General features: G+C 39.9%; 1 protein-coding gene across 1 annotated transcript; it reads right to left on the reverse strand.

Moving 5' to 3' along the window:
• Positions 1 to 3,014: 3,014 nt before the first annotated feature.
• pde4cb (phosphodiesterase 4C, cAMP-specific b) lies at positions 3,015 to 39,803 on the reverse strand (the record flags this gene model as incomplete). Its single annotated transcript, XM_079845380.1, has 15 exons — positions 3,015 to 3,368; positions 9,903 to 10,085; positions 12,657 to 12,779; positions 12,912 to 13,066; positions 17,042 to 17,141; positions 17,232 to 17,396; positions 19,170 to 19,268; positions 23,848 to 24,017; positions 24,145 to 24,238; positions 26,820 to 26,932; positions 28,016 to 28,065; positions 28,159 to 28,229; positions 28,534 to 28,570; positions 34,936 to 35,112; positions 39,751 to 39,803. 15 exons carry the CDS (start codon positions 39,801 to 39,803, stop codon positions 3,015 to 3,017), a joined length of 1,944 nt encoding a protein of 647 aa, XP_079701506.1.
• Between the last annotated feature and the right edge of the window lie 15,197 nt (positions 39,804 to 55,000).

The raw sequence follows: 55,000 nt of genomic DNA on the forward strand, positions 1-55,000 counted from the left end.
TAGCGGTTAATAAACAACACTAAACGCGTCTCGCGGAAGAACATTGCAGCCGGAGCTACTTCTCTCTGTTTATGTCTATGGCGAGTCACGCAGGGACTGTGCTCCTCCGCGGCGATTCCGTTCTGAAATAGTCCCAATATAAACACTTATTATAAGTGTACCATAATGATTCAGGGTAAGCCAAAAACACGGTTTGAAAAATGGATTCATGTTGTACATTCTCATTATATAAGTTTTGTAAATCGTGAACACAAAAAAAGAGTTAGGGACAGCAGCTTTAAGCAAAATAATGATGTATCATGGTTTCATAATTATTAACAAACTAAAGGTGAAGTGTGTAATTCCCGGGCTACTATAAATGAAAACATGCCATTTTACAACAGGTTTCCAAAGCCTCTGTTATACCCCAAGCAAAATAATAAAATATCATCTGGAAAATGTTGAGATATAATGTTATTAGACTATAGGTAAATAAATCTACCCAAACTATAGCCTTATCATTTCTGAGCAGTTCATTTTGATCAATTTTAATGTATTAAAAAAAATGTATTTATTGATTTCACACAATTTTCTCTGACTTTTCAGAGATTTCAATGTACAAATGTCTTACTTTCAGAATAAGAAACTATATATATATATATACACTTTTTTTTTTTTTTTAAATACACACTTCACCTTTAAAATTCCTCTGTAATTTCATAGCATGTTTCTGACTGTATGATTTATATTTATGGAATATTTTGGGCAAAATCACTTATAAATGATGACAATATCAGAGCAGGATCTTCAGGATCGTTTAGTCAAAGCCCTTTATGTGAAGGGGAACGGACGGACGAGTGTCAAGTGGAGTTTAGATCTGCAAACATGAGACGATCTGTCACCATTTGAGTTCATTCATAAATCAGATTAAACACCTGTGTCTGTTTATATAATCATTATGTCTAGTGCTAATGTGTCAAGAGGTATAAAGGCATTTCAGTACAAAGACACATGTAAAGGGTTCTCCGTGTGGTGGTCAGTATTTTGGCTTTTAGATTTATAAATATACAGTTTAGTGACTGCACTTTGGAGTCTTGCTACATTAAAATGAAATCAATATTATCCTGAGGTTGTTAACAATCACAATCATCTCACTGACCTGTTAAGGCAAGACACTACACGCAAAACCTATTTTCTGAAGGTTTGTATATCATTCACCTCATTAATACAGCTTTTTTCTGGCTATTGACAATATTTGTCTCTCTGTAGAAACCAAAACGATTTTTTTTGTATAGATAATGCCTAATTTGCAACATTTCAGAAGATTTGTAATACAAAAAAATGGGGTTACACTTTATTTAGTAATACTATGTCCTTATTACAATTACTATAAACTGTGCATTGCTTGCTACTAACCCCAATCCTAACCCTGACCCTATATTATGTACATGTAGTTAAAGGTGCAGTATGTAAGTTTTCCGTCCGCTAGAGGTCGTCTATTCAAAGCAAAGGCGTAGTTTGATGACGTTTGAGCGCAGAATCATGGGAGTTGTCGTCTTCACCTCACAGCCGGTGGGAAAGAATCGGGTTAGGACTCATCATGTTGATCATGTTGCATTTAAAACTTTATCAAGTAAACTTTCGGCCTCCGCCTTCCGTGGAAAAGTGTTGAATGTTGAAAGTGAAACTCGAGATGTGTTCGTGACGTCCTGACCTGGTCGTGTTAGTCTTTCCATCCGCAGGCGAACTTTCAACTATTTTCCATAAATTGAACACGGAAGGCGGTCGGCCGAAAGTTTACTTGATAAAGTTGTAAATATTAATATTTTTCTTACACAAACGCATCGATTCGCTTCAGAAGGCCTTTATTAACACCCCAGAGCCGCGTGGAGCAGTTATATGACGGACAGATGCACTTTTTATGGACTTCAAAAACAGAGCAACTATTACTGCAGTTCTAAAGCTTGGATTAGCCTGGACTTTTGTAATATAACTCAGATTTTATTCGTCTGAAAGAAGAATGTCATACACACCTCGGATGACTTGAGGGTGAGTAAATCATGGGCTAATGTTCATTTTTGGGTGAACTTTCCCTTTAAGTTCTTTCAATCGATCTGTTTTGGGTTTTTTTTAACTTTCACATTTAAATGATTTCTTATTAGGTTATCTTATACGGGTATACCCTACCTAAGTAGGCCGAACAACATGATTGTTTGCTTTGCAGCTCCTTTAAATAAAGTTTAAATAAAGGTGGTGTGTATGGACTTCTCTAACTCTGGGGAATACGGTAAAGTCACAAAAAGTCGGTGTGTTCCTTTAAAAATGTTCACCTGTGGTGTCTTGCCTTAAATATTTCTCACAACTGTCCTGTTTCGTTTGTCTACGCACTGCAAAAAATGCTTTTCTTACTAATATTTTTGTCTTGTTTACAGTCCAAATATCTAAAAAATCTTACATTAAGAAGCATTTACTAGACAAGCTAAAGTTTTTGTCTTGTTTTGGGGGAAAATAGCTCAAAATTAAGGGAGTTTTTGCTTATAATAAGCAAAATAATCTGCCAATGGGGTTTTCTGTTTGAATTAAGGTTATTTTGCTTACCCCATTGGCAGATTATTTTGCTTATATTAAGCAAAAACTCCCTTAATTTTGAGCTATTTTCCCCCAAAACAAGATAAAAACTTTTGCTTGTCTAGTAAATGCTTCTTAATGTAAGATTTTTTAGATATTTGGATGGAAAACAAGACAAAAATACTAAGTAAGAAAAGCATTTTTTGCAGTGCGTTATTTTTCAGTGGCGGAAAAAAACCCATTTTGAAAAGTTTCAAGATAATAAATATCCGAAAGTTGTAGTGAAAAGTCACTCGAGGGAAGACTCCATGAGGCCACAAACACATTCATCCGTCCTTTTGTAAAGTGTGTGTCTGTGATATTTGGTCAGATAAACCTTGGGTCTAATGTCACGTGTTCAGTGAATGGTTGTTCTTCTCAAACCCAAATGAATAGGTGCAAGTAAGAAACACATGGTCATGCTGAGATCAGTTGGTCATGTCCTGGTCCAGTTCTCTTTCGTCTGAAATGGGAGTGACCTCAAGCGGGGACATTTGTGTATGCCTGGAGTCCGTCATAGTCCTTGATCTCTCTGAGTTTGTGTGCTCCTCTTCAGCCTCTAACTCTCCATCCTCTTCCTCCAGAGTCAGCTGGAACTGGAACTTGTCTCCGGCGGCCCGCGAGTCCTGCTCTTCGGGTGTTGGCGATGGGCTGCGGGGGATCATGCTCTGGTACCATTCTCGGTTGTCCTCTAAAGTATCTAGGATGTCCTGAGCATCTGGATGGACCAGGTCAGCCCAGGTCTCCCATAAAGGGTGGACGATGTATTCGATGAATCCCACCTTAAGAAATAATAATCAAACACAGTGATCATGAGTACAGTATACCAGTGTTAATCAATGACCGTTTTTCGACCAACGAAAACGAGACGATAACTAAAGAAAAACTAGTGTTTTATGACAAAAACTATGAGGAAAATCAACTGTCATTTTCGTCCACAAATAAAAACGAGATGATAATGTTGGGGAGAGATTAGGGCAGAGATGGGGTCAGAACTGATGTCCTGAGTAACAGATGAACACATTTGATCTGATCTGATCTAACCGCTGGAAAACACACGATCTACAGGCTCACACACACCCAATCCAGCTCCAGAGCCGCTCAATCAATAACACACACACACACACACACCCAATCCAGCTCCAGAGCGGCTCAATCAATAACACACACACACACACACACACACACACACCCAATCCAGCTCCAGAGCCGCTCAATCAATAACACACACACACACACACACACACACACACACACACACACACACACACACACACACACACACACACACACACACACACACACACACACCCAATCCAGCTCCAGAGCCGCTCAATCAATAACACACACACACACACACACACACACACACACACACACACACACACACACACACACACCCAATCCAGCTCCAGAGCGGCTCAATCAATAACACACACACACACACCCAATCCAGCTCCAGAGCGGCTCAATCAATAACACACACACACACACACCCAATCCAGCTCCAGAGCCGCTCAATCAATAACACACACACACACACACACACACACACACACACACACACACACACACACACACCCAATCCAGCTCCAGAGCCGCTCAATCAATAACACACACACACACACACACACACACACACACACACACACACACACACACACCCAATCCAGCTCCAGAGCCGCTCAATCAATAACACACACACACACACACACACACCCAATCCAGCTCCAGAGCCGCTCAATCAATAACACACACACACACACACACACACACACACACAATCCAGCTCCAGAGCGGCTCAATCAATAACACACACACACACACACACACACACACCCAATCCAGCTCCAGAGCGGCTCAATCAATAACACACACACACACACACACACACACACACACACACACACACACACACACACACACACACACACACACACACACACACACCCAATCCAGCTCCAGAGCGGCTCAATCAATAACACACACACACACACACACACACCCAATCCAGCTCCAGAGCGGCTCAATCAATAACACACACACACACACACCCAATCCAGCTCCAGAGCGGCTCAATCAATAACACACACACACACACACACACACACACACACACACACAATCCAGCTCCAGAGCTGCTCAATCAATAACACACACACACACACACACACACACACACACACACACACACACACACACACACACACACACACACACACACACACACACACACACACACACACCCAATCCAGCTCCAGAGCTGCTCAATCAATAACACACACACACACACCCAATCCAGCTCCAGAGCGGCTCAATCAATAACACACACACACACACACACACACACACACACACACACACACACACACACACACACACACACACACACACACACACACACACACACACACACACACACACACACACACACACCAATCCAGCTCCAGAGCGGCTCAATCAATCAATAACACACATTTATGCCAGACCAGTGTTTATGAACTAATGCTGATGAATAATGACTTTATGATGTTTATATAGTAATATGTTTTAGACGGTTGTAACAATGCATATTTATCTCCTCATCTGAACTTGAATGAGCTCCTGCAACTGCAATAGAGGCTCAGACATTTCAAAATAAGAGTCCTGGTGTATTTCCAGCTTATTTATCATTAAAAGTCACGCATTATATATTTGTTTTTGCTTACACAATAAACTGTATTTAATTTAATTCCCATTTAATTCATAGTCAGGAGGAAAGAGCAGTATTTGACACATATTCAATAAAGTATCAGGGTTATAATAGTTCACTAGAACCATTAAAAAAAAAAAAGCATTTCTTGAAATTAAATAAATGTTAACTGAAATTAAAAAAATAAATAAACTTATTTGAAGCTTTAGCTTAACATGATATGGCCTAAAACAGAAATACAAAGTTATAAAAACTATATAGATGTTTTTAAAAAAGTGAATTGAGCTCTTTCGTGTATTTTTAATGTCAAAAACAAAATGATGTCAAAATGTCAGTTCAAGTGTCAGTCGGTTATGTAATGCTTAATGTATTACAATTTAACTAAACTCATTAGATTTTAGGAGAGTAAATCTAGACTAAAACTAAAAAAAATTCAGATGACTAAAATATGACTAAAACTAAATGGCATTTCTAAATCAAAATTTGCTGTCAAAATCAACACTGCAGTATAGGACAGGGCTTCTCTAACTTCCTAAACACCACATATGATCGTCAAAATACAAAGACAGCGATATTATTTCACATATAAAATTCATTTATACAATACGTGAGAAAAATATTAAGTGTCATATTATAAAGACTTAAAAAAACTCTTCCCAACACAGACGCTTCAGCTTCACACTGATGAGAGGACATGAGTTTAGGTTTACATGAAAAGATAAAGTCAGTTTTTGATTGTTTCATTTCTGCTGTAAAAACTGATTTCAAAACTAATTATAATATTATTATTATTATAAGTGTGAATCAAAAAATTAAAAGCGCATTTAAAAAAATAACAAGCATGGTTTCATTTCTTAAATGTCTAAGTGTGTGTTTTGATCATAATTTAGACTTTTAAAATGTAATTTCAGCTTTTTATTTAATAATGAGGACTTTTCAAATCATATTTTCAACATTTTATCTTATAATTATGACTTAGCATGTCATATTTTTGACTTTTTATCTAATAATGAGGACTTTTAAAAACATATTTTCAACATTTTATCTTATAATTATGACTTAGAATGTCATATTTTTGAATTTTGATCTAATAATGAGGACTTTTAAAATCATATTTTCAACATTTTATCTAATAATTATGACAGCATGTCATATTTTTGAATTTTGATCTAATAATGAGGACTTTTAAAATCATATTTTCAACATTTTATCTAATAATTATGACTTAGCATGCCATATTTTTGAATTTTGATCTAATAATGAGGACTTTTAAAATCATATTTTCAACATTTTATCTAATAATTATGACTTAGCATGTCATATTTTTGAATTTTGATCTAATAATGAGGACTTTTAAAATCATATTTTCAACATTTTATCTTATAATTATGGCTTGGCATGTCATATTTTTGAATTTTGATCTAATAATGAGGACTTTTAAAATCATATTTCAACATTTTATCTTATAATTATGACTTAGCATGTCATATTTTTGACTTTTGATCTAATAATGAGGACTTTTAAAATCATATTTTCAACATTTTATCTTATAATTATGGCTTGGCATGTCATATTTTTGACTTTTTATCTAATAATGAGGACTTTCAAAATCATATTTTTGACTTTTTATCTAATAATGAGGACTTTCAAAATCATATTTTTGACTTTTTATCTAATAATGAGGACTTTCAAAATCATATTTTTGACTTTTTATCTAATAATGAGGACTTTCAAAATCATATTTTTGACTTTTTATCTAATAATGAGGACTTTTAAAAACATATTTTCAACATTTTATCTTATAATTATGACTTAGAATGTCATATTTTTGAATTTTGATCTAATAATGAGGACTTTTAAAATCATATTTTCAACATTTTATCTAATAATTATGACTTAGCATGTCATATTTTTGAATTTTGATCTAATAATGAGGACTTTTAAAATCATATTTTGAACATTTTATCTTATAATTATGACTTAGCATGTCATATTTTTGACTTTTTATCTAATAATGAGGACTTTTAAAAACATATTTTCAACATTTTATCTTATAATTATGACTTAGAATGTCATATTTTTGAATTTTGATCTAATAATGAGGACTTTTAAAATCATATTTTCAACATTTTATCTTATAATTATGACTTAGCATGTCATATTTTTGACTTTTTTTCTAACAATGAGGACTTTTAAAATCATATTTTCAACATTTTATCTTATAATTATGGCTTGGCATGTCATATTTTTGACTTTTTATCTAATAATGAGGACTTTCAAAATCATATTTTTGACTTTTTATCTAATAATGAGGACTTTCAAAATCATATTTTTGACTTTTTATCTAATAATGAGGACTTTCAAAATCATATTTTTGACTTTTTATCTAATAATGAGGACTTTTAAAAACATATTTTCAACATTTTATCTTATAATTATGACTTAGAATGTCATATTTTTGAATTTTGATCTAATAATGAGGACTTTTAAAATCATATTTTCAACATTTTATCTAATAATTATGACTTAGCATGTCATATTTTTGAATTTTGATCTAATAATGAGGACTTTTAAAATCATATTTTCAACATTTTATCTTATAATTATGGCTTGGCATGTCATATTTTTGAATTTTGATCTAATAATGAGGACTTTTAAAATCATATTTTCAACATTTTATCTTATAATTATGGCTTGGCATGTCATATTTTTGAATTTTGATCTAATAATGAGGACTTTTAAAATCATATTTTCAACATTTTATCTTATAATTATGACTTAGCATGTCATATTTTTGACTTTTTATCTAATAATGAGGACTTTTAAAAACATATTTTCAACATTTTATCTTATAATTATGACTTAGAATGTCATATTTTTGAATTTTGATCTAATAATGAGGACTTTTAAAATCATATTTTCAACATTTTATCTAATAATTATGACTTAGCATGTCATATTTTTGACTTTTGATCTAATAATGAGGACTTTTAAAATCATATTTTCAACATTTTATCTTATAATTATGGCTTGGCATGTCATATTTTTGACTTTTTATCTAATAATGAGGACTTTCAAAATCATATTTTTGACTTTTTATCTAATAATGAGGACTTTTTTCTGTTGGAGGACCATACAAATAAAATGTCAGATATTAAGCAGACAGTCAACTAATATTCTAATGAGAGTTAGTTGACACGCAGTTGCAAAGTTACTGATAGTTTGTAGAATGTCTAAGGCGGACCATTAAAATAAAGTCTTACCTACAGTACATCTATTTATTAGATTCTTAAGTACACACAATGGCCCTCATTTATCAATCTTGCGTAGAAACGGGCGTATATGTTGGCGTAAGATTATGCCTACACTCCTCTCGCCGCCTGATTTATGAAGCTGTGCGCACCTCTGAAATCCAGGCGTACGCAAAACCTGCCCTTGATAAATGCCGCGGCTGAAAACGATCGTCATTAGAATAACACGCCCCTATATATTCAAGTCTCCGCCTCCTCCACGCCCTCATTTTACGGCATGGACACTCGGAAGACGGCAAAGAAGCGAAACTTCTCTGACGTGGAGATCGAGAACATCACCAGGGAAGTGGGAAAAAAAACTAAATTGTTTTATTTGGGAGTTTAAAGAGTGGGATTAAAGGCGGATCGTATATAATTTTTGCAAGGTTTTTGTGTCCTGTGCGCATTTCTATTTTTATTTTACACGAAGAATGGAGTTAGGCTGCATATAATGCGCACTGTTATGAATTCCCGTGCGGCCGCGCGGATCATTTTCACTTTAGAATGAGCACAATTTAGGAGTAAATTGCTTGAATGGTGTGTTTAATATTATTCTTAATGAAAAACACAAAAACAGAACAGTACAATGACAACTCGCTTAAATGGGCGCTTTTACATTTAGCTTTGAAACTGAATCTTCCGTTGTATATTGTTATTATATTACGTTTTTAATTGCGTCTGTTCTCTAACTGAACGACATTATTTGTATTACTATAAAACAATCAAAATGATATCGATACGACTGTTTATAATTTCATACAGCTATATAACGAAAAAAAAAATTTCAAGTAACATCATATCCGGGAGATAAGTCAGTAAATTCGAGTAAAATCACAGCTTATCCCGTGCGAATGCGCCACGCAAAATTCAGATGTGGGAGAGTAATTTCTAAATCACACGAGGTCCCCAGATTATCCCGTGCGAATAGGGCTTTATTTGTTGCTGTTGTTGTTGTTGTTTTACAGTGGGTCATAATATAGCATATCTTTGTCAGTGCGTTTTGTGGTGTTAGGAATTGTTTTTCTGCGCATTTTCGCTCTAACTCAAAACGTGCGTACACCACCTCCTGAGCTGGCGTAGGATTTGAGCGCGCCGTACGCCAACGTCCATATTAATAAATCTCAAAGTCACCGTGGTTTTGGGTGTACGCTGGAAATTTGGTGTACGCACTTTTGATAAATGAGGGCCAATAACTTTGACAGCCCTACAAAACAAATTCTGTAATAAAAAAAAAATGTAACCCACTTTGAAACTTTAACCCCAACTTTGACCCACTACAAACCACTACACCAGTTTGAATCCCCCTAAATCAGGACTCATAATCAGATGTTTACCTGGGTTTTCTCCACAGAAGCCGTGTGTTTGTCACACATGGGGCTGATGTCGATGCCCTTGTCCCGCTCGCGGTCGCCCTGACTGAAGAGCTCCACCATGATGCGATCTGTCCACTGTCGATACAGCTCCAGGGGTTTTGTAGGGTTGCTGAGGTCTGCGCAATGCACCATGTTCTGGAGCACCTGTAGAAGCAAAGAATTATGACTAGCGATTTAGCTGTGCATATAGAGCCAGTAGGGGTGGTGGATTAGTCACCCAAAAAAAGGGACTTAAAGGATTAGTTCACTTTTAGATAATCTCTTGCTGATAATTTACTCACCCCCATATCATCCAAGAAGTTGAAAAGAAATGAAGGTTTTTGATGAAAACATTCCAGGATTGTTCTCCATATAATGGACTTCAATGGGCTCCAAACGGTTCAAATGACAGTTTCAGTGCAGCTTTAAACGACACCAGATGATGAATTAGGGTCTGATCTAGCCAAACCATCAGTTTCTGAGAGAAACCCAGCAGTATTTATGCTATTATTTTACCTCTTATCAGACGAACGTGATCATCTCTGAGCTCCGCCATAACTTCCGCTAAGTGAGGTCAAAATACGAGCCTGGTCATGGATATATCGATCGTAGATGCCTCATTCTACTGATCCATACAAGCGCTAATGAGGCATCTACGTATACATCTATGACCATGCTCGTATTTTGACCTCACTTAGCGGAAGTTATGGCGGAGCTCAGAGATGATCACGTTCGTCTGATAAGAGGTAAAATAATAGCATAAATACTGCTGGGTTTCTCTCAGAAACTGATGGTTTGGCTAGATCAGACCCTTATTCATCATCTGGTGTCGTTTAAAGCTGCACTGAAACTGTCATTTGGACCTTGAACCGTTTGGAGCCCATTGAAGTCCATTATATGGAGAACAATCCTGGAATGTTTTCATCAAAAAACTTAATTTCTTTTCGACTGCAGAAAGAAAGACATGGACATCTTGGATGACATGGGGGTGAGGAAATGATCAGCAAAAGTTTATTTAAAAGTGAACTAATCCTTAGAGTTGTTTAACGAGTTCATTACTTTTTAGCAGTGGTGCTTTAAATGGGCTGAATTTGTTGTTGCTATCAGAGGCCCTGAATTATACAGGGCCTTACATCCCTAATTCGGGCCTGAGCACCGATGGTGTGAGACTCTAATGGAATTGCTCAGCCTGTTATTATTTTTCTCCCAAATTAATCGCATTTTTAAAGGCGTAAACATGCTAGAAAGCTCACGAAACTTTATACACGTGTCAGAAGTGGTGAAAATGTACGTCTGATATGGGTTTCAGAATTAGGCGTGGCAAAATGGCTCAATAGTGCCACCTAAAAAAATTCAATTAAGCGCTGTTCGAGCTATGTTTCACGTATGAGTATGAAATTCGGTAGACACATGTAACAGCCCAATACCTACAAAAAAGACCCTGGTGCAAAATATGAAACTCCAACAGGAAGTGAGATATTTAGAATTTTCTCTGCAAATTTTTTGAAGTTTTTGCCATTTCCAGACGTCGTACTTTAACAAACTCCTCCTAGAGATTTAATCAGATCAACATCATATTTGGTCAGTCTAATCTAAAGGCCTTGGTGATGTTAAATTGAGAAGATCTTGAGTTTTCCCTGAAGGGCGTGTCCGTGGCGGCCTCACAAAGTCTGATGTCTCGCCATGACACAGGAAGTTGTTGTAAGTTAGGCGCACAATGTCCGAACCATAGATATAAATAATAAAGGCTAGATGTCTTACGGCGGAGTCTCTAACGCCATCAGCGGCGGCCATCTTGTCACAGGCGAGCTTTCTGGCGGGTGATCTGAACACAAATACTCTTATCTCACTGAAATCTGGACGAATTTACAAATGGTTTGGTTTCTTACAAAAGTTATTAACGTGACTATAATTATGGATGCTTGAACAAATTATGAATAATTATTCATAAGTATGCAGTGTCATCTCTGACGTTTATAACAAACCAAAAAAATCGGTTGAAAATTGTTATTTAAAAAGTGTTATGGTTAGTGTTAAAAAAAGTATAAAAGTGTTAAATAGTTATGGTTATTTAAAAAGTGCACGCACCATTAAAACACAATGTTAGGAGTGAGCGAGCTGACTGTGACAAGATGGCCGCCAGGTGCAGACGTTGACCTCCATTGGCCAGCAGCGCGGACGAGACATCTAGCCTTTATTATATATATCTATGATCCGAACTGCCCCAAACTTCACGTTTGATAAGAGTCCTGACCTGAAGACTCAACATGACAATATTCAGTTAGTCATAGCACCACCTGCTGGCAACAGGAAATGGCATGCTTTACACTGTAATTCACTCCCAGAAACTCATTTAAATATGCCATGAAGTCCCAAACCTGCTAGAAACACATTCAATCATGCAACACTTGGCTAAGTGCTAATGTATGCGATTAACGCCACGAAACAGGAAGTTGTTGTAACTCAGGCATACAATGTCCGATCTGCCACAAACTTCACATGTTTGATAATAGTCCTGACCTGAAGACTCAACAAGCCAATATTCAGTTATAGTCAAAGCGCCACCTGCTGGCAGAAGGAAGCGTGGCACTTTAAAATGGCTGTTTTTCACCTATATTTACACGCTTAGATGCATCTTGCTCACTATTCGCTGTTTTCCTGAGGCCCTTTCATCTCTGCTTGCAGCTTTAATACTGGAATTGTACTTTGTATTTGATAGAGCGAGACCTGCAATACCTGTATTCGGTCTGAGTAGTTGTCCAGCAGTAAGACTCCTAGACTGGTCACTTTTTTAGTTTCCACCATTGTCTTCAGGTCAGCCAAGAAGTTCATGTGTTTGGACATATCAGTGGCTAATACCTGGAAAGACAACGGGAAATCTGCTATTAGACCCATGAGTATTAAAAACCGACTTCACGTTTTATTAGGGTTGGAAATGTTGTGTTTTTTTTCTAGTATCGCTCTAATATTTGATGACGCACAAAGACTCACCATATCTATAGTCATCTGCCGCAGGGACTGTCGTTGTTTCCTGCTGAGATTACAGAAGATATCACAGTTTTCCTCCTGTAGAAGCTTGAAGCCGACAGCCAAGTGATGATTCTCCAACACCGAGGCGTCATTATACATGACAGCCAGTTCAGAGTCTGAAAGAGTGAAGAGAAAAACAACACACACTCTCAAAACAAGAGTACAAAATTGTAATTAAGGTACAAGTGTCCGTCACTGGGGTGGGACCCTAAGGGTACATTTCTGGCCGGCAAGTTCGGTCCTAGAGAGCTGATGTCCTGCAGAGTTTAGCTCCAGCCCTACTAAACCACCACAGTATAAAACCAAGCGGCTCCTCCCGCAGTTTCCAATACGGAAGTGCCTTAAGCTGCAGTTCATGGACTGGCCACTAGAGGCAGACTCCAGAAGGAGCAGAATCTCATTGAGCTCATGTTAAAATGGCCAACTTTACAGCAGAAGAACACATGTTTACAGTCTGGGACAAACTGTGCTTTTGGTCTGTACGGCTAATGTTGCCCTTCATGACGACTGTGAGGGGGGAATGTTTTTATAACTCATTCCTTTACATTATATAAAGCCTTAAAGTTCTGCATAATTAAGGGCGTGGCCACTTTGAGTGACAGGTGTCGTTTGTCTGCTGTCTGTTAGTCGTGACCTCAGCTCCGCCCACGTCCCGCCTCTTTGCCCATTTTCTGTTATCCGGGAGTGACACAAGATGGCCGCCAGCTCGACCCGACTTTACGCTTCAGAACTGCTCTTCAGATCCTATGAGTGACGTCATGGACACTACGGCCATACAGTCTATGTATAAAATGCATGGTTCCCAGCATGCATTGCAGCATTAAGTATGTCACCATTGCAGTGTTAATTTTGACAGCAAATTTTGACTTAGTTTTAGTCATAGTCTTTTGACTAAAATGCCATTTAGTTTTAGTCATACTTTAGGGCGTTTTCACACCTGAAAGTCTGCACCAAGGTCCGAACCGAAGTTCATGTTTTGATACTTTTTATACATTCGGTTAGTTTTGGTTTGGTTTCACATTGCAATTATGCGAGTGCACTAAAGAACTGAACATGACACACTTGAGTCCACTCGTCTTCATCTATCGGCATCTGGACACTGATTGGTTTGTAAACAGACGTGCGTCTGACGCGTCTTTGACAAGAGTGAATGGACTGACACATATCGCCGCCACTATTGAACAGTGCGCATTGCTGGACTATTTTTTATTCGTTACGTTTAAAAGTGGACATTTCAAGCTTTATAAACACATATTTCTCATGTTTGTGAGGCGAGTATCTGCTGAGTTTGGGTTTATTTGAGACTTCGCTCCAGTTCATGTGTAAAGCATGTGATCGCTCCCGCCATTATTGTCTGCTATAGACTATTAGCTTCTTATTTATTAAATCCAGGCAATTATCTGATTAAACGTTGATTAAAATTAAGATACAATTTATACAAAACGAAATTCCCATTAAAGAAAGGCTTTCTAAGCAAAATCATATAAAATTTCTGTCTTCTGACATATTGCGCATATTTTCACTTTTCATAATCAATGTAGCCTAGATTGAATTGAAAAATAACGTGATAATATTTAAACATAAACAGGAACTTCCTGTAAATGGTCTGAAAGTCCGAACCACACAGAAAATGCTTTTACACTAGAAACGAACCGAACCTTTGTTCAGTTTGATCCGGATTGAGACGACCTCTTTTCGTCAGACCAAATTTCGTCTGTTTGGTCCGGCCCGTGTTACGGTGGAGGTTTCACACCTGCCATTTTGATTCGGACCAAACTGAAAAGTCTGAAAATCCGGACCAAACAAGGCAGGTGTGAAAACGCCCTTAGTCACCTGAATTGTTTTTAGTTTTAGTCTAGATTTAGTCTTCTTAAATCTAATGAGTTTAGTTAAATTGTAATACATTAAGCTTTTAGGCATTACATAACCGACTGTCACTTGAACTGACATTTTGACATCATTTTGTTTTTGATATTAAAAATAGGGATGTCCAGATCCGATCACGTGGTTTCAGACTCGATCGGAATCGGACTTTACCTCCCGATCAGGACTCGGATATATATGTATATTCTCATTATTTTTTAACACATCTATAGTTATGCGGTGGCACAGAGTTAGACCCTTTTGACTCCACACAGAAACAGCAACGTGTGCGGCATGACATCACTTTGTTGCAGAGATGCTATTGGTTAAATAAGGTGAATTAAATAAAAAATAAGGAACATCCTGGATCTTTTTTTTGGCTTTATTCTTTTTTTAATGTATTATAGAAGTATCGGATCGGGATTCGGTATCGGTAGATACTCAAAATCAAATGACTCGGACTCGAGGGCAAAAAAACCTGATCGGGACATCCCTAATTAAAAATACATGAAAGAGCTCAATTCACTTTTTGTCTGTTTTTTTTAAAAAACATCTATACAGTTTTTATAACTTTGTATTTCTGTTTTAGTCAGTAGGCCATATCAGGTTAAGCTAAAGCTTCAAATAAGTTTGTTTATTTATTTTTTTAATTTCAGTTAACATTTATTTAATTTCAAGTAATGAAGTTTTTTTTTTAATGGTTTTATTGAACAATTATAACCCTGATACTTTATTGAATATGTGTCAAATACTGCTCTTTCCTCCTGACTATGAATTAAATGGGAATTAAATTAAATACAGTTTATTGTGTAAGCAAAAACAAATATATAATGCGTGACTTTTAATGATAAACAAGCTGGAAATACACCAGGACTCTTATTTTGAAATGTCTGAGCCTCTATTGCAGTTGCAGGAGCTCATTCAAGTTCAGATGAGGAGATAAATATGCATTGTTACAACCGTCTAAAACATATTACTATATAAACATCGTAGAGTAAACACTGTCATTATTCATCAGCATTAGTTCATAAACACTGGTCTGGCATAAATGTGTGTTATTGATTGATTGAGCCGCTCTGGAGCTGGATTGGGTGTGTGTGTGTGTGTGTGTGTGTGTGTGTGTGTGTGTGTGTGTGTGTGTGTGTGTGTGTGTGTGTGTGTGTGTTATTGATTGAGCGGCTCTGGAGCTGGATTGGGTGTGTGTGTGTGTGTTATTGATTGAGCGGCTCTGGAGCTGGATTGGGTGTGTGTGTGTGTGTGTGTGTGTGTTATTGATTGAGCGGCTCTGGAGCTGGATTGGGTGTGTGTGTGTGTGTGTGTGTGTGTGTTATTGATTGAGCGGCTCTGGAGCTGGATTGGGTGTGTGTGAGCCTGTAGATCGTGTGTTTTCCAGCGGTTAGATCAGATCAGATCAAATGTGTTCATCTGTTACTCAGGACATCAGTTCTGACCCCATCTCTGCCCTAATCTCTCCCCAACATTATCATCTCGTTTTTATTTGTGGACGAAAATGACAGTTGATTTTCCTCATAGTTTTTGTCATCCAACACTAGTTTTTATTTAGTTATCGTCTCGTTTTCGTCAGTGAAAAAAGGTTGTTGACAAAAATTATGACGAAAATTATTTGTCATTGAAATTGACACTGCATCATTGTTGAGATTCATAAGCTGATTCTTGATATCTGTGTGCCTCTCAACTTTCCCCCCCCCTAGAATGTGTTTAAAATTCAAAATTCAGAATATCTGATCTGTGGCAAGAAAGTATTGTTGGTGAATATTATTTATTAATATTTTTAGTCAGTGATGAGTTTAGTCAAACATTTCTCTTCATGATCATTTTTGTTTACGGCTTCTTTTGATGTGAACAGATTCTGTGTTTTGTTAACACTGTAACAAAAACCACAAACTCACATAAAAGCCAAGAGTCAAACTGGCCAACTAAAGGAAACACTGATCTCCATAATGGCGACTCAATAAAACATCAACATCTAAACCTCTGTTAATTCTCAATAAGAGCTTCTTAGAACTTCTGCGCTAAGTGAGGAAAACAATGGTACATTCTTGTACCCTACGGACCAATTGTGTACCTTTTTAAAGGTTTAGTTATACGTTTCATTCCCCAAGGAACAAAATTGTACCTCCACTGTACATATTTTGTCCTGAGAGTACTATGTTTTTAGATAGACTTTCACGTATTTGTGTTGGAGTGAGTGATTGAATCAGTCGTACTTGTATTAACGAGGAACTGGTTGGACACTCCTGGATGATCCACATCATGAATAGCACTGGCAAACAGAGCAGCCATTATCTCAAGATCTGTGAACACATCCTGAAAGTAAAGAAGAAGAAAAATACCAGGATATGTTTTTGAGGTTAATTCCCATGAGCACTGTGTGTGTGTGTGTGTATCCATGCAGACCTCCAGGGCAGGTGTGGAGAGAAGAACGTGTGTGGACTGCACCACATCTGCGGCGTGGATGTGGTTATGATAGGCCACGTCTGCATGGTAGTGGTCTTCCAACGTCATCAGAAAAGTTAGGAAGGTGTCCGATGGGATTTTAAAGGATTTGAGCAAATCTCGCTCCTGGGAATTACAGAGTACATCAAATCTGTAGTTAAAATCAACATTAAAAAAATAAAAAGGAAAGCTCTTATATTGCCAAAAGTGTTGTGACGCCTGCCTTTACACACACATGAGCTTCCTATTCTTAATCTGTAGGGTTTAATATGGAGTCTCAGCTCTAACAGCTTCAGCTCTTCTTTCCTCCAGGTTTAGGAGTGTGTTTATGGGGATTCTTCATTAGTGATGTTGGACGAGAAGGCCTGGCTCTCAGTCTCCGCTCTAATTCATCCCAAAGCTGTTCTATCGGGTTTTTTTGGTCAGGGCTCCAGTTCCTCCACACCAAACTCCTCATCCATGTCTTTATGGAGACGCTTTGTTGGGACAGGAAGGGGCCGTCCCCAAACTCTTCCACAAAGTTGGGAGTATGAAATTGTCCAAAATGTCTTGCATTGAGAGTTCCTTTCACTGGAACTAACCCCTAAAAACAACCCCACCCCATAATCCCCCCTCCACCTAACTTTACACTTGGCACAATGCAGTCAGGCAAGTCTCGTTCTCCTGGCAACCGCCAAACCCAGACTCGTCAGACAGAGAAGCGTGATTGGTCACCCAGAGAACACGTCTCCATTGCTCTAGTGGTGGCGCGTTTTACCTCACTGCATACCACGCTGGTGATGTAAGGCTTGGATGAGCTGCTCGGCCATGGAAACCCATTCCATGAAGCTCTACACACTGTTCTTGAGCTCATCTGAAGGCCACAGAAGTTTGGAGGTGGAGCTCTTGACTCTGGAGAAAGTTGGCCACTTCTGTGACCCTCAGCATGCGCTGACCCCGCTCTGTGACCCTCAGCATGTGCTGACCCCGCTCTGTGACCCTCAGCATGCGCTGACCCCGCTCTGTGACCCTCAGCATGTGCTGACCCCGCTCTGTGACCCTCAGCATGTGCTGACCCCGCTCTGTGACCCTCAGCATGTGCTGACCCCGCTCTGTGACCCTCAGCATGCGCTGACCCCGCTCTGTGACCCTCAGCATGCGCTGACCCTGCTCTGTGACCCTCAGCATGTGCTGACCCCGCTCTGTGACCCTCAGCATGTGCTGACCCCGCTCTGTGACCCTCAGCATGTGCTGACCCCGCTCTGTGACCCTCAGCATGTGCTGACCCCGCTCTGTGACCCTCAGCATGTGCTGACCCCGCTCTGTGACCCTCAGCATGCGCTGACCCCGCTCTGTGACCCTCAGCATGTGCTGACCCCGCTCTGTGACCCTCAGCATGCGCTGACCCCGCTCTGTGACCCTCAGCATGTGCTGACCCCGCTCTGTGACCCTCAGCATGTGCTGACCCCGCTCTGTGACCCTCAGCATGCGCTGACCCCGCTCTGTGACCCTCAGCATGTGCTGACCCCGCTCTGTGACCCTCAGCATGCGCTGACCCCGCTCTGTGACCCTCAGCATGTGCTGACCCCGGTGTCCACCGATCACGGCCCCACGCTTGAGTTCTCTGAGCTCCTGAGAGCGGCCCATTCTATCTCTAATGTGTGTAGAAGCGAACACACACACACACACACACACACACACACACGCTCCTGAGAGCGGCCCATTCTCTCTCTGATGTGTGTAGAAGCGAACACACACACACACACACACACATTGCGTCTGCACTAGAGCTGGAGTTACACACCTGTGGTCATGAAGGGACTGAACACCTGAACTCAGAGATTTGCAGGAGTGTCCCAATACTTTTGGCAATATCGTGTATATTGTAGGAAGTTCAATAGCAAAGCGCCAAAACCTTACCTGAAAAATGGTGTACATTATGACTGTCAGTGGCCGATTCCCAGAATACTCCGCTATCTTAAAAATATCCATACCCCAGCGATCCATGTCCTCAAGCCCCTGGAGTTAAACATAGTCATTTTACCCCAACGAAGACCACTACACTCAAAACAATGATTTATGATGCTGTTCACTTTATTTAAGCAATTCATCTTGATTTAACACCATTATATTAGGTTTCTGGTTCAAATGTAATTGATTCATGTTAAACTGATTTAAAACCGTTACTCTTTGACATAACTTGATGTTTTCATTTTGAAATTTCCCAAAGAAATAAGACTTTCACTTCCCATCATGCTTTGCAAAGAGGCTGAATTCGGAGACTAAATGTCTAAATAAAGTGCAATTTAATGCATTTTTAACAAGATGAGAAAATTGAGAGACTTTTTAATGCTTAATGTTATGTTGGTGTTTAAAAGTGTGTGTTATGTTAGTGTTTTTGGAGGTTATCTTTGTGGTGAAGTGTAGAGCATGAGGACCTGCTAACAACTATTAATTATTAATAATATAAAAACTACTCTGGGCATGACATGGATGTAACAAAACCATCTTCTGGCGAGCCAATAAAATCTTGTAAAAGATTTTGTGAATGCTCTCAAAAGCTATTTTTTGAATTAATGTGAAAGGATTTCCATGTGATTAAATGGCTCTCTTTCAGCATTAAGCACTTTTGTTAGGCTAACTTAAATAAATGAGTTGGTCTAAAACATTGCAAATTATTTTGGCTGACACTATTAAATTAAGCTGTGCCTAACCATAGTAAATAAGTTGAATCAACCTTAATAAATTAAGTTGACCCAACGTAATTACTAGTAGTGGGAAGTTCGGATCATTTTACTGACTCAGATCTTTGAGTCTCGTTCAGCAAAATGAACAAATCTTTTTTCGAATCATTTCGAGTCATTTCGTTCATTTCAGAAAAATATAATTCAAATGACATGTTAAATAGCCCAACCCATCTAGTACTTATAAAAATGTTGATTACATTTGTAAAACTAAATAAAAATAAACTATAGGGTACTGCAACCAAAGCCAAATGATAAGAAACTGAAACGTTTGATGAATTGATCAGTTGTTGGGTCAGGCGATTGCAGTCTAACTCTGTTAGTTCACCTCACCTCCTGATCCGAGACATTCTTGCTTTTGCAACTTCATATTTATCACGTTTGTTCTCCGCCTCTCGTGTCTTCAAACAGGTCCAGGAACAGAATGATTAATTCATCTTTCGAGTCTCTCGGGTTTGAGTCTTTCGTTCTTCCTGTCAGTCCCATAGAGTCTATGCTGTCAGTAGCGGAAACAGAAAAGATTCATTCTTTCGAGTCTTTCGGGTTTGACGTTTGAGTCATTCGTTCTTTTGAATAGTCTTGAATAGTCAATATATTTCCAATATTTGTATATGTCTGATATTAACTGAGAATTATATATAAAAATAAAAAATAAAAATAAAAAATAACTACGTGCTTGTTAGTAAAAAGGTTGTGAACTAGTGTTCAATACAGTGACACGTCACGTGGCAAAAGAACGAATGACTCAAACCCGAAAGACTCGTAAGAACAAATCTTTTCTGTTTCCGCTACTGACAGCATAGACTCTATGGGACTGACAGGAAGAACGAAAGACTCAAACCCGAGACTCGTAAGAACAAATCTTTTCTGTTTCCGCTACTGACAGCATAGACTCTATGGGACTGACAGGAAGAACGAAAGACTCAAACCCGAGAGACTCGAAAGAACGAATCTTTTCTGTTTCCGCTACTGACAGCATAGACTCTATGGGACTGACAGGAAGAACGAAAGACTCAAACTCGAGAGACTCGTAAGAACGAATCTTTTCTGTTTCCGCTACTGACAGCATAGACTCTATGAGACTGACAGGAAGAACGAAAGACTCAAACCCGAAAGACTCGTAAGAACGAATCTTTTCTGTTTCCGCTACTGACAGCATAGACTCTATGGGACTGACAGGAAGAACGAAAGACTCAAACTCGAGACTCGAAAGAACGAATCTTTTCTGTTTCCGCTACTGACAGCATAGACTCTATGGGACTGACAGGAAGAACGAAAGACTCAAACTCGAGACTCGAAAGAACTAATCTTTTCTGTTTCCGCTACTGACAGCATAGACTCTATGGGACTGACAGGAAGAACGAAAGACTCAAACCCGAAAGACTCGAAAGAACGAATCTTTTCTATTTCCGCTACTGACAGCATAGACTCTATGGGACTGACAGGAAGAACGAAAGACTCAAACTCGAGAGACTCGTAAGAACGAATCTTTTCTGTTTCCGCTACTGACAGCATAGACTCTATGGGACTGACAGGAAGAACGAAAGACTCAAACCCGAAAGACTCGTAAGAACGAATCTTTTCTGTTTCCGCTACTGACAGCATAGACTCTATGGGACTGACAGGAAGAACGAAAGACTCAAACCCGAAAGACTCGAAAGAACGAATCTTTTCTGTTTCCGCTACTGACAGCATAGACTCTATGGGACTGACAGGAAGAACGAAAGACTCAAACACGAGACTCGAAAGAACGAATCTTTTCTGTTTCCGCTACTGACAGCATAGACTCTATGGGACTGACAGGAAGAACGAAAGACTCAAACCCGAAAGACTCGAAAGAACGAATCTTTTCTATTTCCGCTACTGACAGCATAGACTCTATGGGACTGACAGGAAGAACGAAAGACTCAAACTCGAGAGACTCGTAAGAACGAATCTTTTCTGTTTCCGCTACTGACAGCATAGACTCTATGGGACTGACAGGAAGAACGAAAGACTCAAACCCGAGACTCGAAAGAACGAATCTTTTCTGTTTCCGCTACTGACAGCATAGACTCTATGGGACTGACAGGAAGAACGAAAGACTCAAACTCGAGAGACTCGTAAGAACGAATCTTTTCTATTTCCGCTACTGACAGCATAGACTCTATGAGACTGACAGGAAGAACGAAAGACTCAAACCCGAAAGACTCGTAAGAACGAATCTTTTCTGTTTCCGCTACTGACAGCATAGACTCTATGGGACTGACAGGAAGAACGAAAGACTCAAACACGAGACTCGAAAGAACGAATCTTTTCTGTTTCCGCTACTGACAGCATAGACTCTATGGGACTGACAGGAAGAACGAAAGACTCAAACCCGAGACTCGTAAGAACGAATCTTTTCTGTTTCCGCTACTGACAGCATAGACTCTATGGGACTGACAGGAAGAACGAAAGACTCAAACACGAGAGACTCGAAAGAACGAATCTTTTCTGTTTCCGCTACTGACAGCATAGACTCTATGGGACTGACAGGAAGAATGAAAGACTCAAACCCGAAAGACTCGTAAGAACGAATCTTTTCTGTTTCCGCTACTGACAGCATAGACTCTATGGGACTGACAGGAAGAACGAAAGACTCAAACACGAGACTCGAAAGAACGAATCTTTTCTGTTTCCGCTACTGACAGCATAGACTCTATGGGACTGACAGGAAGAACGAAAGACTCAAACCCGAGACTCGTAAGAACGAATCTTTTCTGTTTCCGCTACTGACAGCATAGACTCTATGGGACTGACAGGAAGAACGAAAGACTCAAACACGAGACTCGAAAGAACGAATCTTTTCTGTTTCCGCTACTGACAGCATAGACTCTATGGGACTGACAGGAAGAACGAAAGACTCAAACCCGAGACTCGAAAGAACAAATCTTTTCTGTTTCCGCTACTGACAGCATAGACTCTATGGGACTGACAGGAAGAACGAAAGACTCAAACCCGAGACTCGAAAGAACGAATCTTTTCTGTTTCCGCTACTGACAGCATAGACTCTATGGGACTGACAGGAAGAACGAAAGACTCAAACACGAGACTCGAAAGAACGAATCTTTTCTGTTTCCGCTACTGACAGCATAGACTCTATGGGACTGACAGGAAGAACGAAAGACTCAAACCCGAGACTCGAAAGAACAAATCTTTTCTGTTTCCGCTACTGACAGCATAGACTCTATGGGACTGACAGGAAGAACGAAAGACTCAAACCCGAAAGACTCGAAAGAACGAATCTTTTCTGTTTCCGCTACTGACAGCATAGACTCTATGGGACTGACAGGAAGAACGAAAGACTCAAACTCGAGAGACTCGTAAGAACGAATCTTTTCTGTTTCCGCTACTGACAGCATAGACTCTATGAGACTGACAGGAAGAACGAAAGACTCAAACCCGAAAGACTCGTAAGAACGAATCTTTTCTGTTTCCGCTACTGACAGCATAGACTCTATGGGACTGACAGGAAGAACGAAAGACTCAAACCCGAACTCGAGACTCGAGACTCGAAAGATGAACTAATCATTTTTGTTGTTTCCAGAACAGATTCAGCGTAATGCGCATGCGCGGTCAACACAAAATGAACGAATCACTCTCTGAGACAACTCGGTAGTCCCGAGTCATATTAAAGATTCGTTCAAAATGAACGAATCGTTCATGAACGACACATCACGAGTAATTACATCAAATTGGAATAACAGAATTGCATAATGCTGAAATAAAGCAAGTTAATCATGTGGAAATACTTTCCATGATTTGTTTATGTATGTAATTTTGTTTTTGAGTGTAATAATAATATAAACAACAGGATTGAAATGAAGGGCCACCTTGGCCAGGAGGCCCTCGTGCTGCGTGTGGACCCCGAATCGTGGGATGCATGTCGGTGGGAGACTCGGGCTGGGGCTCAGCTTTCTCACTCCGCTTATCTGAGACATCGGACGGCGTTTTTTCTCCTCCTTACACGCAGCTGACACAATCTCCACATCATGCTGTTTTTCTGCAACACAGACACAAATGTAGTATGTGAAAAGCCCTGAGCTGCATGCAGACGGAAAGGAAGATCGGAATGAATAGTAAACACAGCATGTTATTACAAATCCTGTCTCATAATAGTCGTCACTCACGTAAAAATGTGCTTGATATGAACTCCGACACCTGGTTTCCTGACCGGCTGGTCTCAGATAGCTGCGTTAACTCCCTGTTGAGCATTCTTTTAAACTAAAGATAATACAAACAAATACAACAATTAAGCATTAGAGTCACTCTAAAAAATGCTGGGTTAAAAACAAGCCAAGTTGGGTTGAAAATGGACTAACCCAGCGATTGGGTTGTTTAAAGCAAACATTTAACCCAAACGCTGGGTTAAAACGACCCATTCACTGGGTTACACAATTGCTGGGCTAGTCCATTTTAAACCCAACTTGGGTTGTTTTTAACCCAGCATTTTGTATCACACTCCATTTATTGCATTATGGAACTAATTTTAGAGTAATAACGACAGCAAATGAAACAATGAATTAAACTGTGAACAGATGATATACAGTCCAGAAGAAAACCAACAATACATTGTACGGGTCAAAATTATCAATTTTTCTGTTATGCCAAAAATCATTAGGATATTAAGATCTTGTTCTATGAAGATATTCATACCGTCAATATATCATAACTGTATTATTAGTAGTGATATGCATTGCCAAGGACTTCATCTGGACAACTTTAAAGGAGATTTTCTCAATATTTAGATTATTCTGCACCCTCAGATTCCAGATTTTCAACTATTTTGGCCACAACAAATAAATAAAAATTAAGCATTAGAGCCACTCTAAAAAATGCTGGGTTAAAAACAACCCAAGTTGGGTTGAAAATGGACTAACCCAGCAATTGGGTTGTTCTAAGCAAACATTTAACCCAACCGCTGGGTTAAAACGACCCATTCACTGGGTTAAAACAACACAATTGCTGGGCTAGTCCATTTTAAACCCAACTTGGGTTGTTTTTAACCCAGCATTTTGTATCACACTCCATTTATTGCATTATGGAACTCATTTTAGAGTAATAACGACAGCAAATGAAACAATGAATTAAACTGTGAACAGATGATATACAGTCCAGAAGAAAACCAACAATACATTGTACGGGTCAAAATTATAAATTTTTCTGTTATGCCAAAAATCATTAGGATATTAAGATCTTGTTTCATGAAGATATTCATACCGTCAATATATCAAAACTGTATTATTAGTAGTAATACGCATTGCCAAGGACTTCATCTGGACAACTTTAAAGGAGATTTTCTCAATATTTAGATTATTCTGCACCCTCAGATTACATATTTTCAAATAGTTTGGCCAAATATTGTCCTGTCCTAACAAACGTACATCAATGGAAAGCTTATTTATTCAGATGTATAAATCTCAATTGAAAAAATAGACCCTTATGACCCTTATGGTGTTGGGGAAAGTTACTTTGAAAAGTAATGCATTACAATATTGCATTACTCCCTTAAAAAGTAACTAATTTAGTTACTTTTGAAGAAAAGTAATGCGTTACGTTTTTCCTCGTGAGCTTTTTCCTCACCTGGGCTGGGTTTGTTTTTTTTAATAGCAAAAAAAGTTCTATTTTTGTGCAATTGTAAAGACCTCTTCATACCAAAATTGAAATAATAAGCCCCAGGCTGAGGTAAAACTGTGCTGCCATTCTGGATAATGGAAGAATCGGACGCAGGAGAAAAAAGTTTTAAAATCTAGTAATATTTGCTCATGGTTTAACTGAATCATCGAAGGTCAGCAGCACAACATTAGTCAATAAAGGTAGATTAAATGCATACAAATATTTGTTTTATTCAACATTTATATATTGGAGGTTTGCATATTACTCTGATTTTGCATTTGACTGATTTTAATCATTTTGAGGAGGACTGAATCTTTATTGTGCAAGTGAGATAAATAAATGCTCACATTTAGTCTAGAACTACAATAACCATCATGTTCACACACACACACACACACACACACGCACACACACACACACACACCTCTGCACTAACTCAACATGGGGGCAGGAGAGCTGTCAGTCAAATTAATGTGAAAAAGTAACTCAGATATTTTGTTGTAAATTTGAAAAGTAATGCGTTACTTTACTAGTTACTTGAAAAAGTAATCTGATTACTTGTTACTTGTAATGCGTTACCCCCAACACTGCTTATGACTGGTTTTAATAATAAAGTATAGCATTCAAATATACAAATATACATTTGGCTACCCCCAAAATGTAATTGGCCACCTCAAGTGCCCCCCCACTCCATCAGAGTCGGAATATATCGGTTGTTGGACTTGTCAGTATTAGTACTAGCGGTTTTCTTAAAACCAAAACTAATATTTTACAGTGCTTTGATTTATTTTAGGGCTGTCAAAAGATTAATCGCGATTAATCGCATCCAAAATAAAAGTTTGAGTTTACATAATATATGTGTGTGTACTCTGTTAATTATTATTTATATATAAATACACACACATTCATGTATATATTTAAGAAATATTTGCATGTATATACATTTGTATAATCTATAATATATATAAATGTTTTATATATAAAAATAATATTTTTTCTTAAATATATGCATGCTTGTGTGTGTATTTATATATAAATAATAATTAACAGAGTACACACACATATATTATGTAAACACAAACTTTTATTTTGGATGCGATTAATCTTTTGACAGCCCTAATTTATTTATATTTAATTTTATGCATGCATTTTTATGATATTTTTTTGGACGGAAAATTGGTTTAAATACCTTATTGGAGGCCATTTCACTGACAGAGTGACGCGTCTGCAGGGTCTCCAGCTGGTCCAAACACCAGTCCAGCTCTTCAAGAGTCTCCACAGCGAGTTTCTGATAGGATTCATCTAGAAAAACAAACCTCAGATGTCAGAGCAGTCCTCGTTCGATTACATAATCGTAGAATAAGCCTTAAAGGGTTAGTTCACCCAAAAATGAAAATTCTGTCATTAATTCCTCACCCTCATGTGGTTGGACACCCGTCAGACCTCCGTTCATCTTCAGACACAAATGAAGATATTTTAGTGTAAAGCTGATGCTGATAAAGGCTTCAGATAGGCCTCCATTGACATTCAGTACATTTACACTCACAAGACCCATAAAAGGCTCTTAAAACGCCGTTACAAAGTCCATCTCACCACAGTGACTCTACAATAATCTTACGATGCGACGACAATAGTTTTTGTGCGCAAAAAAAATCATAATAACTCCTTTATCCAGCTTGTTCTTGTCTTCCGTGTGTGTCTCCACGACGCATGCGCGAGAATATGACGCAGATCCGGCGTTCGGACACATGACCCAGAAGAGATTTGTTTACGAGCAGAGGAAGACGCGCGTCTCTCAGCTGTTGAATTCTACACTGATCGTGCTTTAGGACTCGCCGTAGTTCTCAAAATGGGGCTAAAGTGTGCATTTCATGGATTCCCGAACGCCGGATCTGCTCATATTCTCGCGCATGCGTCGTGGAGACACACACGGAAGACAAGAACAAGCTGGATAAAGGTGTTATTTTGATTTTTTTTGCGTACAAAAACTATTGGCGTCGCATCGTAAAATTATTGTAGAGTCACTGTGGTGAGATGGACTTTGTAACGGCGTTTTAAGAGCCTTTTATGGGTCTTGTGAGTGTAAATGTACTGAATGCCAATGGAGGCCTATCTGAAGCCTTTCTCAGCATCAGCTTTACACTAAAATATCTTCATTTGTGTCTGAAGATGAACGGAGGTCTGACGGGTGTCCAACCACATGAGGGTGAGGAATTAATGACAGAATTTTCATTTTTGGGTGAACTAACCCTTTAAATACATCATCTTCGTTTCTGGGGACTACTCAGATGTTCAAACCTTTACGTCTATCAAATCTGCCTGAGGTCTACAGCAAGAAAACAAATCCTCATCTTTGGCTAGAGCAGCTCGTGTTCTTCCACTCACCAGACGGGTTTGTGTTACAGGCAGATTGAGGGATAGTGCATGACGGTCTCCTGATAAATGAGATTGAAGAGACCTCATGTGACAATCTTTATTCCATTAATCCTTCCATTCTCTGGCTGAATATGTTTTGACTATAGACTCACTTGTTGCTTTTATCTTGCATGTGGGTTAAAGCTGCAACGTTACCCCTCACGGTACGCAGACTGGCAAGAACCTACACACACACACACACACACACACACACACACACACACACACACACACACACACACACACACACACACACACACACACACACACACACACACACACAAACGAGACAGATTGACAGTTGTTACACCACTGTAAGACATGTGTGTAAGTGTTACACATTTATCTACTCAATAGAATGCACATAGAGCCTTGCACAATTATTTTAAACCTTTGTGAAATATATATTTCTATAAGATTTGTAATTTCACAAAGGATACAAATAAGTGTGTATATATACACATGTGCACATTTAGCACCCAACTGACCTGTGCAAAAGGCGTTACGATCATGTCCTCCCCATGACTGCAAAAGAGAAGTCAACAGTCACGATCAGATTAATAATTTAACAAGAAATCAATATTGACCAAATTTACAGCTAAAAGTGATAAACATGTGAGGATATGTTGTCTGAGCTGTAATAACCCCCCCAAAAAAGAGACACTTTTAGATTTTTTTGGTTATAGATTCATTGTTGAAAGTGTGTAACTCAGGCCCTGTGAGCTCTAGCACCCTGCAGACAGTTCCGGCTGTAAACACTAGATGGCAGTAATATTCCTCCATTCAGATCCATTTGAATAAATCTGGCACACATGATCCAGACTAAACTCTTTTCTCCAGTATTTGCTGTAATCTAGTGTTTACAGCCGGAACTGTCTGCAGGGTGCTAGAGCTCACAGGGCCTGAGTTACACACTTTCAAAACTGAACTTATAACCAAAAAAATAAAAAAAACGCCTCTTTTTTGGGGGGTTATTACAGCTCAGACAACATATACTCACATGTGCATCACTTTTAGCAGTGGTTTATGAAACTTCAGAGGGTTTCCTGTAAAATGACACCAGTATTTTTTAAATTTTATTTAAAAAAACTAATTTTTTTATTGCAATATATACATAACAAGACAGGGAACAACCAACAACGTAAGACACTTCTATTAGAACAAACACAGAGTATGACTTTACACAGGAATAAAAATAAATCAATTTAAAAAAAAGCAAGAGCACAAGGAGCAAAGGTTTGACACAAAAAGGTAGCCCTAAAAAACATTTAAAAAAAAACTACAATAATAAATACTTTGACAAAGAGAAACATAAGGTTTCAAACTTCTGATTATGTTTCTTGAAACATTTGAAGCTCTGAAACATTTTAATAAACTCACATAGAAATATATTAAATGAGGGCTTACATTTTTTCCATTTACAAGTATGGATATGATATTTACCCATTAATAAAACAAAATGTACAGTATCAGAGAAGGATGAATTTAAATCACATTTAAAGAAGAGGACATCTTTTAGAGTTATAGGAGGTATTGTCTCCATTCTTACTGACATTCAGCTATATATATCAAACCCAAATTTAGAAGTAATATCACAATAAAAAAATAAATGATGTGGTGTTTCAGGAAAAGAAGAGCATCCACATCGAAATGAAATTGTTTCTGTAAAAAATCATTTACTGGGTAGATCTTAAACATAATTTTGTAATGGGTCTCCTTGACCTTTGGAGCAATTGGGTTTGCCATATAACAGGTCAAAGCCGTATCCCTTATGACAGCAGTATTGTGTGTTTAGAGACACTGTGTGTGTGTGTGTGTGTGTATGGGAAGATTTTACATTTGCCTCGGACAAATCCATGCGGAAATGCTCCCAGAGCTTAAGAGGTTAAAGAATTTTCCTAGTCTTATTGTAAATGATTGACTGGTGCACATGTAATAATTCGCAACAACATTCCAATACAACTGATGTCAAAAATCCCCTTTAACCTCAACATTAACATAATTTAACATAATTTGATGAATAAAATCTATGGAGGATTGGGAGTGCCATATTAATAAATACATTTTTCAATAAAAGCGTCAAATGATAAATAAATGGTAAATACTATCAAAATCCAGTGGTATATACACTGTTAACCCGGATAAGTTAAATTTACTTTTAAAAAAAAAATTGAGGAAACTGGTTGCCCTAAAAAAAAATTATAATGTGAACTTAAAAATTCAAGTTAATTTAACTGAAAATAATTTGTAATATCATTACACATAGTATATTTAAGTTCAATGTACTAAGTAAGTTAAGTTTATGTCAATTGTTCTTATTTTTTAATTGGTTAAACTAGAAAATTAAGGGAAAAAAGCAAATAAAAAGGTATATTCATACAATTATCTGTTTTAGCTCAATTCAATTCCAATACATATACACCGTAAAAACACATCTGTTCAGTTTACTTCATTCAATTGTGCAAACGTGTTGCCTCAAGTTGTTCTTACTTAACCCTCAACACTGTAAAAAAAAAAAAAAAGTTGAGAAAACTTAAAAGTTTAAGGCAACCAGCTGCAGAACATTTTTGAGTTTTCTCAACTTAGGGTCAATTAGTTGTGCAAATGTTTTCATGTTAAATAGTTGAATACACTTTAAAAGCGGAATTTGTCATAGAAAACATAAGTTGGATTTTTTATTCCAACATTTTTTTTTATAAATGTTATTTCACCATCTTTGATAAAAATGAATTCTATCAATTTATTATGGGGTATTAATGAATTTATTTACCTCTAAAAGTACCATATTTTTTATGTAAAATATGCTTATTTGTATGTTATATTTAATATTTCTTTAACTTCAGTAACTTCAGATGGTGACATCTGGTGGACCTATGATGGTTTTCATTTCTTTTTAAAGCTAAAATATCAATAGCCACTAGATGGCAATATAACTCAGTGGCTGGATATGGGCTGAACTCTGTAAACCAATGTTTTAACAATTTTTTTTAAACTTTTTTATTTATTTATTTTAATTGGCCAGTTATTGGCTCATTTAATTCCTTCGTTTGTGTATGTGTGAGTGACTGTTTTTTATTTGACAAAAATAAAAAACTAAAATCACTTATAGGCTCATTCAATGGCTTTCAATGCCATGCTTTTGTGGATGTGTGTGTGTGTGTGTGTGTGTGTGTGTGTGTGTGTGTGTGTGAGAGTGTGAGTGTTTGCCACATTTAGAGTGTTGTATAGGCTCACTCCTTCAATTGTGTGTATGTATGATCTGCATTGTATTGGATTTATTGATTTTTATTGGACAAATAAAATAAAAAATATGCTCGGAATTACAGTTTTTTCCATTCATTCCTATGGGTGCCCATTTTTGTCCATGAAGGCGGGATTAAGGACTTTTTTTCAAGCACATAACATTGTAGAATGGAGTCTAATTTTTTTGTGTGTGTTCAAGTGGCAAATTTAGAAAAAGTAGCCAAGTCTTGTACTGCTCAGATTAAGGAAAGTATTTAAAAAAAAAAAAAAAAAAAACGATTTTGTCCAAAAGATGGCTTTAGGGTTAAACCGCTTTTAAGTTTTGTCAACTTAATTCTTTCTGTGATCTGAGGAAGTGTACTCCCAGAGTGCATTGCGGCATGAATAAATTAATTGCTTTGTTTTCCTATTTTTGGCCATTTGTCTTTTGTCAGTATAACCCCAATAACAACAGCAAATCAAATTGTAAAGGTCTTATTAATAAAACAAATAAAAATAAATAATAAGAAAAAACCCTGCTACCATTGTTGTGTTTTGACGCTGAATGTTGAAGTGTGTGTGTGTGACTCAAGCATGGTCAATTATTGGGATTATATCAACCCAATTAAAAGTTTATGCCATAAGTGTTAGCAAAAAAATGCTAAAAGATCCTTATTTGACATGTGTTACAGTCCTGCCCCTGTTTTTGGAGCCGGGTCGTAACAACATGAAATATAGTTATGTTATAATTTGAAGTACTCAATCCCTCTAGCGCCACCACCTGTCCAAAGTTTCACTCATGTTTATGCTAATAACTTTTGAACCATAAGGGATAGAAACAAAATATTTTTTTCCTTTCCTCTGATTGCACTCTATGACGTCATTTTCCGTCATGAAAATATTCCCGCCATTTTGAATTTTCTGAAAAAACTACTTTTTCGAACTCCTCCTAGGCCGTAGCTTAAATTTCCACAAAAATGTTTTAACCAGATCATCTTCACACTATGCTGACAAAACGATGTTAGATTCAAGACGATTAGTTAAACTGTTCTCGAATAGTGTGTGAATGAAATCGACAAAGTGCCCACAATAATGAAAGTCAGGCTATATCTCCGCAACGCTTTAGCATATTCGGAATAAACTTGGTGTGTGTTATGCCAACCATGACCTGAGGCGCAGTGCCACCTAGTGGTACAAATGATAACTTCAGAATGCTTTAGCCAAAAATCACAAAATCTCTTTAGATTCGGGGCATCACGCCAAGCCATATCATACCCAATTTTCCCATATCAACCATTTTGGGCGTCGGCCATTTTGAATTTAGTCAAAAGGTGCTATATTTTACGAATGCATTGGTGTATCATTACGAAACTCGGTATGTGTCTTCGTCACCAAGCCCTGAAAGTACTCAAAAAGTGTCGGGCAGCGCCACCTTGTGGACAAAAGTTATAATGAATTTTCCAAAAATGCTAATAACTTTTGATTCAATTTGACTATTGTCATATAACTGGTTTTAATTGATTCCTTGGGTCATGCCAAGAACACAGATCCCAATTTTACCATATGTGGCCAAACTTCCTGTTCGCCATTTTGATTTCCTTTATAAACCTACTTTTTCGAACGTCTCCTAGACCCTTTGTCTGATTTTCACCGAAATCGAATCGTAACATCTTCAGACCACGACGGAAAAAAAGTTATTAATTCCGTGTCAACAGACAAAACCGTTTTCATATATCGCAGCGACGAAGTTGAGCCATGATGCCAAAATGACTCTTGAGGCTGTATCTCTGCAATGCTTTGACATAATGTCATTGTCACCTCACTCTGACCACACCACATCAATTTGGACACAGCGCCACCTATTGGTCAAATGTGATAAAGCACTAAATCATATTATTAGTGACTGTATATATGATTTTTCCGCCATTTTGCCTAAAATCAACTTAAAATGCCTTTAACCCTTAAACGTCCCTTGGGCTCCAGCTGACCCCACTGGACTTTTCCTCCATTTTTTAAAAGTGTTCCCTTCATCTCAGGGCCATGAGACTCTGTGACTTTTCCTAAATAATCTATCTAAACATGCACACAAAATCTGGGCTTGATTTGGTTGTTCTAAAGGTGTGTACATTTTTTTTTTACTGTTTAAGTCCCTCGGGGTCAGATTGACCCCACATTGAAAATGAATGGGAAAGTGTAAAAAATAAAAAATAAATCACTTTTTTTTGTCAAAAAAATTTAACTAAATCCAGTATAAATCTGAAAATTTCCACATTTATATCAAGGTCTGGTCCTAGAGCATAAACACAAAGTAGAACGAACTTTCTATCTCATACACACACACGTACACACACACACACACAAACACACACATATGTGTGACTGCAACAGAGAGCATTTTTATAGAAACTGGCAAATAAAATCAACAAAACTGGTATAAATCTGAAAGATTTTCATACATAAATGAAGTACTAATACTAGAGCACAAATGCAATATGGAACAAGCATGTTCACTCACACACACACACACACACACACACACACACACACACACACACACACACACACACACACACACACGCACACACACACGCACACACACACGCACACACACACGCACACACACACGCACACACACACGCACACACACACGCACACACACACGCACACACACACGCACACACACACATGTGTGTGACTGCAAAAGAGAGCATTTTTATAGAAACTGGCAAATAAAATCAACAAAACTGGCATAAATCTGAAAAAATTCCATACATAAATGAAGGACAAATACTAGAGCACAAATGCAACATGGAACAATCATGAGAAAGAGAAGGAAAAGGGCAAATAAAAGAAAGATGAAAGGCAGCTTAACTTCTGCATAACTTCCCTATGGACCTCTAGTGGATAATGTGGTCATTGCACTCTCTCTCTCTCTCTCTCTCTCTCTCTCTCTCTCTCTCTCTCTCTCTCTCTCTCTCTCTCTCTCTCTCTCTCTCTCTCTCTCTCTCTCTCTCTCTCTCTCTCTCTCTCTCTCTCTCTCTCTTTAACTATAATTCCTAAAGTTTTTCCACAAACCTACAGATGGCGGTATTCTATCCCTAACACACAGAGCAATGTCCAAAAACTATTTATATTTATTTAAGATCATCATTCAAGTGATTTTTTCATAAAAAAATCATTTTTAATGAGTCAATTTATGACATAGTTAAGTATTTGTGCAGTAAATAGGTAACAAACTATCAAATACCCACAAAAACACAGCATAAATGTATAGTTGAGAAGTAAATAAAAAAAATGGTACAACAGCTTGTCGCTGGGGCAGTACCCTTAAAAGGACATATTTGTACCTGTTTTACTCCTAAAAGGTGCATATTAGTACCTTAGAGTACAAATACGTACCTTAAGGTCCTACTATGAACCTTTTTGTGGTAAAATGTGTCCTTTTAAGGGTACTGCCCCAGCGACAAGCTGTTGTAATTTTGACACCCTATTTCTCTGTGTGAAGGGACTCACACGTAAGCCCTACTTGAGGGACGATTAAGGGTTAATTGCTCATAGTTGCAGTTGGTCTAACACTCTCAGCCATGTTGGCATGTCTCTTTGGCTTCTTTGCGCTTGGCCCCGTTAATATTTTATGTTTATTTGTGTACTAGTGTGTGAAAACTCACAGCTCGCTGGCATTCGAGGAGTTTCTGGACATGGTCTTGGGCGAGAGGTCGAAGTCCGAGTCTGAGCGGTAGAGGAAGGACTCTCTCCTCTGGCTGTTGGCTTGGAGGACCAGGCCCGAGCTTGGACTGGGGTCCAGTGGACTGCGCCCGATCGACAGCCCATTTTCCACATCAAAACTGCAACACACATACAGGTGATTGATTACTTATCTGAATAAAACATTTTGACAACTAAAAAGAAGAAACGGCCTAACATTTGGTCAAGGGAAGACACGGACACGGGCAGTTACAACATTAAGTTTAATTTTTTATGTTACATCTGTGATGAAGACAGAAGACAGAAAGAGCACACATTTATCAAACGGTTTCATGTAAGGTCTGAATTCAAGGAGACTCGGCTCCGATTCTGACTTGAAGAGAAAAAGAGCCAGGACTGCTTCTGGTAAAATATTGCTTCTCTCCATTCAGAAATATGAACAACAGAGAAAACAGAAAAGTTACTTGACAAGTAGTGGTGTTTAATGGTGTTGCAAGTGTTGTTATTACTATTGTTCATTGGTTTAAGGGTTTATTTAAATTCCCAGTCTTAAGTAATAAACTAAGCACAGATCGGGCCAGTTGCATAAACTAAGCCATTATGTTAAGACAGTGTCTTAAGATCTAGTATGAGCCACTAGCAGTTAGGCAAGTGGCATTCAGTCTTACTTTTTGCATCAAATTAGGCCAGTCTATGTTTTTATGTAACTGATTAAAAAAAATTATGAACAGTCTTAAAGAAAAAAATTAATGTCTAACTTGTAAGACTACTCTTAACGGTTTATGCAACCGGCCCCAGATTCTTCACACTGGTAGGAAGACAACTGGAGGACATTTTACTCCACCCTGGAGGACATTATACCCCACCCTGGAGTGCATTTTACTCCACCCTGGAGGGCATTTTACTCCACCCTGGAGGGCATTTTACTCCACCCTGGAGGGCATTTTACCCCACCCTGGGGGGCATTTTATTCCACTCTTAAGGGCATTTTACCCCACCCTGGAGTGCATTTTACCCCACCCTGGAGTGCATTTTACTCCACCCTGGAGTGCATTTTACCCCACCCTGGAGTGCATTTTACCCCAGACTGCAGGGCATTTTACCCCATCCTGGAGTGCATTTTACTCCACCCTGGAGTGCATTTTACCCCACCCTGGAGTGCATTTTACTCCACCCTGGAGTGCATTTTACCCCAGACTGGAGGGCATTTTACCCCACCCTGGAGTGCATTTTACCCCACCCCGGAGTGCATTTTACCCCACCCTGGAGTGCATTTTACCCCACCCCGGAGTGCATTTTACCCCACCCTGGAGTGCATTTTACTCCACCCTGGAGTGCATTTTACTCCACCCTGGAGGGCATTTTACTCCACCCTGGAGGGCATTTTACTCCACCCTGGAGGGCATTTTACCCCACCCTGGGGGGCATTTTATTCCACTCTTAAGGGCATTTTACCCCACCCTGGAGTGCATTTTACCCCACCCTGGAGTGCATTTTACTCCACCCTGGAGTGCATTTTACCCCACCCTGGAGTGCATTTTACCCCAGACTGCAGGGCATTTTACCCCATCCTGGAGTGCATTTTACTCCACCCTGGAGTGCATTTTACCCCACCCTGGAGTGCATTTTACTCCACCCTGGAGTGCATTTTACCCCAGACTGGAGGGCATTTTACCCCACCCTGGAGTGCATTTTACCCCACCCCGGAGTGCATTTTACCCCACCCTGGAGTGCATTTTACCCCACCCCGGAGTGCATTTTACCCCACCCTGGAGTGCATTTTACTCCACCCTGGAGTGCATTTTACCCCACCCTGGAGGGCATTTTACTCCACCCCGGAGTGCATTTTACCCCACCCTGGAGTGCATTTTACTCCACCCTGGAGTGCATTTTACCCCATCCTGGAGTGCATTTTACTCCACCCTGGAGTGCATTTTACCCCACCCTGGAGTGCATTTTACTCCATCCTGGAGGGCATTTTACCCCACCCTGGAGTGCATTTTACCCCACCCCGGAGTGCATTTTACCCCACCCTGGAGTGCATTTTACCCCACCCCGGAGTGCATTTTACCCCACCCTGGAGTGCATTTTACTCCACCCTGGAGTGCATTTTACCCCACCCTGGAGTGCATTTTACCCCACCCCGGAGTGCATTTTACCCCACCCTGGAGTGCATTTTACTCCACCCTGGAGTGCATTTTACCCCATCCTGGAGTGCATTTTACTCCACCCTGGAGTGCATTTTACCCCACCCTGGAGTGCATTTTACTCCACCCTGGAGTGCATTTTACCCCAGACTGGAGGGCATTTTACCCCACCCTGGAGTGCATTTTACCCCACCCTGGAGTGCATTTTACCCCACCCCGGAGTGCATTTTACCCCACCCTGGAGTGCATTTTACTCCACCCTGGAGTGCATTTTACTCCACCCTGGAGGGCATTTTACTCCACCCTGGAGTGCATTTTACCCCACCCCGGAGTGCATTTTACCCCACCCTGGAGTGCATTTTACTCCACCCTGGAGTGCATTTTACTCCACCCTGGAGTGCATTTTACCCCACCCTGGAGTGCATTTTACTCCACCCTGGAGGGCATTTTACTCCACCCTGGAGTGCATTTTACCCCACCCTGGAGTGCATTTTACTCCACCCTGGAGGACATTTTACTCCACCCTGGAGTGCATTTTACCCCACCCTGGAGGGCATTTTACTCCACCCTGGAGTGCATTTTACTCCACCCTGGAGTGCATTTTACTCCACCCTGGAGTGCATTTTACCCCACCCTGGAGTGCATTTTACTCCACCCTGGAGTGCATTTTACCCCACCCTGGAGTGCATTTTACCCCACCCTGGAGTGCATTTTACTCCACCCTGGAGTGCATTTTACCCCACCCTGGAGTGCATTTTACCCCAGACTGGAGGGCATTTTACCCCACCCTGGAGTGCATTTTACCCCACCCTGGAGTGCATTTTACTCCACCCTGGAGTGCATTTTACCCCACCCTGGAGTGCATTTTACCCCAGACTGGAGGGCATTTTACCCCACCCTGGAGTGCATTTTACTCCACCCTGGAGTGCATTTTACCCCACCCTGGAGTGCATTTTACTCCACCCTGGAGTGCATTTTACCCCACCCTGGAGTGCATTTTACTCCACCCTGGAGTGCATTTTACCCCAGACTGGAGGGCATTTTACCCCACCCTGGAGTGCATTTTACCCCACCCTGGAGTGCATTTTACCCCACCCCGGAGTGCATTTTACCCCACCCTGGAGTGCATTTTACTCCACCCTGGAGTGCATTTTACCCCACCCTGGAGTGCATTTTACTCCACCCTGGAGTGCATTTTACCCCACCCTGGAGTGCATTTTACTCCACCCTGGAGTGCATTTTACCCCACCCCGGAGTGCATTTTACCCCACCCTGGAGTGCATTTTACTCCACCCTGGAGTGCATTTTACCCCACCCTGGAGTGCATTTTACTCCACCCTGGAGTGCATTTTACCCCACCCTGGAGTGCATTTTACTCCACCCTGGAGTGCATTTTACCCCACCCTGGAGTGCATTTTACCCCACCCTGGAGTGCATTTTACTCCACCCTGGAGTGCATTTTACCCCACCCTGGAGTGCATTTTACCCCACCCTGGAGTGCATTTTACCCCACCCCGGAGTGCATTTTACCCCACCCTGGAGTGCATTTTACTCCACCCTGGAGTGCATTTTACCCCACCCTGGAGTGCATTTTACTCCACCCTGGAGGGCATTTTACTCCACCCTGGAGTGCATTTTACCCCACCCCGGAGTGCATTTTACCCCACCCTGGAGTGCATTTTACTCCACCCTGGAGTGCATTTTACTCCACCCTGGAGTGCATTTTACCCCACCCTGGAGTGCATTTTACTCCACCCTGGAGGGCATTTTACTCCACCCTGGAGTGCATTTTACCCCACCCTGGAGTGCATTTTACCCCACCCGGAGTGCATTTTACCCCACCCTGGAGTGCATTTTACTCCACCCTGGAGTGCATTTTACCCCACCCTGGAGTGCATTTTACTCCACCCTGGAGGGCATTTTACTCCACCCCGGAGTGCATTTTACCCCACCCTGGAGTGCATTTTACTCCACCCTGGAGTGCATTTTACTCCACCCTGGAGTGCATTTTACCCCACCCTGGAGTGCATTTTACTCCACCCTGGAGGGCATTTTACTCCACCCTGGAGTGCATTTTACCCCACCCTGGAGTGCATTTTACCCCACCCTGGAGTGCATTTTACTCCACCCTGGAGTGCATTTTACCCCACCCTGGAGTGCATTTTACTCCACCCTGGAGTGCATTTTACTCCACCCTGGAGGGCATTTTACTCCACCCTGGAGTGCATTTTACTCCACCCTGGAGTGCATTTTACTCCACCCTGGAGTGCATTTTACCCCACCCTGGAGGGCATTTTACTCCACCCTGGAGTGCATTTTACTCCACCCTGGAGTGCATTTTACTGTAATCACAAATAAATTCAAGATGTGGAAATGCATTCTTGTGTACAAACATCTAGTAAACATTTTATCAAAATATTTAGTTTAACTTATCTAATAAGCATAATATTAAATACACGTCTCCACAGCCTCTTCCTCCCAGATTAAAACACACAGATCAAATATACGCCTGGTCAGCATTAAAACCAACCAAACTCTATATATTTCAACACAGAGCAAAGTACAGATGAGGATTGTGAAGAGCGGTCTGACATACGCCTCAGCCTGTGCTAATGTAAACAGTGAACTTACCACAGTACGTGCTTTTCAGCAGATCGAGCTCTGGTCTGCAGCCGGATGGACATTCGAAGACTTAGTGAGAGAATCCAGTGCCAATTTATTCAAGAATAAAGACATTCATTTGATCTGGTATTTATGTCAAATAGGCCTAATTAAACCCAGAGACCAAAATCTGTCAACTTTGAAGCTAAATACAGTGTTTTACCATAAATACATCCAGCCCACTCTTCTTCTCTTGTATTATGAGCGCACTCACACACACAACTTCTCTTTGCCAACACACACAAGTCTCAACACGCAGCAGAGCTGACAGATTTGGAGAATACCGCAATAATGCACGTCACTCAGCTTCAGGATCAGACACGCTTTTAGAAATTATCTACTTTTTATGGAGTGTTATATTTCCCCCCCCCCACTTTTGTTCCAATTAAAAACACCTTTCCCCCAAAATTTTCCCAAATAGTTCCTTATCAATATAAAATATATATCAAAACATTCATGAAATGTAATAGTAATAATGAAAATCATTCAGATTTTTGCTGATTTTGTTTCTGAAAAGTCAAACTCACAGGTCATATATCGTATATAAGAGCGAGATTATCTTAGTGAGAGTGATTAGCATTAGTCCTGTCACAAGTCGAATGTTAGCACACGTTGTTTACTCAAGGTATTAAACAAACTGTGTGTACAAATGTTGTACGTGGAAGTAAAATGAAGCAATATGAAGATTCTCAGTTATTCCAGAGAAGTTTTCACAATTGAACACTCATAGTGAGTCATTTCAAGCGAGAAACACATTTAGTAGATTATCACATGACTATTTTAACTCTTTCCCCGCCAGCGTTTTTAAAAGAAGCTGCCAGGGGTTTTGATCATTTTCACAAAAATGTAATGGCCCATGCAATATATCAGAAGAAAGAGCAAAAACCTGTTTTATTCAAGCTTCATGCACTCCTTTTTATCAACATTTAAAGGAACGCGCCAACTTTTTGTGACTTAATCTTATTCACCGTATCCCCCAGAGTTAGAGAAGTCCATACACACCATGTCTGACGCACCCACCGCTAGCCTAGCTTAGCACAAAGACTGGAGGTAAACGGCTCCAGCTAGCCTAGCTTAGCACAAAGACTGGAGGTAAACGGCTCCAGATAGCCTAGCTTAGCACAAAGACTGGAGGTAAACGGCTCCAGATAGCCTAGCTTAGCACAAAGACTGGAGGTAAACGGCTCCAGCTAGCCTAGCTTAGCACAAAGACATCGAGGTAAACGGCTCCAGCTAGCCTAGCTTAGCACAAAGACTGGAGGTAAACGACTACGCAGGAATGAGTGTCTAGTTCCTAGCCATATCGGTCTAGAAAATCGCAACTTTTCATTCTCTGCTGGTCTTAGTACACAATGTTACTATACACATCACAACATGTTAATGAGAAAATGTTGGCGTTATTTTGTCACTTATTGAGCAGTAGGCTAGCTGGAGCTGTTTACCTCCAGTCTTTGTGCTAAGCTAGGCTAGCTGGAGCCGTTTACCTCCAGTCTTTGTGCTAAGCTAGGCTAGCTGGAGCCGTTTACCTCCAGTCTTTGTGCTAAGCTAGGCTAGCTGGAGCTGTTTACCTCCAGTCTTTGTGCTAAGCTAGGCTAGCTGGAGCCGTTTACCTCCAGTCTTTGTGCTAAGCTAGGCTAGCTGGAGCCGTTTACCTCCAGTCTTTGTGCTAAGCTAGGCTAGCTGGAGCCATTTACCTCCAGTCTTTGTGCTAAGCTAGGCTAGCTGGAGCCGTTTACCTCCAGTCTTTGTGCTAAGCTAGGCTAGCAGGAGCCGTTTACCTCCAGTCTTTGTGCTAAGCTAGGCTAGCTGGAGCCGTTTACCTCCAGTCTTTGTGCTAAGCTAAGCTGTTTTTCGAGAATTGTGCAATCCTGTTTGTCATTGTGCACAAAACTTCACGCCAATAATACAGATATATTACTGACGGCATCTTTACGTTAGTCTTAATGCCTGTTAGTTGTCCGTCGATTGGCCTATATTTTGGCATTGAAAATGGATGATATGTGATGAATGTCTTTAGATATTTAGCGGCGATTCAATGAACACTTCTGTCTCAAAAATCGAACAGGATTTTTTCACAAAAGTGAAAAGCCGTACCCACACACTGTTCTGATTGGCTGTGGTTTTTGATTGATTTGTTGTAGTCGTGTCACGTCTGGTGTGGACAGACAAGTTGCTTATCGCTGGAATCATATTGCGTCGTGTGTAGTTAGGACACGGTGTAACAGTGAAAACGTGGAAAATTCTGTGTTTGGCAGGGAAGCGTTTTCTCACAAATAACGAAAAATTCTGTGTTTGGCAGGAAAGCGTTTTCCGTGTTTGGCGGGGAAGGGTTTTCTCACAAATAACGAAAAATTCCGTGTTTGGCAGGGAAGCGTTTTCCGTGTTTGGCAGGGAAGTGTTTTCCGTGTTTGGCAGGGAAGCGTTTTCCGTGTTTGGCAGGGAAGCGTTTTCTCACAAAATATAACGGAAAATTCTGTGTTTGGCAGGAAAGCGTTTTCCGTGTTTGGCGGGGAAGGGTTTTCTCACAAATAACGAAAAATTCCGTGTTTGGCAGGGAAGCGTTTTCCGTGTTTGGCAGGGAAGTGTTTTCCGTGTTTGGCAGGGAAGCGTTTTCCGTGTTTGGCAGGGAAGTGTTTTCCGTGTTTGGCAGGGAAGTGTTTTCCGTGTTTGGCAGGGAAGCGTTTTCCGTGTTTGGCAGGGAAGCGTTTTCTCACAAAATATAACGGAAAATTCTGTGTTTGGCAGGGAAGCGTTTTCCGTGTTTGGCAGGGAAGCGTTTTCCGTGTTTGGCAGGGAAGCGTTTTCTCACAAAATATAACGGAAAATTCTGTGTTTGGCAGGGAAGTGTTTTCCGTGTTTTTTCAGGGAAGTGTTTTCCGTGTTTTTTCAGGGAAGTGTTTTCCGTGTTTTTTCAGGGAAGTGTTTTCCGTGTTTGGCAGGGAAGTGTTTTCTCACAAAATATAACGGAAAATTCTGTGTTTGGCAGGAAAGCGTTTTCCGTGTTTGGCGGGGAAGTGTTTTCTCACAAATAACGAAAAATTCTGTGTTTGGCAGGGAAGTGTTTTCCGTGTTTGGCAGGGAAGTGTTTTCTGTGTTTTTTCAGGGAAGTGTTTTCCGTGTTTGGCAGGGAAGCGTTTTCCGTGTTTGGCAGGGAAGCGTTTTCCGTGTTTGGCAGGGAAGTGTTTTCCGTGTTTGGCAGGGAAGCGTTTTCCGTGTTTGGCAGGATAGTGTTTTCTCACAAATAACGAAAAAATCCGTGTTTGGCAGGATAGTGTTTTCTCACAAATAACGAAAAATTCCGTGTTTGGCAGGGAAGTGTTTTCCGTGTTTGGCAGGGAAGCGTTTTCCGTGTTTGGCAGGGAAGCGTTTTCCGTGTTTGGCAGGGAAGTGTTTTCCGTGTTTGGCAGGGAAGCGTTTTCCGTGTTTGGCAGGGAAGCGTTTTCCGTGTTTGGCAGGGAAGCGTTTTCTCACAAATAACGGAAAATTCTGTGTTTAACGGGGAAAGAGTTAATTAGAAAAAACAAAACTTAAATTCCTAATTTTGCCCAACCCTGACTGAAGTACATTGTAAACTCCTCTACACATTTCAAAATGATTGAACTAATGCACCAGTTGTGACTCTTCCTGGTCCTGTATGGCCCTGGTGGCTCCGACCAGGCTAATATGGAGACAGATCTGACCCATCCCTCCAGCTGCTCATGCTATGAGAGGGGATCTGGAATGGTGGGATCAATAAGCTCTTGGTGTGAAGAGCACGATGAGAGGTCTGCAAGTAATAGAGGACAGTTGTTCTCCCACAATGCACTAGTGCCCTTGTTCACCTGCACTCCAGCTGTATTCCAGAGCTCTAGTCTCTCTGCTGGCTTTATTTGGAACATTGCATTGATCGTGACACGACAGGACACATCAGTTACTGAGCAGAGGCAATTAAAGTGCACAGTGGCCAGTCATATAAAGACTCAATGCATGATGGGCAAGAACCGCTCTGTTGAGAGGGATGGACCCTGATTAGAGGTGCAGATGTGGCTTCAATCTAAATGTTTCAATAAATGAGTAATTCAAGCGTGGCCTCTGCCACTTCCTGCTCAAATTAGGTAATAATCTCCCCCAAAAAGCAGTCAGTTGTCATGTTTGTCTTACTTGGGCCAAAAAATCAGATAAAGGAAAAGTTCGGGCATCTCTTTCTGACCCTCATGTAGTTCCAACCTTGTACAAACACAAAAGGAGACATTCATCTGAATGACCCTCCACACAATGAAAGTAGACCCTATAGCCAGATATACGCGCCACACCTTTACATTTCAATTTGCCCCACACATAAAACTACTGCAGGGGGTTTCAAGCTTCTCAAGAAAAGGACCCTCAAATAGCTGTATATTTCATGTATTAAGTCCCACTGACTTGTATAAAATTAAATACTAATTGGATTTCTTAACATTATTGCACTAAATAAATAAATAGATATTTAGTTTGCATTAAGTTGAATGCTGATCTACTCTCTTTAGAGTATTTGATAAAGGAAAAAGGCAAATTTTGACAAAATTCAAAAGATGAATATCAGCGCATGCCTGGGTTTGCATTTTGGGTTAAGCTGCGTTGGTTTGACGTTGCGGAAAATATGTTAATAGACTCAAAATGTATTTCCTTTCTACCCGTTAGGGATGTGACGGTGAGAAAATGTTCCCTCTCCATCACATTACTGTGCGTCCGTCAATGAATGCCGGGCGGACGTGTGCATTTTACTTTCGGTTTAGAATTAGCACCAATTCTGGGGCGGGTTGCTTGAATGGTGGGTTCATTAGCCTATTATTATTAAAATGAAAAACACAACAACAAAACATTACAGTGACAAACTCACTTAAATACAGGGTTCCCACGCTTCTTGAAAGTGTTGAAAGTTCTTGAATTTCAGACGCATGGATTCAAGGCCTGGAAAGTACTTGAAAACAAACATTGTCCTTGAAAGTGCTTGAATTAAGCATGAACTGCATTTTGTTAGAGTAGCATGATGCTATTACAAAAATTGGCCTTCCATGCACGATTTCGAGGGATTAGAAATGGGCTTGAATGGGCTCTTTGCCAGACTTCTTGCAGAGCAAATCTAAATTTGCCGAAAGTTGTCTGGGTTTTCCCAGGCTACGTAAACATTTGAAATGAGCTGTTATTACGGCAGCAATTATATATGTTAAATATAAAATATGTGCAGGTCTTAAAAGCCTTCAAATTGATTTTTAAAAAGGTACATGTACAGGTGATTTAATAAATAATTTTGCATGTTTTTTATGCCTAAACATTTAACTTGTCCATATCTTTTCATTTAATTGGAAAATTCATGTATACATTATTATCTCTATATTTTGATGTTTTAATTAAGTAATGATTTTATAAAAAAGAAAACAAAACTAGTGTGAAATAAATGTTAAAAGCAAGAATAAGAGACCGGCAAACTGCATCTCTCGTTAAAACTCGCTCGCTCTTGTACACCAGCCTCTTTCCTCATTGGATTTTGTAAAATTGGACATTTTTCCTCATTAGAAATTGTAGTTTAGTTGTCAGTATATGCCTTAGCATTACTGCATTAATGATAGACACAGGTACAGTAGGTATTTTATATATTGACAGTAACAAACACACCTTTATCGTATTTATTGTGCTTGATTTAAAATAAAAGGTGCTTTAAAAAGTCCTCGCAAGTCCTTGAATCTGGTGTTCATGAAAGAGTGGGAACACTGTAAATAGGTGTTTTGTAATACATTTCGTGGTGTAACCGGTGTTAAATGCCGGTATTATGCCTGTTAAACTGGTGTTATGCCTATCGCAACAAGCCTATTACCCAATGTTATTATTATCAATCTAAATTAATAATACTGTGAAATATAGGAGCTTGTTACTGGGACGTAACAGACTGGTGTGTTTCGTGTGCAGTGTCTGTTCTCTGAGAATATAAGCCCTGTCCGCGTGAATAATATGTTCAGCTTTCTCCCTCCAAAGCTTCCAATATTCGGTGTTGATTACTACCGAAGCTTTGAAGCTCAAAAAATGTTACTCAGACCAGCCCTACTCCTCTCCACCAATCAGCTGGTGTGTGGTTCTGGCGCAAAATGGCTGCCGTCTCATCATCCAGGTGGATACTACACATTGGTGGTGGTTGAGGAGATTCCCCCTTCCATATGTAATGCCCTTTGAGTGCAGAGAAAAGCACTGTATAAATGTAACAAATTATTATTATTATAAAACCTTAGAAACTTGGACCTACTTCTATGGTGCTTGTTTGTCGCTAGGGTCATTTAATGATTTCAACAAGAGCAGTTTGGACATCTGCTTGGAAGTTTGTGTTTCCAACAACATGATGAGGATAAGTAAAGACATTTTTGGGGGTGCTTACTCTCTTTAAAGTAACTTTATAATGTGGATTCAGAAATATTCCATGTGCACACACACTCACTTGATCACGGCAGACTGTGTTGCTGTGCACAGCCCTGAAAGTGATGTGAAATTTGCTCTGAGATAAAAGACCTGATCCTATACAAAACTTCATCATATTATATTTATATCTGTATTACAGCTTCTGCACAGGTTATTGAAACCCTAGGTTCATTTCCAGTTTTCAGAGAAAAGCAGTTGGCAGTGCCAATGTGGCCCTACATAAAACATCATATCATTATACTGAATGATTATCATATTAACCGCCAGCATTTATTTAAAAGTTCTCAACCAGAGCAAACAGACACACAACCACACACATTAATGTTTGAGGTAAAAGTGAGCTTAAAGTTCCCCTTTCGTTGTAGTACATGCACATGGGACAATTATCGCGCTTATTGCCAGTGTTTTTAAAGACGTTTTTCGGCGTGTCTTTATGTTCACACCCAAGCGATTTCCACTGGTGATTTGCAGAGTGAACATGCACATTCAGTACAACCCCAAATCAGAAAAAGTTGGGACAGTATGGAAAACGCAAAAAAAAAAAAAAAAAAGAGAAGTGATTTCTAAATTTACTTTGACTTGTATTTCATTGCAGACAATATGAACACAAAATATTTCATGTTTTGTCTGGTCAACTTCATGTCATTTGTAAATATGCATCCTTTCCTGTCATTCAGACCTGCAACACATTTCAAAAAAAGTTGGGACAGTAAAGCATTTACCACTTTGTAATGTTGCCATTCCTTTTCACAACACTTAAAAGACGTTTAGGGACTGAAGACACCAAGTGATGAAGTGTTTCAGGTGTAATTTTGTCCCATTCTTCCTGCAAACTAGTCTTAAGGTGGGCAACAGTTCGGGGTCTTCCACACATTCTCTATTGGAGACAGGTCGGGACTGAGGCAGGCCAGTCAAGTACCCGTACCCTCTTCCTCCGCAGCCAGGACTTTGTAATGTGTGCAGAATGTGGTTTTGCATTGTCTTGTTGAAATATGCATGGACGTCCCTGGAAAAGATGTCTTCTTGAAGGCAGCATATTATACCCCAAAATCTCTATGTACTTTTCAGCATTAATGGAGCCTTCACAGAAGTGCAAGTTACCTTTGCCAAGGGCACTGACACAACCCCATACCATGACAGACCCTGGCTTTTGGACTTGTTGCTGGTAACAGTCTGGATGATCCTTTTCTTCTTTGGTCTGGAGCACACGGCGTCCATTCCTCCCAAAAAATACCTGAAATACTGCTTCATCTGACCACAGTACACGTTTCCACTGTGTGATGGTCCATCCCAGATGCCTCGAGCCCAGAGGAGTCGACGGCGCTTCTGGACACTGTTAACATAGGGCTTCCTTTTGGCACAGTACAGTTTTAACCGGCATTTGTGGATGTAACTACGTATTGTGGTACTTGACAAAGGTTTGCCAAAGTAGTCCTGAGCCCATGTGGTGATATGGCTTCTAGATGAATGACGATTCTTGATGCAGTGCCGCCTGAGGGATCGGAGATCACGGTTGTTCAGCTTAGGCTTGCGCCCTTGTCCTTTACGCACTGAAATTCCTCCAGATTCCTTGAATCTTTTAATTATGTTATGCACTGTTGAATGTGAAATATCCAAATCTCTTCCTATCTTTCTTTAAGGAACATTGTTTTTAAACATTTCAATAATTTTCTCACGTATTTGTTGGCAAACTGGCGATCCTCGGCCCATCTTTGCTCCTAAAGGATTAGACCTTTCTTGGATGCTGCTTTTGTACCAAATCATAATTACAATCACCTGTTGACATCACCTGTTTCAAATCACATCATTATTTAACCATTTTACCTCTTTACTAGCCCTAAATTGCTCCTGTCCCAACTTTTTTTGAAATGTGTTGCAGGTCTGAATGACAGGAAAGGATGCATATTTACAAATGACATGAAGTTGACCAGACAAAACATGAAATATTTTGTGTTCATATTGTCTGCAATGAAATACAAGTCAAAGTAAATTTAGAAATCACTTTTTTTTTTTTTTTTTTGCGTTTTCCATACTGTCCCAACTTTTTCTGATTTGGGGTTGTAGATGATGGCGCTCCCGGGACACAAGGTGGCGCAACTTTACGCTTCAGAAACTCGATTGTCACGCAGAAGAAGTAGAGAGACAGTATTTACGTGCTTGCCAACACCATTCACACACTTTTGCTCATGGGCAAGCAGCATTGGCAGCTCATCTTCTTCTTCGTCTACTCACTTCCTCTTCGTCGTATCAGTGTGTGCTCAGCAAGAGCGTTTTGTGCTTGAGCGCCACCAAGTGGTGTTTTACTGTAACTTCAGCAGCTCCAGGCACGTCAACTAAAGCGCCGATCTCATTGGTCGGACAGTTTTTAACTCGCCGCGTCAAAACAAAAAACCCAAACGAACCAAAGGCTTTTACGCGTCGGTGTGCACACTCACATTGGCGCCCTTTGGTTAGTCACAAGGCGTTAAACGTTGGCTATAAACGTGTACGAAAATCGTCCCGGTGTGAACAGGCCTTAAAATGTCTGCAAAGTTTCAAAGATCAATGTGCACAATAATTGGAGTCATTGTCTCCCAAAAGAAAGAACTGATTCTGAACTGCCTGAAACGAGTCACTAATTCCAGTCTTACTTCCTGCACAAACTTATGTAGATTTGGAACACATTTGAATAATGGCAGCCTATGGTCTTCATTGGCCTTCCGTAAACGCCTGCTTTGACCCGCTGTAGGTGTAGAGTTTGGTTCGTGTTGTCGACATGTTGAGAATATGCATTTTTTTTCTGTACTGCGAAAGCAAATACAGTTTGCATGCACTTGCAAAGGATGAGGGCTTGAATGAATTTGATAAAACCCACTCCTGTTCTTATCACTATGAGGAGGAAGCCTCTGGAGCCGAGGTTCAGATATGGTGATGGACGCTTTGTTTCTGACACACACTGCAAGCGGTGTAATCACAACAGACTGGGTGTTTTTTGACCTGGGATGAATGCAAACCTCTTGTTGGAGACCTCCTAACCACTTTAATACTTTATTCAAAATATAACTGTGTAATTTATTATATTTTTATTTGCTAATATGTATTTTTATTCTTATTATGATTTGATTTTGGAGTGAAATATGACCTGGACATGTTTTTGTGAGATTCACTCCATCACTGTCGTGAGAGAACTCTCACTGGACTGCTAATGACAAAAACAAACATCCTGAATGAACATCAGTGAAAGTTCATTTGTCTGATGTTTTCAGCATGTGTGGTTCACTGGGGAGGGAAGAATATAGCATTTAGTTCTTTTTTGAGTCACACAAATCACTACACACTGAAACGGACACCTACAAAACAACTGTCCAAAGGCAAACAATACTTATTTCCAACCATAGACTGTAAAAAAAATATGGGCGTGATGTCACTCATAGGATTCTGAAGAGCAGTTTTGAAGTGTAAAGTCGGGTCGAGCTGGCGGCCATCTTGTGTCACTCCCGGATAACAGAAAATGGGCAAAGAGGCGGGACGTGGGCGGAGCTGAGGTGACGACTAACAGACAGCAGACAAACGGCACCTGTCACTCAAAGTGGCCACGCCCTTAATTATGCAGGACTTTAAGGCTTTATATAATGTAAAAGAATGAGTTATAAAAACATTCCCCCCCTCACAGTCGTCATGAAGGGCAACATTAGCCGTACAGACCAAAAGCACAGTTTGTCCCAGACTGTAAACATGTGTTCTTCTGCTGTAAAGTTGGCCATTTTAACATGAGCTCAATGAGATTCTGCTCCTTCTGGAGTCTGCCTCTAGTGGCCAGTCCATGAACTGCAGTTTAAGGCCCTTCCGTATCGGCTTCAGGAGAAACTGAGGGAGGTGATGCTGTTTCCAACGCAACCTCATGGCACTTTTGACCTATTTTACGTCTTGGCAAATTTGAATTTCAATCAATCTGTTTACGCCCCACTGACAGTTATATGTAGGGTAGGATTTTCTTATTAATCATATCGTACGAATCCATACAGAATCTTGTAAAATAGTTATGTTTTCTATATCTTATGGATATTTTCACTACACAGCCTTTTAATTTCTGCATGAACTGTTCGCTGAATGTAAACGTCCTCAAGAAAGACCCTTCACATCAGCCGCGATGTGAATTTGCGACGTCTGTGACGTTTCAGAGCTCCAACATTCCCAAACATCCGCGGCAACAGCTGAGAAAACACGTTTTAAAAGTTTTAAAATATCGACATTGAAGCGGACACAGCTCATTCGCGTTTGGTGTGGAAGCACTCATTACACAAACAGCTGGTCAAAAAATATAACCATCGCGCAAATTATTTGCACGTCAAAATCATGTCCAGTGTGAAAGGACTTTAAAAGTGCCACTTTTCAGCAGGAAACACCCAAATGCCAACATACACAAGGTATGGCGTTCACGTGTATGACCTTCAAAAACAATAATTGGTATCAAACTGGTTTTCCCAAACACTCCTTCAACCCCTGCCCCATCTCATATTGGTCAGGCAGAAAAGTAGCCCCTCCCCAAATATATGCCATTGGTTGAGCCTTGAGTTGACAAGTTTGCATAGTTGCAGACACAAGGTTTAGAAAAAAAATCTACAAGTTTTAACTCAACAGGTGATGTTATCGTTGTCTGTAGCCTAAAGCGACTTGCATGTACTCACAGCTGTAATCTCATGAGAAATGCGATACCCGGCAAAGGTTAATGTTGATTGGATAGCCTGTGACATCAACTGGATATTTCATCACCTTGTTTCCTTGTATGTGATTGGTTGAAGCCTTTTCTGTCGCCGCGAGAGTTAAAAAAAAAAAATCGACATTGAAGCGAAAAAAAATAAACATCGTTTTTTTGCCACAGCACAAACGGGTTTGGTGTGGAAGCACTCATTACACAAACAAATGATCAAAAAATATAACTATCGCGCAAATTATTCACGCGTCAAAATCACGTCCAGTGTGAAAGGACTTTAAAAGTGCCACTTTTCAGCAGGAAAAACCCAAATGCCAACATAACACAACGTATGGCGTTCACGTGTATGACCTTCAAAAACAATAATTGGTTTCAAACTGGTTTTCCCGAACTCTCCTTCAACCCCTGCCCCATCTCATATTGGTCAGGCAGAAAAGTAGCCCCTCCCCAAATATATGCCATTGGTTGAGCCTTGAGTTGACAAGTTGGACCGCTCAAACCAATATTTTGATACACCAGTGTCTCCCTTTTTGTGGAAATCAATCTGCTTGCTTGGCTCACAGTTAAAGTTCTGTTAAACTGGGGGGGAAGTATTCTAACATCGGGAAAAAAGAGCCAAAAGCTATTTTGCATGCATAACTGATTCTAGACACAACAAAAGCAAAAGAATATGAAATTCAATTACCGCCTGCGTTTCTGCACAATGTCAATTGGACAGTTGACGGCACACGGAGAGCCACAAAGACTGACGTTTCGAACTTTAAAAGTGCGGTCAGTGGGTGGAAGAAAGACACAGCCAGTTGGCAAACTCATATTTCCCTCAGAGTCTCTCGCTCCTTTTGCTGTTTCCCTCCAGGAATCAGCTCTTCCTTTTATGTAGTCTGAAGCACATGCTTCCCACCGCTGAGTTACTGTTGTAGACGAGCGATGAACACATGGAGCCACGCTGACAGGACACAGTTCGCTCAGACATCTCGCATTAGTCTAGTTGACATCCTTCAGGTTGAAAATCACACTGTAATCCTCATAAAATTATGTTTTATAGTCTTGAAAGCTGCTATGGATAATACACAAACAAACAAACTTCCAGAGTCACCAAGCGCCAAAGTAAACTCTCTCTCTCTCTCTCTCTCTCTCTCTCTCTCTCTCTCTCTCTCTCTCTCTCTCTCTCTCTCTCTCTCAGACAGCTGAACTCTGATATACATGAGTTTACACCAGCATGCTGCCTCATACGGGTATGTGTGTGTGTGTGTGTGGGACTGGCAGCTGAACAGTGAGTCACAGCCCATGGAGAGGGCGGGACTACCAGATGACTGTCTCAATATTAACCCTTTATTTGAGGCTTCCCTTAAAGCGAGTAAAGTACACATGTGACCCCGGAGCACAACCCCAGTCCTGCGTCTCACAGGTATATTTGTGTACAATACATCAGATGGGTCAAAATTATCAATTTTTCTTTTATGCCAAAAATCATTAGGATATTAAGATCATGTTCCATGAATCTCCTACCGTAAATAATAGTAATAATATGCATTGCTAAGGACTTAATTTGCACAACTTTAAAGGAGATTTTCTCAATATTTAAAAAATTTAAACACCTCTGATTGGTCATTGCATTCAAAAGAAATAAAAATCAACAGACATGTTTGTGATTGGCTACATTTGCTCAACGCTAGCCTGGATGCCAGCCGAACTTAGCCCCGCCCACATCATTTTTACTCGGGCAGTTCGGTCTGGACTTGATCCGTAGAGAAGTAATTATGCCTGAACAGAAACTGTTCGGACCAATGAAATCATCAGGGCGGGCTTTAGACGATGATGGACAGATGATCAACAGTAACGTCATCATCCACGTCATCAAAGCCGCTTGGGTTGAATTTGTTCTAATCCTAAACGGAGAACTTGTTCGTACACTCTAAAAAAAAAGTCTCGTAATCATAAGGGAACCTTTTTTAGTGCTATATAGCACCAATTTTGGTGCTTCAGTGGTTCTTCAGAGGTGCTATATAGCACCTTAGTCAAAGAACCGGTGAAGAACCTCTGAAGAACCGCCGAAGAACCACTAAAGCACCAAAAATGGTGCTATATAGCACTAAAAAAGGTTCCCCTATGATTACGAGCCAAGAACTATTTTTGGTGCCTTATAGAACCTTTTTTTTTTTAGAGTGTATATGCGTTCACCTTTACTATTTCTCTCAGAAATGATGATGGTGTTGGTAAGTAAACTCTGTGTACCCTTAAATTCTTTTTACAACACCGGCAAAGATCGTTTACACTCATCTTCTTCTTCTATCGTTACTTATTCCAGCGTGCGGACAGACAGGGTTGCCAAGTATTTACAACAAAACCCGGCCAATTGCTACTCAAAACTAGCCAAAAACAAGCCCAATAGCTTTCCGAGGGGGTTCTCCGGGAAAAAAATGTCATTTGGGGGGTAAAATATGTGTTATTTTGGCAGGGCTGCCTGATAAAAATTCGCATTTCTGGGTCTGTATATCACATAATTGCGGTCGCTTCAACCCGTGGACTTGGCAACACAGGTCAGTTGAGTTCTGTTGACATTTGACAACTAACGTTATGCGTCTCTCCGTCGCTCTGATTGGTTGTAGGTCTATCCAATTGAGGTCTTTCCTGGCTCGGTTGAAACACACCCCATAATCACAGCCCAATGGAGCAGATCAGACTCATATTCTGACAGGAATTGACTAGAATTGAGTATGACGACGTCAGGCTAGCTCAACGCTGCATAAACATGTAAACAGAAATACTTTTTCGGTGAGCAAACACAGATGTTTGCCAGATATGGTTCACCATTATGCTAATATTACAGTGAATACTGATCCTAAGCTAATAGTTATGGGCAGCTCAAAAACAATCAGAAGTTTTCAGAAGAGTCCGTGGCCAGGGGAAGCCTTGCCCAGTCTTACACACTACACACAGTCTGCCTTAATTCTGATTTATATTTCTGAAGATAATGTGCTATTTAAAGTTACCGTTGTAGAGAGTAGTGTTTCCGTGAGCTAAATATGTGAAAGGCCAAATCCACAGAAATAAGGTTTTTGCTCTCAATCGTAAGTTTGCCGAATGTTCAGTTAGGGGGACACATTGTGTCATGATGATAGGCATGACTTATATCTAAAAATAAGTACATATTGGGTAAGGTTAGGGACAGGTTTGGTGGTAAGGGTAGGTTTAACTGTGGGTTAAGGGTCAGTGTAATTATTGATGTAATTAAAGCTGCAAGCCGGTGGCCTCAGGAAAACAGCGAATAGTGGGCGACATGCATTTAAGCGGGTAAATACAGGAGAAATCATCACTTCATTGTGCCAAACTTCCTGCTGCCAGTAGGTGGTGCTTTAACTATAACTGAATATTGGCTTGTTGAGTCTTCAGGTCAGGACTATTATCAAACATGTGAAGTTTGGGGCAGATCGGACATTGTATACCTGAGTTACAACAACTTCCTGTGTCATGGCGAGACATCAGACTTTGTGAGGCCGCCACGGACACGCCCTTCAGCAAAAACTCAAGATCTTCACAATTTAACATCACCAAGGCCTTTAGATTAGACTGACCAAATATGATGTTGATCTGATTTAATCTCTAGGAGGAGTTTGTTAAAGTACGACGTCAGGAAATGCCATTAACTGCAAAAATTTTGCTGAGAAAATTCAAAATATCTCACTTCCTGTTGGGTTTTCATATTTTGCACCGAGGGTCTTTTTTGTAGGTATTGGGCCGTTACATGTGTCTACCGAAATTCATACTCATACGTGAAACATAGCTCGAGTGGCGCTTAATTTAAATTTTGTAGGTGGCGCTATTGAGCCATTTCGCCACGCCTAATTCTGAAACCCATATCAGACGTAAATGTTCGCCACTTCTGACACGTGTGCAAAGTTTTGTGAGTTTTTGAGCATGTTTAGGCCCTCAAAAAAACGATTCATTTGGGACAAGAATAATACGCTGAGCAATTCCAATAGAGTCTCACACCATCGGTGCTCTGGCCCTAATTACAGAGTTACATGCATGTCAGTACAATGTAAAAACATGTATGTACAGAATGAGTGCATTGTATCAAATGTCGGCACATAGTATTTG

The sequence above is a fragment of the Gobio gobio genome (genome assembly GCF_949357685.1).
Source record: "Gobio gobio genome assembly, chromosome: 19".
Taxonomy (NCBI): domain Eukaryota; kingdom Metazoa; phylum Chordata; class Actinopteri; order Cypriniformes; family Gobionidae; genus Gobio; species Gobio gobio.